The sequence below is a fragment of the Mustela nigripes genome, chromosome 6, assembly GCF_022355385.1.
Source record: "Mustela nigripes isolate SB6536 chromosome 6, MUSNIG.SB6536, whole genome shotgun sequence".
Taxonomy (NCBI): Eukaryota; Metazoa; Chordata; class Mammalia; order Carnivora; family Mustelidae; genus Mustela; species Mustela nigripes.
The window spans coordinates 82823546-82889826 of record NC_081562.1 but is presented as its reverse complement, the minus strand read 5'-3'; the positions used below and the strand labels follow the sequence as shown (position 1 = coordinate 82889826).

The window sequence follows — 66281 nt, the reverse complement described above, 5'->3', positions numbered from 1 at the left end:
AGGTCTGAGCCACTGGTGCTATCTCCCCATCCTGGAGCTGTCACCAGGAGCGGAGGGAGTGACCTATGACTCTCTCTCTCTCTCAGTGAGAACTGTAGACCCGTCTCTTTTCTGTTTCACTCTATGGACCCCATCCCTGTAACCTCCCCTGGGCTTCTCCCAGGTCCTGTCAGGAGAGAGGAAATGGGTAGTGGTTCTGCTGCCAGGAAGTCTTTGGACTCATCAGTTTCCTCCCTGGCCTCAGCTCTTCCTGACTGGGATCTGGGGGCAGGATTGAGGTCTCCTCTGAGGCGAGGACAGGGCTTCTCTCCCTGGCCTGCTTACCTGATTCTCCACATCCTTTTCCCTTCTCAGCCAATGTTCTAGATCCAGAGAGAATGGAGCATTTCACGAGCAGCATCAGGGACCCTCCCAGGAGACCCCCTCGGGCTCCGGCAGCTGCTCCTGCCAGGGGTCTAGAACATGAGGGTCAAGTAGGTGCAGAACAAAGGCCATGGGCTTAGGATGGGTTGGAAGACTGGAGCGCTTGAGACTAGGGAAGGCAGGAATGCTGGGAAGAGGCAAGGGGGAGGAGGTAGGGTGGGTGGTCAGCCTCAGGGAATGGCTAGGAGTGGTGTGTGCTGGGGCAAAGGCAAGTGTAGGCTGGGAGTCCTGACAGAGCTGCAGGGGTGAGGGGGAAGGAAAGGTGATCAGAGCCTGAGGGGCCGTGGCTACAACTGGCCTGGAGTGGCTGCTTCCTTACACTAATGACTCAAGGTCAGATACAGGTCTCCTGGGTATTTGGGACACACACACACACACACACACACACACACACACACACGGCCCTTGAAAAGCAGCAGCTTGAGACAAAGCAGCTCCTACTTCATGCACATTCATAAAACAGCACATTTGCCTGCTAGGCAGGCCTGTTCCCTCCCACGCAGCTCCAGACCTGTCCCTGCCTTCCCTCCTGCTCTCCCAGCCTCTCCTCACCCTCCGGCCACCACCGTCACCACCACGGGCCTGCTCAGTGATTGTTTCCTTGCCCCCGTCACACATGACTAGCCTGAGCACCAGCCGGGAGACTATGCCTCCAGGAAATGATGGGGTCCCTGTTGCTGCCTCCATCAGATCGTCCCTGGTCCCCAGCCCTGTCCAGCCTTCCCTCCCAACTTGCCAGGAGCCCGTTGCTCTTCTCCTCCTGCTCCACTGCTGTCAAAGTGGCCCATGAGCACTGGGCTGGAACCTGCTGGTCCTGAGAAGGTTTGGCTTCATGCCCATTAGTGTTCCAGCTCCGGGCCTCAGCCCCCCACCCCAGGAATGGGCAGGGAGGGGAGGTGGGAACTGAACTGGAACCACCTTCAGAGCAAGGTACCTGGGCAGATCTGGGAGGACTTGAAGCCTTCCAGGGCCAGGAGGCAGAGCCCCCACGAGGGTATTAGGCTCAAGTTCCTCTCCCTTGTCAATCGGCCACGGCCCAGGTAGAATCCCAGCGATGGTGCGGAGGGAGGCTGCAGCAGGCCCAGGTTCCCAGGCAGAGCCCTTCCATCCCCTGGCTTCCAACCTGGCCCTTTCCTGCAGTCCCATGGAGGGCCATTAGTTAAAACTTCTTCTAACCTCCTGCTGACCATCCCCCCAATCAACCTCAGATGACAGAGCTGAGCCTGTGAGCTAAGTCTGCTGCACAGGACCCGAGGACAGAGTAGGTGGCAGGGAAGCAGTGAAGAGGGAAGGAGATGGAACCAGATGCCCTGGAAGCTAGACCACTGGCAGGGGGGAAAGCAGCCCCTCCCCCTGCCCTGGCCCCAGGGATTGGGGTGGGGGTGAGGGGGTACAGGCCCTTGGTGGGCACCAGCTGGTCTCCCACAGTTCCCATTCATTTCATTTCCACTACTAATCTCTACATCAGATACTGTGCTGGGCAAGGGAGGCCTGACCAGATGGGTGTGTTAAGGAGATAAAGAAAATTCCACTTGGCCCTATGCCCCCACAGCCCCTGGGCCTTGTGCCCTGCAGCCCAGGGTCTGCTCCCTTCTGGGTTCCTAGTTTAAGAGCAACATTCCTGGCCCTCGGGTAAATATGGCAGAATGAACTGAGGATTCGTGCAGCCTGGCACAGGACAGTGAGGAGGGCGAGGCTGAGAGCCACAGTGGGGAGGCAGTCCCCAAGAGTGGTGGAGTGAGCGCTTGGCCGTCTGGCTGCCTGGGTCTGGCTCTACCAAACTCCACTGTGGGGCTGCAGGCAGCTTACTGTACCTCTCTGTGCCTCAGTGTCCTCACTTGCAAGTAGAGAGTGCTCTGGGGATGAAAAGTGACCTAGCACCCTGCATGTAGTGAGTGCTGGAAGAGGTCATCCTGGGCCAGAGCACTAGTGGCAGGCCCCAGGGCATAAGGGCTGAATGTAATAGAGTTGTGGCATGGCTGATTGGATGTGGAAGCAGAGAGGGAGGAATCTAGTTGGTGGCTTAGGCAATGGTGGGGCTCCTGGAGCATGGAGCAGTGGGAGGAGATGCAGAGCAGGAGGAAGGAGTCCAGACATGCCTACCACGAGGCACCTAGGAAGATCCAGGAAGCTGTGGGCTCGGAGAGTAGACAGCTCAGCAGAGAGACCTCGGTGGGTGGGAGAGAGCCAAGTCCAAACCAGGGGGCCAGAAACTCTCCTGACCTGTGCACCCTCCTCCATTATTCCTGGGGGCCTCTGCAGTCCTCTACCATCCTCCTGAAGGGAACAGGGCAGAGCTGGAGGAGGCTCAGACCCCAGGGGAGAGTTCCTTATGTGGGGAGACTGGGACAAGGGGCCTGCCCTTCAGCTTCCATCATGTGCCTCTCCTTCCCCTTCCTTCTGGAGCCCATGCACCCAGCTATGTGGGGAGTGACCCTGGGTAAAGGCTTTTTCCCCATTGTGGGAACTGGCGATGTATTTGAGAGGCAGGATTGCAGAATGACAGAGCATACAGGACTCCTGCTGGCTTGGGTAGAACCCACTGCTCTCCATTTTCCTAGTTATGGGGAAGCTTGGGTAGGCCATCTAACTTTCTTGTGTCTCAACTTCCTCATCTGTGAAATGGGATGACAATAAGACCTATCTCATAGGACTGTTGTAATGATTAAAAATGTGCATGTATATAATGGATCAAGAGCAGGGCCTGAGGTAGGGTAACTGTTATCACTGATCTGTCCTAACACACTCCAGGCATCTGATGACAGTCAGGGGAGGGTGGAAGGTGCCCCGGGCGGGGCACGATGGTTTCCCAAGATGTCTCACTGTATGTCTTGGGATATCTTCCTCAGACACACTCCCCTTGTCCCCTGCCACCTGCAGGCCTCAGCCCTGATTAAACATCTGTTGTGTGGCAGCCCTCACTCAGGAATCCGGAGAAGGAAAAACCAGGAAAACCCCGGGCCCATCAGCTGCCTGGGGGTGGGGGCAGGAGAGGGCAGGAGGCTTTGCCTTCAGGTAATGAGAATGGAGACCTCTAGGTCTCCCAAGAGAGAGGAAATGAGAAAGAGCACAGAAAAAAGAAAAGCAAGGAAAGAGTAGTGTTGAAGGAGAAGGTAGCTAAGGGGAAAGTAGGTCTCAGACACTTCCACTTGCATCCATTTGAATGGCTTTCTTTGGACCTCCCAACCCCTGCAGGCATGCTCAATTTCTCTTTCCACAGCTTTCTCTTTTAGGCATAGAGTCCAGATTAGGAGAACGAATCTGATGGATACACAATGCAGAATAACATGGGGGGCACGTGGGTCCTGGCAACCTGGACTGACGCCCCAGCTCATCATTTGCTAGCTGTGTCACCTTGGCCAGTCACTTAATACCTCGGAGCCTCAGTTTCCCCATGCATATAAAGTGGGAATAAGGGTAGTGTGGGTTCACAGGGTAGGGAGCGGCAGAGATTACATACATGAAGCACTTGGAAGGCTGCCAGGCACCTACAGGCTCTCATGGCTTCCTGAGAGATGTCCTGCTCCACTTTCCAGCTCCTTTTCCACCTGCCCATGTAAGGGCAGGTATAAAGACAAAATGGGGGACCCCTTTCGACCCCACTGCCAGTCCCTTGGAACTCCTCTGTAAGACCTTCTAGATCAGGTCACTAGCCCCAGCAACCTAAAACTTCCACTCCCCTCAACTCACTTCGGCATGCACCCCTGTGCCCCCGGCCTGTTATTCTTTCCTGCCAACAGCTAAGCTGTTCTCCCTTCTCGAAAATTCCCAGAACCTGTTGGTGGAGGGGGGTGGGGTGCTGGTGGCTGGGTTTCGGTGTGGAGCAAAATTTATTCTCAGGCTCCCCCTCTCCCCTGAAAAACACCATCATTTCTGAAAATGTGAACCCAGCAGACAACCTTGGGATATTTGCTCAAAATACAGATTTTCCACTTCATGCCAATAGAACGGAATCTGAATTGGGGGGAGCGGGGAGGATAAAACTTTCATTTTCATAAGTTCCTGGGTGGATTTTAAAATACATATTAAAATTGAGATTTTAATCACCATTTTAAACTGTCTTCGAAGAATAATCGCGGGTGGGAGATGAGGGCTCAGGGCTTCAAACAGGAGGTATGGCTAGTCCCCAATTCAGGCAGGCACAGCAGCAAAATGCAAGGGACAGCGACTGGGCCAAAAACCTGAGTCCTAGGAGGCTGGGGGCGGGGTGTGCGACTCCCTTCAAAACCCTCATCCGTGTCCTGACCAATTACTGGGCGCTTCGGGTGTCGCGGTGAGGGGCCACTGTCTCCCCTCCTTCTCCGAAGCTGGAGTGGGGCGAAGAGGGCGGCTCTGGGCCATCTGCGCGGTGGTGGACACTGAAGCCCAGGAAGGCGACGGGCCTTTGGTCCAGAGCCTGCAGAGGACTCTGGAATCCCGAGGCTCAGCCTCCAGCCGCCCGGCAGCCGGGGAGCGGGCTGCGGGCGTGGTTCTCGAAAACCCCCTCTTTTCCACAGCTCCGCCACAACTCCGGCCTCCATCCCTCCTGGAGAGCAGCTCTTCTTCTCCGGCCTCAATTTCCCCACCCGCGTCCGTGCGTGTGTGTGCGTGTGTGTGTCTTGGGGAGGGGAGGCTCGGCAGCGGGATTCCCCACGGGAAAGCAGCCCAGTCCCTCCCCCGAGCTGTTCGAGACCCTGAACCGAAACAGGAGGCAGGACGCCCCCGGCCGGGAAGCGGCCCCAGCCCGGATTTCCCTCCCGGGTGGGGCCGCAATGACTCACCCCCCTCCCCCTTCACCCCGGTTTCCTTGTTTGCATTTCTCCTCCTGGCCACGTGGCGGCCAGTGCCGCCACTCACGACCCGTACCCCGACACCGTGGCCGCGGCGGCCCTGGCACACAAGCCGGGGCCGCTCCTGCCCCCTGGGGTTTCTCGGGTCTCAAGCTGGCCCCCGCCCTACTACCCCCGAGTCCCAACTCCACCCCCGGCCCATGCCCGCCCCCTTCCCTACACCCTCCCCCACCGTCCGGCCCGGCGCCTCCTCTCCGCCCTCTCAGGCGGTCCCAGGGAGGGGAAGGGGGCGGGGAGCGCAGGGGGGTGTGACAGCTCCCGCCCGGACCAGTGCCAGCTGCAGCCTCGCTTCAGTGCCCGGTGCCAGCTGGCTCATTTGTCTGGGACGGAGGTGGAGGTTTGGGACTCCTTGCTGCAGGGGGGGGGGGGCCCCCCCCCACGCCCCCTGCCCTCTACGCACCTAAAAGGAGCTTCTCCACCCTGCCCGTTGCCCTGGCGGCGGGTCCAGCTAGGAATTACCCTGGTCACTTCTCCTGGGGCTTCCAGCCCACACCCTTCTAGGAGCAATCGGGGTCTCGCTGAGGGTCTCCCCGCGCCCCAGCCTTTCGCTAGAGCCCGCAGGGCTGTGCGAGCTTGAGCAGGAACATGAAGGTGGGTAAGGTGGGGGGTCAGGGTGGGGAGGAACAGAAGAGGAAGCTGACAGGGTGCGTGGGGTGTTTGGGCAGGAGAGAGAGGGCTGGCCAGGGGTGAAGGAAAAGGGGAGAAGGGTTTGAGCTAGAGCTGTGTTTCTGGGGGATCCAGTGAGTCCGTAGCCTCATCCTGGGAGGTGGCGGAGATCCCTTCAGGGCTATGGGCTGCGGGGTGGGGCAGAAGTCCAAAGGAGACAGGGAAGAAAGGCCTGATCTCCGGCCGCCAGCTGGAGACCCCGAAGCGCGCCAGACCGGCAGGCCCCAGTGAAGGTCTTCCTGTCCCTCCCCCGGCTCCTGGCAGGGTTGCAGCACCTCCGCCTGACCAGTCCAGAGGACTCAAAGGAAGTGGTTCTGCCTGGGGCAATTGCGCCCTGGTCCAGCTGCCCCGGTCCCAGCCCCAGCCCCATGGCTCTCTGCCTTCCTCCCTGCGTCACAGGTGGGCTGGCCAGGTGAGAGCCGCTGGCAGGTGGGCCTGGCTGTGGACGACACCCCCTCTCTAGGAGCGGCACAGGTGGGAGGCCTCCCGGACGTGGTGCCGGAGGGGACCCTGTTCAACATGGTGCTGAAGAGGGTGCACCGGCCCCGAAGCTGTTCTTACCAGCTGCTGCTGGAGCACCAGCGTCCCAGCCGCATCCAGGGGCTCCGCTGGGTGAGTGCCTATCAGCTGCCGAGCTAGGGCCAGGCGGTGGGACCGGAGGGCCTGGACTTCGAGAAAGAGTACGCCACTGGGGGTGGAGGGGCCGCTGCTGGGCTGCACAGTGCAGAGAGCAGCTGGGCTGCTGTGCTTGTGGGTGGCGTACACAGCCGCCCCATGCGTGTCTGCGTGCGAGTGGTACTCACCCCTGCCCCTGCTGGCGTGGGGGAAGGGGATTTGTCATCGACCTGTCACTTCTGTGCATCCCGAGTTAGGCAGCTCGTGTGTTCTTCAGGTGGTGGTAGGAGGCGCGTGGGAGATGGGGGCAGGTCAAGGTGCAGGGTTAGGTAAGCTTCGTTGCTCTTCTGGCTCTCTCACCGCGGCAACATTCTCCTATGGCAAGCCGCCGAACTGCGCCAATTCTGCTGGATCTTGGGGTGAAGTGGTCATGTGAACATTGCCTGGCATCTGTCTCTGGGGGTCTCAAGGGAGGCTTTGGTGAAGTTTGGAGACGGGAGCCGGAGTCTGCCTTTGCCAAAGAGTCTCCTGGAGCTGTGAGAATGAAGGAGAGGGCAGGAGTGGGCAGAGCTGTGGGGCGCAGGGTGGGCGTCGGGATTCAGATCAGCAGAGAAGCTCTCTCCAGCTCTCTCCGACCACCCAGAGTCCCCAGAGTTCCTTCCCCTGAGATTTCGCATGTGTCTATTGTGTGGGCCACAGGACAGCTTTGGTGGGGGGTGTGGGGTGCCAGGAGGGTAACCTGGGCGAAGGGGTAGGGGGAAAGCAGGAGCAGGTGACAGAATCGGGAGAGCTTGTCACCTATGTCTTTTATCAGCAAGTCCCTTTGAGTAGGATGACTACCACCTTCTACCTCTTTTCCTCCTTATCAAAATATGAGGCTGAGTGAGACAAAATGAGCTCTGCCAAGGTGATGGGACCTCCTCCCCCAAATCGGAATTGAGAGGATAATCTAGGTGCCAGTCCCTAGCTCTCCCCCAACCCTCCCTCCCTCCCTGGGTCTTCCTGATCAGTTGTCTCTTGGGCCTGGGTCCCGGTCAAGCTGGGGCTCCAGAGGGGAGCGGCCCCTTCTGGGCTAAGCCGCCTCCCCACCCCTCCAGGTCTCTGGTGGTAGCTAAGGCTTGGAGCCTGAGGGCTAGAACCCTCCCTCCTTCCTTCTCAGGCTATAATTACTTGTGCATTTCCTGTCCCCTTCCCAGCTAGTAGAGGCAAGATGGGGAGTGGGGGAAAGGGCAGGTGCCGGGGACAGTGAGGTCACTGGAGGATCCCTGGGGACTCAAAGACTCGGGAGGGGGAATGGGAGGGCAGGGGAAATGGAAGAGGTCACAGGCTGTCTCCTGACTCTCCCAGCCCCCAGAATTGAAGAACTGGGGTGTGTGGGGAGACCAGAAGGGTGGTGTGAGGGTTGCTGGAGTAGAAATGGGATGAAAGTCACTGAAACACAGCCCCCACCCCTCACTGCCTGGTGTGTGTGGGGTAGGTGGGAATGAGTGATTAAAGGGAACTTAGATTTTTAGGGCTAGGGGCAAGGGCTACACCCTCTCCTGATGACTGCCTCTGGGCAATGGGGGGGGATGGTGGTCTCAGCCCACTGCCGCTGTGTTTAAGAAGCCACACCTCTCACCTATGGATGATGCATTTGGCCTAGGAGGGGCTCACCTGAGGGAACCAGGGGCTGCGCACCGCGGGTAAAGGGTGGATGTTTTAAAGGAGTGGAGGCTAGGAGGACAGTGCTGGCAGTCATTCAGGCTGTGACAGCCTCTTAGAAAACCAGGGGGGAAACCCATCAACCTCCTGAGGCCTGAAGAGAGCACTTTGTGTTGTGACAAAATCAGGACAAGAGAAAATGAAAGCAAGTTACAGCAGGACGGCCTGAGGTTAGATAGAGAACAGACTTACCAACCATAGCAAAAGTGACCCTGGAATGGGATGGAAGGACATCTTCTTTGGAACCCTGGAGAGGGAGAGGAGATCTTGTCCGATGTCTGGGAGCCAGAGAAGGATCAATTTATCTAGAGGCAGGGGCAAGGTCAGGATACATCTGGTGGGTCTCACAAGCTCAGAGAAGCCTGGGATGCTTCCTTTTGAGTGGTTGTTTTGGGGGAGGTGGCTCTGTTCTCTAACTCCGAAAACATGCTTTCATCCAACCTGTCCAAACAATGGTAGTAGCTAATAGTTGTTTAATACTTAGATCCCGGGCACTATTTTTTTTTTTTAAAGATCTTATTTTAAAAAAAAAATAATTAAAAAAAAATCTTATTTATTTGTTTGAGAGAGAGAGGAAGCACAAGCCAGGGGGAGAGGCAGAGGGAGAAGCCATCTCCCTGCTGAGCAGGAGCCCGATGTGGGGCTTGATTCCAGGATCTTTGGGATCATGACCTGAGCCGAAGATAGATGCTTCACCGACTGAGCCACCCAGGTGTCCGGGTCCCAGGCACTATTATAAGAGCTTTCCCTTATCATATCAAATAATCTGACAATAGCCCTGCGAGACAGATACTAATGTCATCATCTCATTTTATAGATGAGAAAACAGAGGCACGGGGTGGCTAAGTGACAAATCCAGGAGGCTCGGACTTTCGTCTCTGCTAAGAGGCAAAGTGAGGCTTCTGTCCCGGGTGGTCTGGCTACGACGGCCGAGTTCATGGCGTGCTTTCTTCGGCTACAGATGATAACACTGACCCCCGAAGCATCACCCCTCCCCTTGCATCCTCTCCCTGTCCCAACACACATAGGCTTGGCCTGAGACCTTAGCCATGGCCTAAGGGAACTGGTCTGACAGGTCTCCACGAGCTCTCTGGCTCAGCGCAGGCCTCTCCAGTGTGGCACTGACACCAAGTGACAGGGAGGGAGGGTGGAGCTGGCTTGTGCTGGTGCCCAGAAGCTCCTCTTCTACCCGAAGTCCCTCCTGTCTGGGCAGGAGGGTATGCCGTGGGCAAGGGCCTTCACCCCTACCCAGATCAGCCACTTCTTTCCAACTGAGAACCCCTATGGTGACACTCAGGGTTATCATATCAGGGACAGGGTCGGCCAAGGTACACAATATGTTTTGCATTGTGTCCGGGTAATAGGCACCCATCGTAAAATAATGGTTTAATCAAGTTACTTAACATTTACTAAGCAGTTACCACAAGCCAAGCATCACTTCGAGTGTTTTATGTTATTAACTCATTTGACCCTCATAATTCCCTTATAAGATGGGTACTACTATCACAAACTCGACTTACAGATGAGGAACCCGAAGCCCACAAAGTTTAATAAGCAGCCAAGGTCACACAACTGGCTGGTACTGGGGAACCGAGATTCGACCTGGGCGTCTAAATTGGGAGCCCCTAGACTTAATCGTATTTCCTGAATAGTACCGCCGCTACCCCACCCCGTCCAGAGCACAGGCACAGGGTAGGGACCCAGAGGGACTATGATAGCAAACCCAGGCAACTTCGTTTAACACAAGGTTTTCTAAACTTACTTGCCCATGGAACATTCCTGAGGGCCGAATTTATCCGTTCCCCAGGCCGTGGAGGTGCCTGGGAGATGGTGGTGTGGAGGTGGTGTGGAGGGGCTGAGGACCTGTGCTTTGGAACCAGACAGGCTAGCGTGAATCCCGGAGCCCCTCTTCACCAACTCTCAAGTCAGGTTGTGTCACCTCTGAGCCTCCTCCTCCCCAGCTGCGAGGCAGGAGACAGACACCTCCTTCCAGGCTCAGCATGGGCTGTTCAGTAAGCTCTTGAATTTCTGAGCAGCTATGAAACTCTGGGTCCATCACCTCATCTCTCTGGGCTCTTGTTGTCCTTGGCAGACTGAGAGGGAGGTCTTCAGGAACCTTCCTCAGCTCTGATGGGCCAGAGCCCCCTTCCCCTGACCCTGGTGCTTATTCCCTGGGGCTGGGCCGGAAATGGCTTCAACAAGGCCTGGGGATCTGGGATCTGGGGTGTGCCCTGCCTGGCCCCGCAGGAGCAGGCACGTCCCTTACTAATGTGCCCTCCAGGGTCAGAATAATACCAGGAAGGGAGCACAGGCTGGAGCCTGGATCGAGGGCACAGAGGAGAGCTGGGGCAGGGACAGGGCCACCTGGGCATTTTGACTTGAACAACAACAAGTCATTAGCACTCGGCACTGTTTGTTCCGACACAGGGGGGTGGCTTGGTAGCATTCCTGCCCTTCCTCCTTCCCCGACTCCTCCTCCTCCTCCTCCTCCTCATTTCCTGTTGCTAAGTCTCCAAGGCTCTGTGTCTGGCACCAGGCTGGGCCCCATGACCCGGGCAGGGATACCCTAGGGACACCTAGCGACTTCCGCCCAGCCCCAGGCCAGGCGCCTGTGCATGCCAGACCTCGGGCCTCTGCATGGCACACAGTGGGAAGATGCCAAGACCAGGCCGGGGGGTTCTGGCCCTGGGCCTGCTTGCTCCCCAGCTCCCCAGCCAGGTCCTTTTCAGGGTCCTGAGGGCATCTGGGAAGGCAGGAGACAGAGCTGGTGAGAAGGGGGAAGAGGGGAAGGGGAAGGAGCCAGGCAGGTGCGGTGGGTGGGGTGAGACCAAAAATGTAAGCACTTTGGAGCTTATGCACGGCTGTCTGGCTAAGTAGTCAGATACTTGAGTGACAGAGTTACACCGGCTCTTCACCCCGACTTCCTAAGTCAGAGAGGACAGATCATCCCTGCTCCGCCTACTTTCCGTCTGGTCCTCTTCTGTGTAGGATCAGAAGAAATCATGAAGCAAGACGTGCTTTGTAAACTGTAAAGTACTCTGCCTTTGGGAGGGCCCATGGAGGGTCAGGAATCCTGTCCAGAGATGTCTACAAATTCCAGTTTTCCCTTTGACAGAGAAAGAAGGGCTGTAAGGAGCTGTTGTAGCCCACATCCCGGGACCTATGGGCCCTGGGTTCCTGGATGATGGCTCAGGTGATACCAAGGGCATGGAAGCCTTGTTAACCAGTGTTTCTACATAAATCCCATCTTCCAGAGCCGGTGAGGCGCCGCCAAGGCTTCCTCCCTCTTGCAGGGTTATGGGCTAGCAGCCGCATCTCAGAGAGCACAGGGCCTTCCCAGCAAGCAGCCCGCCCTCTGCTTCACAGATGAGTAATAATAGCCAACATGTACGTACAGCCCTGTGCGAAGCTGGGCTTCAAACATTCAACCCACACTAACTCACAGAACCCTGCCCAGAGCCTCTGTATTGCTATTATGAGTGTTTCATAGGTTTTATAGACAAGGAAACTGAGGCAGGGAGAAGTTAAGCCATATATTTAGGGTCACACTGCTAGTACATGGAGGAGCAGGGATTTGGACCCAGGAGTCCCCAGGTCTCGAGGCTGGGGACGAACCCTGACCCGGGATTAGGCTTGTGTGACCCCAGGCTAGGAGCAAAGATGCTCACTTCCTGACCTGTCATGGGCCTTTCTTCCCTCCCATCCTCACACTCTCTCTCAGCAATGTCCCCTACACGGGTGTGGTTCACCTGGGAGCCTGGGCACACCTGGGCCCTGCTTAAGCAGAACAGGGATCACATCTCTTGGGGTGCAGTGCTCGTGTCGAGAAGGAAGACAAGGGTCTGGTTGTAGGGTGGGGAAAGGTGGATGCCTGGTGGACGGGGGTGGCTGAGTAGCTAAGGTGCATGTGTTTGGAGCTGGGGACGGTGCAAGGGGTGCGAGAGAAATGGGGAGGGCTGAGGTCCACGAGCTGGCATTGACGTGCAGACCTTCCCCCCTGCCCTTAGACGCCACTCACCGACAGTGAGGAGTCCCTGGATTTCAGCGTGAGCCTGGAGCAGGTACCAGCCGCAGGGGGTGGAGCCGGGAGGGGACAGCAAGCCAGGGCTTCAGGGCCTAAGCCAGCTGTGGCCCTCCCCGTCCTAGGCGTCCGCGGAGCGGGTGCTCAGGGCTGGGAAGCAGCTGCATCGACATCTCCTCGCCACCTGCCCGACCCTTATCCGAGACCGGAAGTACCACCTTCGGCTCTATCGGTGAGTGGAGGCCTGGGCTGCCTCCTTGCCGCACCACCCCCCCCTCGTGTCTCTCCCTGTTGCTCTGTTTCAGGCCTCTGGGGCTCACCCTGTTGCCAGCCTCGTTCCCTCCTGCCTTTTCATTCTTCCTCTTCCTGTCCTCTTACCTCTCATAGGCAATGCTGCTCCGGCCGGGAGCTGGTGGATGGCATTTTGGCCCTGGGCCTTGGGGTCCAATCCCGGAGCCAAGCTGTGGGAATCTGCCAGGTGCTGCTGGATGAAGGTGCCCTTTACCATGGTGAGCCTGAACCCAGGGTGGGGGCCCCCGGGCCGGGCAGTCCTGGGGGGCAGGCATCTGGGGGCAGAGCCTCAGCGGGCCTTACTGTACGGGCCTCGTACCCACACGGCCTCAGTTTGTTGCCTCCCTCACACCTGGGCCTCTGCCCTGCAGTGAAACACGACTGGACCTTCCAGGACCGAGATACCCAATTCTACCGTTTCCCCGGGCCGGAGCCAGAGACCGCAGGTGTCCGGGAGCTGGAGGAGGAGCTGGTGGAGGCCGTGGCCCTGCTGTCCCAGCGGGGGCCTGACGCCCTGCTCACTGTGGCACTCCGCAAGCCGTGAGTCGGGTGCCCTGCCGCCTGCACCCCCCTGGCCTCGCATGGCTCTAAGACTCTCTAGTTCTCTCCATTTCATCTCTGAGAGGCTCCCTTTCCTCTTACTGTGTGACCTGGAGCCCCCCCTTCTCCACCTCTGAACCTGTTTCTTCCTTTGTAGCTGGGGTGGGAGGCATGGGGTCTATAAGGAGCAGGTTCGCTCAGGGGCGGTGGTGGCTGGGCGGGGGTGGGCAGGCAGGTCCTGGTTCAGGTTCCATTTCTGCCGGCGACTTTCTGGGTAGCCTTGGACGGCTCCATGCCGGCTTCCTCTTCTGTCAAAGGAGGAGCGCTGCGCCCACATCACAGGGTCGTCCCGAGGGCAGGTGGGATTGACACGTGCGAAGCACTTGCCCCTTGTACAGCACGTGGTGCACATGCAGTAGTGGCCAGCCTGGTCCGGTCACCACCACCGCTGCGGCCAGCTGGCCCCGGGCCCGAGCGTGGTGGGCTGAGCGGCTCCCATACCCTGAGGCCCGCAGTCCATTGTTTGCTTCTCTACCATCCTGTGCCTGCAGCCCGGGTCAGCGCACAGACGAGGAGCTGGACCTCATCTTTGAGGAGCTCCTGCACATCAAGGCTGTGGCCCACCTCTCAAACTCGGTCAGTCTGCCTGCCTCCACCCTTCCCCCAGGACCTCCTCTCCCTGCAAACCCCTGTGGCCCCTACAGCTGGGCCAGCAGGTGCTTCCCTCCCCTTCGTCCACTGGCTTGGAAATGTCCATCAAATTTCTGGCTCCCAACATCCTTGTCCAAAAATCCCTCTGCCCCTCCTGGCTTGTTTCCTTCCCTTGCGTTGTCTCCTGCTGAATCCCGGGCACCTGAGCTAGCCCCATCTCTGCCCCCAGGCGCTTGTGTCCTTGAACCTAACCTTCCCGCTAACCTGGCCCTTCTTACCCCGGACTCGCCCCACTGACCCTCCTCTCCCTGCCTCACAGGTAAAGCGGGAATTAGCAGCAGTTCTTCTCTTTGAACCACACAGCAAAGCGGGGACTGTGTGTAAGTCAGAAGGGGTGCAGGACACTGGGCACCAGGGGTCTGGACGTGGCAGAGGCCATAGAGAAGAGGAGGGTGACTCCAGGTGTGTCTAATGGGTTCTTCTCTCAGTGTTCAGCCAGGGAGACAAGGGCACCTCGTGGTACATTATCTGGAAAGGATCGGTCAATGTGGTGACCCATGGCAAGGTGAGTTCTCCCTCTCTCTCCAGCCTCCTTGGTGGTATCCACTTCCCTGGCCCTAGCCCTCGAGGTAAGACCTTGAATGGACCCAAGATTGCCAATCTCCCAGGTCTCCTCCTGCCCAGGGGTTCTCCCACCATGGATCTGCTCTGACAAGGGTTGGGGGGGGTGGTGCTGGCTGCAGGGGCTGGTGACCACACTGCACGAGGGAGATGACTTTGGACAGCTGGCACTGGTCAATGATGCACCCCGGGCAGCCACCATCATCCTGAGAGAAGACAACTGTCATTTTCTCCGCGTGGACAAGCAGGACTTCAACCGTATCATCAAGGTGCCGTTACTGGGGGTGTCAGGGCAGGGGACATGGCAAGGACCTCCTCTGGAGAAGTGGTAGGGGGTAAGGGGCAGGGACCAGAGAAGGCCTATAAGGAGCATGGAGAGGTAGGAGCTGGAGAAGCTTAGAGGTGATGGCTGGTGCATGGGAGAGGTCCATAGCACGCTGAGGAGGCTCAGTGAAACCGGAGAACCCCAGCTCAGTGTGGGAGACCGTGGTGGTGGGTGGCTACAGAGGGGTGGCAGGGCACAGAGGGGTGGGAGACTAGGGCATGAGGGGAGGCAGCGTAATGGAGAGTGGGAGCCACAGAAGGAGGTGGGGGAGGGAAGTGTGGAAGAGGTGGCTCAGGCTGCATGATGGGCAGGACTGGGAGTAGGGAAGATCCAAGGCCATGGGCATTGAATGGGGTGGGAGAAGGGCTGAATGACCTTGTGGGGCCCAGGGAAATGTCCTGGAACAGGGGAAAGGACCTGCCGTGTGTACTGAGCACTGGGTGTGGCTTGTTCTCCAGGATGTGGAGGCGAAGACCATGAGGCTAGAAGAACATGGCAAAGTGGTGTTGGTCCTGGAGAGAGCCTCTCAGGGAGCTGGTCCTTCTCGCCCTCCAACCCCAGGCAGGAACCGGTAACACACCTGCCACACTCCTTCTGCACACCTTCTCTCTTGCCCACCTTCTCTCCTTCCATTTTCCAGGCTTTACTCCCTTCCCCCATGTCTTACCCCTGCTCGCTGGCCTCCCCGGGGTGGAAGGGGCGGGGCATCTGGGGATCAGATGCACCCCCAGAGCCAGCTTTCCCTTAAACCCCAAGGTGGGGCCGAGCTGGTGGATAGGGAAGGGCGATATGATTCTTGATGTCTGTCCAGATGTGGGAAGTGCTATGGATTGGCTGTTTCTGCTAGGTATACTGTGATGTCTGGCACCCCAGAGAAGATCCTAGAACTACTGTTGGAGGCCATGCGACCTGATTCCAGCACTCATGACCCAACAGGTAGGGGCAAGAGATGCCCCATCTACTGTGTGACTCATCAGATGGTCATCGTAGTCTGGGAGAGGGCCAGGCACCCTGAGTGTGATGTTAGTGGGTGCTGAGTTGGCCCATTTGGCCGGTTGGCAGGAAGTCCTTGTTCCTGTGCTCTTGGCTTGGGTGGGGAGTGCCGTGACAGGGGCTGGGCCCTGGGACACTGCCCGCTGTGGGACTAGGAGAAGGGAACCCTCGTTCTGTCTATATCTGTGCTCGGCAGACTTGATCTCTGAGGTTCCTCTTGTTCCCCTGTTCCTGCCCTACAGAGACCTTCCTCAGTGACTTCCTCCTGACCTACAGCGTCTTCATGCCCAGTGCCCAGCTCTGTGCTGCCCTTCTTCACCAATATCCTTCCAGCTCCAGGGGGGATAAGGAGGTTGTGCAGAACAGGGAGAAGGGGTCTCTCCCCGCAGGGCTGAGCTGAGCTCTCCGAAGGACCAGGCTGGTGCCAAGGCCGGCTTGTCCGCAGGCCCCGGGCGTCCTTGCCGGTCCTTTGCCTGAGCTGTGGTGGGTGGCCTGGCCGGCCGTTGTGGTTCCCTTGACTGGCACCCACCTTCCACGCGGAGCCCTCAGGGGGCAGCGAGCAGGAGAACAGCACCTACATCTGTAACAAGAGGCAGCAGATCCTGCGACTGGTCAGCCAGTGGATGGCCCTCTATGGCCCCATGCTCCACGCGGACCCGGTGGCCACCAGCTTTCTCCAGGTACCTGGGGGTGAGGCAGGGCCAGACTGGGCAGCCAGGGGGAGGTGAGACTACCTCTGAGCCAATGCATCTTGGCTCTTCCCAGAAACTCTCAGACCTGGTGAGCAGAGACACGCGGCTTTGCCTCCTGCTGCGGGAGCAGTGGCCGGAGAGGCGGCGACACCACAGGTGATGGATGCTCAGGCTCTAAGTTAACTTTCCACATGTGTGGCGGGTGGTGCATGGGGGATGGAGAACCCCACGCTGATGCTGGACACTGACACAAACACGCTGCTTGCCATCCAGGCTGCACTGCCTGTGGCTCTGCTGTTCTAGGCATGGTCCCCCTCTCAGGGCTTCAGGCTCTCGTCCCTAACACCGGGACAGCGCCCATCTACTGAGGATGGTGTGTTCCCATGCCTTAGCTCAGCAGCACCTGCAGGTGCCGTGAGCCCTGGGAGAGCCGGCTGGGACTGCTCGTTTGACTCCTTATTACAGTCAGCCCTTCTTACCAGTCGCTGGCTGTTCACCCTTATGCCCTGCCTGTGCCTTCTCCCTCGCCCCTTCTCCTGAGCGCACCTGCCATTCCCACTTCCTCCATTCTGCACGTACTTACCCCAGAGCATCCTCAGTGCCCGGTCCTGCCGGCCCCATCCGATGCATTTCCTAAAGCTTCTCTTGGCCTTCCCAGACATTCCCGTAGGACCAGGTGAGGTCCTGGTCCCAGACTGACCCCTGGGGCATGGCGCTTCCTGGAACTCTCTTTCCTTCTGATGCTGGCCTGTGAAAATCCCAGCAGGGGGGGGGCTGAGTTTTGAGCCCTGGCTTTGCCCCCTCTGGCTGGAACTTAGCAAGTCTGCAAAGCTCTGAGCCTCTGCTTAGGGCAGAGGGAATCCAGGGCCAGGCCCCCTTCCCCCACTCCTTGCCCCTACCCTCCTGTCTCGCCCACAGGGGCCCGTTGCGGTTGCTCCGTCCCTCGCCTCATCTCAATGCCCTTCTCACTTGCTCCGCAGGTTGGAAAATGGCTGTGGGAATGCATCTCCTCAGATGAAGGTGTCTGCATGGACCAGCTCCTCTCACCTCTGTCTGGCCCCAGCTTCTTCCCTCTGCCCCTCCTTCAGCCCCACCCCAGGGGCTCAGCCTGCAAAGGATCCCCATGCACAGGCACACCCCTGGGGCTGGGATAGGTGTTCACAGAACAGGAACTCCCCACTAGGCCTGGGGAGACACAGAGGTCTAGGGTCACCCCTCCACCCCTACCTCACCCCAAGGGGTTTCTGTTGCATTTGGGAGGTAGTCCGCGTTCATAGAACCAGTTAGCAGTTCTGGGGATGGCGGGATGGTGCCTGAAGGCAGCCTCTGAAGCGTGAGGGTTCTTGGGAGTCAGAGGTGGCCAGTGCCATCCCCGGCAGGGGACCGCAGGGAGCAAAGGGGGATGAGGACGTGTGGCTGGAGCCGAGATTTCTTGGGGGAATAGTAGGAGAAAGGGCTGGAAAGGTAGGATGGGGCTGGTTATAGGGAGTGTTGCCCTGGGAAAATAAACACCAGGCTCTCTGTGCCCAGTGGCCTGTGTGCCCCGTGCCCCCAGACTCTCACAGGCTCCTTCTCTTCTATAGGCAAAGTTTGTTTCTACCTCAGGGCCTGGAAATTTCTATCTCTGGCTCTTGGCCCACCTAGATCCTTATCTTTATGATCTCAGCGAAAGTGTTGGGTTCTCAGAGAGGCTCCCCCATCTCCTTATCTAGAGCACCGCACCCTCTCCCCTGCCAAGGTGTCTTCTGTGATTCCCCTCAAAGCCTTAGCACCATGTGGGGTACTTCTTTATCATCTGTTAGTGCCTGTCCAAGCTGGAGTGCTGGCTTCGAGAGTGAGGGGCCCAGACCTCTGCTTCCCCAGGGCTCCCAGGCACTCTGGCTCATGGCGGGTGCTCAGGAACTAGTGTGGAATTGCCCTCACAGGCCCTCTGCTAGGTGCTGTTGCTGCAGAAGTGGGGGAGAGACACCCCCGGCCATGTGGGGCTCACATCACAGACAGGCGAGGGACGGAGCGGCTGGACAGTGTCGTGATGCCTAACGGCAAAGGCAGGAGTCTCTGAAGATGGAGAAGAGGCAGGCTGACTCGGGGTCAGAATCAGGGAGTGTGACCACAGGAGCTGAGAGCTACAGGGCAGGAGGGTCAAGGCAGAAGGGGCCCACAGTCCGGTTCGATCGGGAGGGAAATCCACCTGTTCGGGACCCTGCAGGAGGGAGTGTGAGAGGGAGCCACCAGAGGAGGCCATGCTGAGGGGTTTGGTCCTTGTCCTCTGAACAGTGTCATGCCTTGGAGGTGTGGGAACCATGGGTTGACAAGGTCAAGTGTGTGTTTTGAGTAGGTCAGCTAAAGAGCTGCTGATTTATCCAGCAGACAGTGATGGCCTTGAAGCTACATTAGGAAGCTTGATCTGGCTCTGGTCAGGTAGATGGGTGGGGGGTGTTGGGGGCTGTGGGGGGAGGGGTAGGAGGCACCCAAGGGCTGATGGAGGAGAATAGTCCGGCCACTGAAGAGGGAGGCAACTGAGCAGGTGGATCTGAGGGTTGGCCTGGGCTGGGAGGAGGGGCTCAGAGGAACCCCCAGAACAAGATGATAAGCTTTAGGGAAACCAGACTGGGGGGGTCGTCAGGGGCTGGAGAAAGGTTGGGAGGCAGGATGAGAGCGTCTGGGGGGATGGAGCACAGATATGGAAGGATCCAGGAGGTGCTTGGAAGAGAGGGTGATGCTAGAGGCTGCGACCTCCCCATGCAGGTGGTGTGAGACTGTGTGGAACTCTGGGGAGAGCTCTGAGACATGAAATATAGAGAAGACCCGTGGGTCAGGGTCTGAGCTCGGAGGATTGGCCCCATTCAGAGCTGGGAGGGGAAGAGTCGGTACAGGAGTGAGAGGAACAGTCGGGTGGGTGAAGGCACTGTGTGGTGGAGGCCTCCACTCCTTGCCCTGTGCTGGGACCGCATGAAGAAGGGCTGTGGGGCCTGATGGGGCGGTAGCGTGTGGGGAGGAGCAGGTTAGGATTCTGGCCTGCTACTAAGCAGCTGTGTGGCCTTGGGCCCGTTACTAATCTCTCTGAGCCTCATTTCTATCACATATAAAATGGGAATAATATGAATATTTTTGTTAAAGGGCTATTGTGACTATTTAGATACTTAGAATAATCCTGTCCTTAGCCTGGCACGCAGCAAACAGCCAGCTAGCAAACAGTAGCCAGAGGAGCAAGAGGAAGAGAAAACCAGGGCCAAGGGCTGAGTTGTGCTCATATTAGGACCACTCAGGGCCCATTTGGCAAAAGGAGTGACACACAGGCACAGGAGCACTGACTTGTCTCTCCTCGGGGAGTCTTGGTGCCTCATGCTTACCCAGCTCAGGTCCACGCAGCAAGCAGAGCCTGCCGGTGGTGTGTGCCCTGTGCAGGTCTCACGCTCCCGGGGACAGAAGCCTCTGCTCTACCTGTTCTCCCCTGTGCCCCCTGTGCCCCAGGGCTTACTTTCTCTCCCTCTCAGACCAGGAACATGCCCGTTTGGCTCCCCGGCCAGGACCAGCCCCTCCCCAGCAGGAACTGTGCCATTCGAGCTGGGGACAAAGGTTGGTGGTCCCTGCCAGCCTGCACCCTGCTGCCGTCATCCTTGACCTTAGTATGCCTGGCTGAGGAGGGTACACTGTACTCCTCAGGATCTCTGTTCCAGGCTTCTAGACAGGGTGTGCCCCCCCCAGTCGGGCCACCCCCCCCCCCCCCCCGCCCCGGCAGCATATCCACCCAGGCTTCCCCTCACCACCCATCCTGCCTCTTTGGGACCCTCCCACTGCTGCATCTGCGCACGCTCACTTCTGGCTAGGGGGACCAAGAAGCCTCTTCCTCCACCTCAGCCCGGTCTTCCTTTCTAGTCCCCTATGACATTTGCCGACCGGACCACTCTGTGCTGACCCTGAAGCTGCCTGTGACGGCCTCCGTGAGAGAGGTGATGGCAGCATTGGCCCAGGAGGATGGCTGGACCAAGGGGCAGGTGCTGGTGAAGGTCAACTCTGCAGGTGGTGAGTTGTGTCTCTGGGTGGGATGGCCCTGAGGGAGGGGCCCCTCCGTCCGTGCATGCCCAGATTCCCGCCCTTGAATTAAGATCATCATTTTGATCGCCTTCATCATTGTTAGTGATGGTTAGCATTTAAGGGCGGTTTATTGTGTCTCCAAAGTGCTTTGTGTGTCATGCTTGAGAGCATGAGCTTGTGGCCGGCTGTCTGCAGTTGAGTCCAGCCCTTTAGCTCCCTGTCTGTGTGTCCTTGGGCAGGGTTCTTCTTGATCTTTCTGTGCTCTTTTCAGCATCTGTAAAATGGGGCTGATAGGAGTGCCGACTTCACAGAGGAACTGTGAGGACTGAATGAGCCTATCTATTTTAGGGTTTAGAACGGTGGCTGGCCCAGCACTTCGTACATTAATTTTATTATTATCGTCCTCATATATTCATGGAATTTTAATAACCACTTTATGAGATAGGTACTTTCATCCTATTTTCTTTCAAGGAAACTGAAGCTCAAGGGGATGAGGCAATTTCCCCGAGTCAATGAGAGTGTCTGGCTTTTGAATTTAGATAGTCTTCATTCATTTTGTCAGTTGGCGCACATACTTGAGAGGCAGCTACGGGCAGCAATGTGTTAGGAGATGGAGGCAGCGTGGCAGGTGAGACAGAGAAGCTTGGTGGTTAAGAGCATCCACAAAACCCCTGGGCCTGGGTTGGGACCCCAGGACCCACTACCGACGAACTGTGTGATCCTGATCTGAACAGAATGCTTAACCTCTCTGAGCCTCTGATTCCTCACCTGTCCCATGAGCTCTAAAACTGTACCCATCACACGGGACGGCTGTGGCCATTAAACGAGGTCACATTAAGAAAACACTTAGCCCGGGGCTGGCACAAAGTTAGTGCTTGGAACATGGAAGCATGAAAATTACTTAGACATCCCTTCAGGGACCTTGGGCCATCAGAAACCTCTCTTCAGTCTCTGTGAAGGACACAGCCCGGGCCTGACAGTTGGAGCCTAGAGTAGACAAGAATTAGGGACATCCAGGGAATAATGGCAAGGAGCAGAGGCCAGAAAAGCAAACCCTTCTCCCCCTTCAGGAAGTGGGGCTTCGGGATCAAGTCCCGAGCACCTGTGTTCTGCTCTGGGAAGCACCTCCCCCTGGTGGCGACTCAGAGAGTTGCAGCTGCCCCGGAACCAGAGACCCTACTATGTGACAGGGACTGTTCAGAGCACTGACCTTCCTTCAGATCGTTTAGATCCCCTCCCATGTCAGTAAATGCTATTTTTACTACAAACCCACTGTTATCTGTGTATTTGTTCAGAAGTCCTATACATATACTCCCATACTAACACTATATAATTCTGAAGCTACCCACAAAGTAAAATTGCAAAACAGATGAGAAAAATAAATATAAGGAGAAGAATTGATATTTTTTGGACACATGATGGTCTTACTTTGGGGGCTACCGGCCTAGAGAGTGGGGATTCCCACATGACTAAGAACACGGGCTCGTTTAGTAGTTGCTGACGAAAATCAACACTAAGTAAGGCCCGTGTGAGGCACTTTCCACTTTTCAAAGGCCACTACCTGCCTCATCTAGTTATTGCCACTGCTTACATAAATTAACTTGTTGGACCTGTGAGTTGTCAGGGTTGGTCTTGCTGTCTCCATGTGACAACAGAGGAAACTCTCGGAGACTTCAGTGTTGCCTGAATATTGCCTGTGTCACTGACAATCCTTTCTTGTCTTCCTTGGTGTGCTGACCTGTCCACAACCTGGGTAGTGTGGATGTTGTGGGCAAGAGCACCTGCCCAGGACTCTAGCCCGGCCACTGGGAGAAGGGTCCTCCCAGCCTCCCGACTGGGGCCCCGACCCTGCCTTTGGTGGCTCCCTGGCCTCCCTTTCTGTCCACGACTTCCCCAACCCCCAGCCCAGCCTCTGCTTTCTTTGCAGATGCCATTGGCCTGCAGCCAGAGGCCCGTGGTGTGGCCACATCCCTGGGGCTCAATGAGCGGCTCTTTGTTGTCAACCCACAGGAAGTGCACGAGCTGGTAGGAACAGGCAGGGGGCCAGGGAGGAGCTGGGTTTTGGGAGTGGCAGGGGAGGGTCACAAAGAGGGGAGATGAGGCCCTGGCTCTGACTGCTGCTGGGTCTTAAGGATGAAATGGAAGGAGTGGGCCTCAGCTGATGGAAGGTTCCAGAAGCTGGGGAAGGGAGACTGCTGGTTGAGAGCTCTCAAGGAAAAAGAAGACCTCCTCCCATTGGAGATTCCCCAGGAGATAGGAGCCCTACAAGGAGGGGGGTCTCAGCATTGGGGAGCTGGCAGGAGGATAGACGACTCCTTGGGAAGCTTTATCCTTCAGAGGCCTACTCCTGGTAGCACCCATCACCTCCCCGACATCCCTTTGACCATAGGCACGGAGTCTCTGCCTCAAATTCTCTCCTCCTACCCTGCATCTGTCCCCTGGATTCCCCTCCTGAGCTCTCTTGCACCCACAGACCCCACACCCCGAGCAGCTGGGGCCTACTATGGGCTCTGCGGAAGGGCTGGACCTGGTGAGTGCCAAGGACCTGGCGGGCCAGCTGACAGACCACGACTGGAGCCTCTTCAACAGTATCCACCAGGTGCATGGAGCAGAGCTGAGGGGAGCCGTGTAGCCGGCTGGCAGGGGCACCCCACCTTGTGTGGGCTCATCTCTCCTGCTCTCTCCTCCCCAGGTAGAGCTGATCCACTACGTGCTGGGCCCCCAGCACCTGCGGGACGTGACCACGGCCAACCTGGAGCGTTTCATGCGCCGCTTCAATGAGCTCCAGTATTGGGTGGCCACGGAGCTGTGTCTCTGCCCTGTGCCGGGCCTGCGGGCCCAGCTGCTCAGGAAGTTCATCAAGCTGGCCGCCCAGTGAGTGTCTGTGGGCTGGAAGGGGGTGTGTGTGTGTGGCTGAGTCCTGAGGCGTCTCTGTCCCCAGTTGCCTAATCTGCCATCCCCTTGCTTCCCTGGGTCTCCTAGAGTCTTTGCCTCCCCACCCCGTTTGGCCCCAGGCCCCACAGAGGCAGAGGCCGGCTGGGCCTGATCCTGGGCCCTAGGCCTGCTGTTGTCTGGGTAGGAACTCTGTGGGCGTGGCTGTTTCCCCTGAGATTCTCTGGATCTTCTACCCATAGCCTCAAGGAGCAAAAGAATCTCAATTCCTTCTTTGCCGTCATGTTTGGCCTCAGCAACTCGGCCATCAGCCGCCTGGCCCACACCTGGGAGGTAGGTGTGATCTGGAGGACCCCGTGCCCAGCCTCGGAGTGTGGGTTGGGGCTAGGAGCAGTGAGAGCTCCATCTGCCTCTCCTCTACAGCGGCTGCCGCACAAAGTCCGGAAGCTGTACTCGGCCCTCGAGAGGTTGCTGGTGAGTGCTGGGCCTTGGCTCCTCTTTCCAGAAACCCTGATTCTGGGCTTCCCAGCAGTCCCTCTACCTTTCCCTGGCCACTTCCAGAGTTCCCAGCCCTGGGCCAGAGTCAGGTTCCTTCTGGGCTGTGTGTTTGGGGAGCTAGCTGCGGCATGAAGTGTTAGCAGAATGAGGGGGGCACAGAGCATATTGTATCCCGTGTGGCAGGGGTGGGAGAACCTTGACTGTGGCCGCGTGAGGTCCTATGTGAGGACCAGGACAGGACACATTTGGTGTCTGGCCTCGGGCTCCGAAGCGCCAGGGGAACATCCGGGGAACACAGGTCTCCTGCTGACCTGCCCCAGGCCCAGGAAGCAGGTCCTCGCACCAGACCCATGATGGGCCAGAGTCTGTCAGTGGCCCCTCAGGAGATGCTAGAGGAGGCCAGAGACAAGGGAAGAGCTGAGGAGCTGGCTGCCCTTCCCACCCCCCTGCCAGGAATTGTTGACGGTTAAGAGGTCTTGGGAGTGTTCAAGAGAGCTTGCACAAAGGGTTTTTATCAGCCTGGCTATGAGCTCTCGAGAAAAAAATGTACCTTGCGGTCTCAAGAGATTCAGAGGAATTTACCCACTAGAGAGGGATAGACAGAGACAAAACAAGAGGAGGGACAGAGAGAGAGAGAGAGAGAGAGGGTTTTCCATGAAACCCCTGGGCCCCGGAAGCATGTTTGGGGGGCCAAGACCCTGAAGCCTCACACACAGATGACCCGCGGTGCTTCAGGTTCCCTCCTGCCTGCTGCGGAGCCCGCCTCGGGGAGACCTGGGGCCCAGAGGAAGCTGAGCTCCGAGCTGGTGGTGTTTGCTTGTGTCATGGTGCGTGGGGGTCAGGTCCCTCCCTCAATGAGGCTTCTCCCCTCTCAGGACCCTTCGTGGAACCACCGAGTCTATCGCTTGGCCCTCACCAAGCTCTCCCCTCCCATCATCCCCTTCATGCCTCTTCTTCTCAAAGGTAATTGGACCAGTGCTTACCTTCTCACCTCCACCCATCCGTTCCCGCGTCTGTCTGCATCTGTCTGTATGTCCACCTGACCCTTGGGGTGCTCGCCTCGGGGGACACAGATGAATCAGGAGTTCTCAGGCTAGAAGCAGTGTTGAGACAAGTGCTGGTGACATCAGATGGCCTCTGATACGAGGCCTGAGAGAGACAAGGAAATTGCTCCGAGGGGTCAGAGGAAGAGGGCAGTGTGGGGTTGGGACAGGCCCAAGGCTCCCATGATTGGCCTGTCACCTTTCCTGGGCTGTAGGAGGGGGGAAGACTTTGGGGATCTTGAAGCAAAACCCATCTCTCTGCAGACATGACCTTCATCCATGAAGGAAACCACACACTGGTAGAGAATCTCATCAACTTTGAAAAGATGGTAAGTTCAAGGAGAGTGGGCATCTGCCCCTAGAGTGGGTTTGAGATATGGCTGTGTCCTTGGAAGGGAGTGGGGGGGGTGAGAGCTGACCTAAAGCCATTATTAATAATACAAAGATAGAGTCTTTTAACCTATTCACTCCCTTGCGTGCTGGGGAAGACAGCCTTAATGACCTCACCCAGCAAACAGAGCCCGAAGCCCTCCCTGATCTCTGTTCTTTCTCCCACTGCCTGGTCACCTGACAGTTAGGGTTAGGGTCAGGGCAGAGCAGATACAGCCCCATCTAGTCCCTAGGAACACCCCCACTCAAAGGGGTCTTGGTTTGCAGCTGCCCCACAGGCCATGCCAAGGTCCTGCCCCTCAGGCCTGGTCTTGTGTCCTTTGCCTACAGAGAATGATGGCCAGAGCTGTGCGGATGTTGCAACACTGCCGAAGCCACAGCAATGGTGAGGGGCTGTTCCCCTGCCCCCACCCCTCTGGAATCCACATTCCTACCCCCCACCCCGACCCCCACCTCTGCCCCTCCAGGCTCTGGTTGGGCCCTGTCTCCCTGACTCCTGCTTCTCGCCCCGCCCAGTGCCACTGTCGCCACTCAGAAGCCGCGTATCCCACCTCCATGAGGACAGCCAGGTGGCGAGGATGTCCACGTGTAAGTGGGGCAAGGCTGGGTGCTGCCAGGGCAGCCTCGGCTGGCGTTTCTCGGCTGGCGTGTAGGATGCTGTGAACTCTTCACCCCACCGCTCTGAGGAAGCTGGAACCTTCTCCCAACTTAACGACACGCAAACAGGCTTGAGCCCTGAAGTCACCTGTAGAAGGCTGGGGTAGAGTGATAGAGCTGGGCCCCAGACCAGGGGTCCGCTTACCCCAGACCTGATTTTTTTTAATTGGCCTTCAGTCGTGTGAAGTGGGATTAATCAGAGTCCACGGTTTATCCAGCGCTGTCATTGTTGGCCCTTTATTTTACGTATGTATCTATTGGGATCATACAACGAACACTGCTGGACCCATGCCAAGCGTGAGCACACTGACGATAGCTCCCTCTCCCTGCGTACTCCTCTGTCCTCAGGGGCCACCATAATACAGTGACACAGCTAAATTTATATGGACAGACACACATATACCTAGAGCTTTTAAAATGCTTCATATATTTATGATGACCACAGAATTCTTCAGTTGCCATTGCTTTTGAATTCAGTGAAAGGGGCGTTATGCAGTACGAAATCATGGGGACCTGTGTTTCGGAGTCTGAGCCCTTCCCCACACAATCTCTGCTCCAGACTGGAGGGCAGACTGGCCACTAGCTGGGCTGTGGGAACTGGCAGGGTGGGGGGCGGAGGGCGGCAAGGCTCATCTGCTCCCTTTTGCGGGGGGGTGGTGGGTGGGTTGGGGTGGGCAGGCATGGGCCCTACAAAGCTGCGGCTGTCCTCCCCTGACCACTCTCCCTCCCACCTCTCTGGCAGGCTCCGAGCAGTCCCTGAGCACCCGCAGTCCGGCCAGCCCCTGGGCTTATGTCCAGCAGCTGAAGGTCATCGACAACCAGCGGGAACTGTCCCGCCTCTCCCGGGAGCTGGAGCCGTGAGGCAGCTGGGGCTGGAGCAGGCACTTCCCGTCAGGAAAGCCAGGGCCCGCCCGGGGCCAGGAGGCCCACAGGCCGGCGGCAGCTGGGCAGGGCTCTCCCGAGTGGACTCACGGCCCTGGAGTGGGCGGCATGGAGGCGGCTGTCCCCTGTGATGACAGACGGCCAAGGAGGACCTCGGAGTGGAATGAGCCGGGGCCCAAGGCTAAGGAATGGGGGGCAGAGAGGCCCTGGAGTGGGCAGGAGAGCGGAGCAGGCGCTGGAACTCGGTTCAATAGAAAGCTCTCCACACCACGTTTTTCCCAGATTCTGTGCGTCTGTGGCTTTGTCCTCAGGCCATCTCCAGGCGCTTTGTTTTCATGGTGGACAGAGGGAGCAGGTCCCATCTGTGTGGCGGGTGTGCAGGCGGGGGCAGGGCCGGTGTGGCCCGGGGAGGGGTGAGGGAGGAGGGCCCCTGCTGGTCTTCCCAGAGCTCAGGAACAGGAGATAAACAGTCGGGTGTGGCAGGGCCTGTTTGTAAGGGAGGGGTGGCCCCTGAGGAGCCTTACCGTTAACAGAAATGACCGTTAACAGAAATGACCGGGGATGCTGTGTTCCCAGGCCAGCCCTGTGGGGTGTGTCGGTGAAGGCCGAAACCCTCCCAACCCCAAGAGCTGGGGAGGAGGTGTTGTCTCTGGAGTGAACCCAGGGAGGCTGACAAGCGTTCCCACTGCTGTAGGGGTCTCTGGGAACCAGGCGGAGCGCCAAGACCGATGACGGCTGGCCCCTGGCCGCAGCAGCTGCTGGGGCCTGGAGCCCCCGTCAGTGGCCTGCAGGGGTGACCCTCGGTTCTCCACTGTGGCCTGAGAGCTCCATTACAGACCAGCCGCCACTGGCTCCTTCCACCCTCCCCTCCTGGCTGCACTTGCTGTCCCTCTGCCTGCAGCACGCCTCAGCCGGGTGGGTGGTCCTCTCCACAAACCCAAGGCCTCTAAGAAATGGCCACTTTGTGGCCGGTGAGAGAACGAGCATTGAGGCGGAGGCCTCTGAGGGGAGCCATCCCTTTCTGAGGCCTAGCAGGCTCCCAGGAAGTCCAGTTTCTTGAGAATGTCCCAGCCAGCTCTGCCCACATTCAGTCCTCCCTCCCCTGCCCCTTCAGCACTCCAGTCCCACCCAGGGAGCAGCTCTGACAAGTCCCAGACAGAGCTTCCCTCCTCTCTCAGCCTCCTATGGCCCTGAACCTGGTAGGGGGAGGTGCACTGTCTGGTCTAGAGAGAGGGAGACCTCTTGGTCTTGGGGAATGACCTCAGAGTAGGCATTGAGCGGCAGGGCCTGAGGGCTTCTGGAGGAAGTGGGCCCCTTCCTGGAGGCTGAGGAGGCAGCTGGTGTGACTCCATACTGCCTCAAGTCCACCTCCTCTAACCCCTGCTTTGCCAGACCTCTTATCCCAGTGGTCAGGGACACACATGCAAACTGTTCCCAGAGGGAATTAGAGCCTTTTGCAGGAAGCAGCACAGCTGGGATTACACCTCAGGTTTCTGAGAGAATCCCAGCAAGTTAATGAACAGTTCCCTGCCTCCATTTCTCTATCTGTAAAATGGGTATGATGATCTCAGTCCAGCCCTTAGTGACAAGTTGAACCATAGCTCGGCCTCCAGAGCCACGGAGACAGCCTTGACAGTCTGGTGTCCTCGGCCTGTAGGGGTGGGTAGAGAGCACCCAAACCCAGCCTTGAGTGAAGCTGGGCAGAACCCACTCCTCCAGGGAGAGCCTGAGTAGAGCAGATGACAGGGTAACCAAGCCCGTTCCCTTGCCTATGGGTGGAGATGCAGGACCACGGGGCACGGAAGCTTCCAGAGCTGAGCAATCATGACATGAGGCCCAAGCCTTGGTGAGTCAGGACTCCCAGGGGTTCTCTTCCGTCTGAAACCCATTGTCTGATGAGGTTTTGGCCAAGAGCAGACAAGCCCGCTGGCCATAGCCCTTCACCATCGTTTCAGACTCCAGAGTGAGACATGCGTTCCAACAATAAAATGGAAGCCAAGCATGGTCAGGACTGGTATCCTCCGTCAGCATTTCCATTTTCCTTCTCTGTGGTCACACCTATGTCCTGAAGAAACTTTGGCAGCACACACACCTTCCTTGTGCCTTGGACCGCCCTACAACTTCCCAGCTGCCTCAGTCTCTGGGGTATACCTTTTGAGCCTACTGAGAGAGGCCTGGCCAGGAAAACAGTGCCCAGGACGGGCAGGTTGGGCACTGTAGATGCTACTGACTGGGCTGGGTCACCACAGAGGAGGGAAAGGTTCTGGGTCATGGTGGCTTCTTGCTCTGAGGGCCATGTCACCTTCTGTCTGCCTGACTGCCGAGGCATGGGTTGGGTGGGAGGCATCTTCCTGTGCCATGTCCCAGCAGCCCAGGATGCCTGTAGGGGACTCCCAGATAGTGTCCCAGCTTCAGGACAGCTGTGACAGGAGAAGGAACTCATGGCACTGCTGGGAGAAGAAAGTGTAAGATGAGGCCTTAAATAAGTCTCTTTCCTAAAAGGAGGGAACGCAGGGAAGAAAGTATGTGTGTGTGTGTGTGTGAATGTGTGTGAGTGTGCACGGGCACCTGTGCCCCACGCACAAGGGAGAACAGAACGGAGCAGGTGATTCCTCCTCTCAGATACACACACATACTCACCTCTCCCTCCTCCTATACCCCTTGTCCTTAGCTTCTCTGGGAAGGCCAGGACGCTAATTGTGGGGTAGACACCAGGGAGGGTCATGCGTCTCCAGCAGACTGAGCAGGATCTGGTGAGAAGGGAGGGCAAGCCTGGGAACCCGACTGTCTGACCCTCTGGCTGCCTCAGCTCTCTCCTCCCTGGGAGCCAGCCTCCCCCACCAGCCCTTGGCCTCTGGCCGCCAGGCTTCCCAAGCTGCAAAGATTAGTCTTTTTAATATTGCTGTTATTCATAGTACTTATCATGCTGATAGGCTTAGATGTGAATAGTTTCCATCCTTTCCAGCATACTTCAGCCTCTATTATTTTTATATGGAGAGTAGCGCACATATTTTTACCCCTGCCCCCATTTTATAGTCAAACTGAGGCCCAGAATGATTTGCCTGAGGTGGCGTAGCTGGCTAATAAGCAGGTGGACTGGTGAGGACTGGGGTGTGTATCCGCTGGCCCCGTGCTGTGGACCCTTGCTCACCCCTGCCCTCTCCTCGTGCCCCCGGCGCCCCAGGTGCCTGAACCCAGGCATTTTCTTCTCTTAGAGAAATAGGTCCAGGCATGTATGTTCCCTGCACACCCCCACAGCTTCATTCTCAAAATCTTATGTAGCAGGGGCTCTGTGAATGGGACAGGCGGTCCTGGCCTTCCTGGAGCAGACCTCCCCGCCTCGCCTCGCCTGGCCTCGCCTCGCCTCGCAGACAGATCCGGAGCCAGGCTGTCAGAGGGAGCGGATGCCGCAGAGCGCAAGCCCAGGGAGGAGTGGATCCCCACAGGGTCTTACTGCTCGCCCCTAAGCATTTAGGCATCGCTCTGCCTCCCGGTGTTGGGACTGCTCTCCCCTCAGCAGGGGTACAAGCCCCCGAGGATCCTGAGAGTATCAGACAGCTAGCGTGGCCGGCGGTTGGGCAGACTCTGACCGGGCAGTCGGCTCCCCCTTCCCTTCCATGGACGGATAGGCCAGAGCATAAATGCATTTCCAAAATGTATCCTGGTACCCTGCCGCATACAGGAGTGCTAGGCTTCACACACAGCGGCCAGGGCTGGGGGGCTGGACCCACCTGTCCAGGTGCCCTGTACCTTCGCTCCACCCATTCCAGGCACCCCTCTCTGAGATTCTGAACTCTCCAAGCCCCAAGCCCTGCTGGACAGGGCACCTGAGGACAAAGGGGCTTGCAGCCCCGGTGATGAGTGACTATCCGTTCCTCCCAGTGATGAAAGCTGATCCTCTGAGAAGCCGAGTCTGACTCAGCTGTGCTTTGAGAGTATCTTCTTGGTCATGCCGAGGGCCTTCCTGGAGCAGGTGGCCTTGCCGGGGCCAGAAGGACTGCTGTCGCTGGTGGTAGGTGGCACACTGGGGAAGAGGCATGGACCCAGTGACCCCCGGAGGAAGAGGAAGTCTGGGCTCAGAGCCCAGATCCACTTTCATTTGGAAAGTGTGGAATTTCAGTTGTTCGTTCAGTTGTTCAGCCTTTGACCCACGTGGACCCTGGGTGAAGAGCCCTATGCTTACGGCCTCGTCTGACTCTGCCTGACACATTTTTGGCCCTTGGGGAGAACTCAGGGCCTCGGTTTTCTTGCTGGGGTGTGAGTCGTGGGCAGACAGAGCCTTCTCTGGGTTGCCGAGGGGAGGAGAATGCAGGCTTTCCTGGCACTGAGGGGGACTGTAGCCAGCAGGGGGTGGAAAGAGGGTGACTTTTGCTGGGGTCATGATGGCAAGGCATTTTTAGCTTACTCGGCCTCCCAGAAAAGCGCCCCATCAAGCCGAGTGGGAGGTGTGCAGGTGTGGGTCAGGGCCGTCCTCCGTGAGAGGCAGTGGGTCGAGCCCCCAGGAGCCTGGGCCTCAGCGGCCACATGGCCTCGACCTTGGGCAAGCCTCTTCCTCAAGGGTTTGGGGTGTTCTCCCACTCTCAGTGTTTTGGCTTAAGCTGCTCAAGTCAACCAAAGAGAGGAAGGGTCCCCGACCTCTCTCGGTCATAAAGCTGCAGACCCTCGGAGCATCTTCCCAGGGGTGGCCTCCAGCCAGGACTGCCTGAGGGAGGGAGTGCCAGCTGTAAGCCATTTTATTAGAAGGATTTCCAGAGAGTCCCCTGCCCCTAAATATTACAGCCTGCAGCCTCCCTGAATTCTGGTTGTCTCTACGCAGTCCTGTTATGTAAGTACGTACCTTGGGAAGATGCTAGTGGTCTCATTGGCCAAGATCCTCATCCTCCTAATGGCCACTTTAAGGGAGAAAAAGGAAAGGAAAAGCTCGAAGCAATGCATTAGGGGAATTTTGTTCCTCACTGAGGAGCCTCTAGGTGGTGGCCCCACCCCCCGAAAATAAGTGGTCCCCTTTGGCAACCAAACCCAGTGAGCCAGACAGTGTGACTGAGAGTCATCCCCCCAAACTGGGAAATACTCAAAACTGAAATGCTTGAACATACTCAGAAGCACATTATATTCTTAAAATACAGATTTGGTTTTGCAATTATAAAAAGGAATCACATTATGAAGAGTTTAGAGAAACTGCCACTTTCTCATGCTTTGTGTTTGTCTTAAATGTCATTTTTTCACAGAGGCTTCCTTAACCATCCTATCCAAATTAGGTCTTTTGTGGCCCTGCCTTTTTATTTTTAATTGAAGTATAATTAACATAGAGGGTTATATTAGTTTCAAGTGCACAGTATGATTCAGCAGTTCTATACATTACTCAGTGCTCATGATGGCAAATGTGCTCTTGAGTCCCCATCCCCCACTCTCCCCTTAGCCCCACACCCACCTCCCCTCTGGTAACCATCAGTTTGTTCTCTGTATTTAAGAGTCTGGGTTTTTTTGTTTGTCTCTTTTTCTTTTGTTTGTTCCTTTGCTTTGTTTCTTAAATTCCACCCATGAGTGAAATCATATGGTATTTGTCTTTCTCTGACTTATTTCACTTAACATTAGAGCCTCTAGATCTATCCATGTTGTTGCACATGGCAGGATTTCATTCTTTTTTCTTTTATGGCTGAGTAATAGTCCACTACAAACATATGTGTATGTTTATATATGTATATATGTGAGTACTGTGTATATATATTAGCGCTGCTTCTTTCTTTATGCATTCATCTCTCAATGGACACTTAGGTCGCTTCCATATGTTGACTATTAAAAACAATGCTCCAATAAGCATAAGGGTGCATATATCTTTTTGGGTTAGTTTTTGTTTTCTTTGGGTAGGTACCTCCAGTAGTGGAGCTACTAGAGCACGTGGTAATTTTATTTTAAAAATTCTGAAAACACTCCACATTGTTTTCCATAGCAACTGCCCCAGATTGCATTCCTACCAACAGTGTACGAAGGTTCCTTTTTCTCCACGATCTTCACCAACACTTATTTCTGGTCATTTTGAGTTCAGACATTCTGACAAGTGTGAGGTGATATGTCATTGTGATTTCAGTATGTACTTTCTTGATGATGAGGAATGTTAGCTAAGCGTCTTTTCATGTGCTAGTTGGCCATTTTTATGTCTTCTTTGGAAATATGTCTATTCGGGCTCTGCCCATTTTTTCAGTTGGATTTTTTTTTTTTTTTTTTTTACAGTATTGAGTTGTAGAAGTTCTTTATATAGTTTGGATGTTAACCCTTTATCAGACATATCACTTGCACATGTCTTCTCCAATGGTTTCCTTTGCTCTGAAAAATCTTTTTATTTTGGTGTAGTCCCAACAGTGTAATTTTGCTTTTGAATCCTTGCCAAGGTCTGGAAAAATGTTCCTATGGCTGATGTCAAAGAGATCCCTGCCTTTGTTTTCTTCTAAGAATTTTATGGTTTCAGGTCTCACATTTAGGTCTTTAACCCATTTTGAATTTATTTTTGTGTATGGTGTAAGAAGTCCTGTTTCATTCTTGCATGTAGCTGACCCGTTTGTCCCAATACCATTTATTGAAGAGATGGTCTATTCCCCATTGTATATTCTTAGCTCCTTTGTCGCAGATTAACTGACCATAGATTTCTGGCTCTCTATTCCCTTCCATTATGTGTCTATTTTGATTACCACAGCTTTGTAGTATATCTTGAAATCTGGGAGTGTGGTACCTCCAGCTTTGATCTTCTTTCTCAAGATTGTCTTGGCTGGCCCTGTTTTTTTTTTTTTTTTTTTTAAACACACACTATTCTGTTCTTGTTATGTGCCGGGAACTATTCTAAGAGCTTCACAAGTATTAACTCATTCAATTTTCACAAGAGCCTCGTCAGGTACTTTTACTTGCTCTATTTTACAGTGATGGGGGAAACCAAGGCCCAGAGAGATCAGAAAACCTGCCCGGGGTTGTATAGCTGGGGAGTGGTAGAATTGGGATTCGAACTCAATAGTCTCAGCATTGGGTTCTGCTCCCCCAATCCCAGCTCTCCCTATGCTTTGTCCATTGTCTCCCTCCCCCTTTGGAGGCTAAACTTCTCGTCCTCGCATCCATTCTGCTTAGCAAAGTCAGGCGAATGAATAAAGGCTGAGAAAGAGGGAAATTGGCCATAAGCCAACTACCTTAGACACTAATTTTGACAGTTTTGAAAGATGGTAGATCTTCACACCCTGGGTAGGAACCGCTCCTGCCAGTTCCACTATTGTCTTTGGGAGGCCAGAGCGGCCACAGCTGTGCCGACACACCTGGGGCAAGAGGCTGGTGGGGTGCCTGGTGCCAGTGCCAGGCTCCTGCTCGGCGGCGGCTCCCCGCCCTCCCTCCTGACCTTGCCCTGGCTCACTCCCTCGCTGTCTCTCCGAACCTCCTTATCTTGGTCTGCCTGTCTTATCTGCTTCTCTTTTTTCCCAGCTGTGCCTCCAGAGCCTCCCCTAAAACTACTGGGGTTTGAGGACACGAGACAGAATCTTTATTTTATAAACATCATTGGGTAGCGTAAAACAAACATTAGCACAGCAGCCAAAGGGGGGAAAAGTGTAGGCAGGTGGTAACTTTGGGAACCTAAAAAGTGGGATAAGGTTGAGTTATCTGTTACATCTGATTCAGAAGCTGCTGGAGTCCTAGGTCCTGTCTGATCCCTGTGTTGGCTGCCCCTAGCCATGGTGATGCCAAGGGAGTGCTTGGGAGGAGGGGCATTAGATTTCTATGAGTTCCAAGCAAACCTGCAATATTGCCACAAACGGTGTGTTTGCTATGAAAACATAAGTACACAATGAGTCCCTAGACCCCATTTCCACCCACTGCCCATAAGGCCCCCACAGAAGCTTCCAGATCTCAAAGAGGGCCCTGTCTGCTCTCTCTGGCTCACCATCTTCCATCAAGACTTCGTAACAAGTGGGGCTGAAAGGCTCAGTTTGCTCCTTCATTCATTCTTGGCTCCTTGTCCGTGTTGGTGGTTATTTAACAACCTTCAATGAAAATACGAGAAAGTAGAGGGGACCCAGGAAGCAGAGGTGAAGAAGCAGCCTGTATGGATGAAAAGTTAAATGGCAGTGTGAGGGTTAACGGATGCCATGCTGGCCACATCACCCAAGGGGCCGGGATATGTCAATGGCGCCCAGGACAAATATCAAGAACTGAGTCCACAGGCAGGAGCGATTCCTCCGGTTGGAGGGCAGAGGGTTGGTTCGCGGGAGGGTGGGTTTGCCCTGGGCCTGGAGGAGAGTAGGAGGTGGAAAGCCCAGGTGAAGGCAATGCAGGCAGAGGACTGGCCTGTGGTTTGGCCAGCAGAACCAGAAGCACAGCCCAGGACTCTGGTGAGTGCCCTCGGTGGCACACGTCTATCTGACTCATGCATCCACGGGACTTGGAGGGTGGTGAGTGTGACGCTGAGTATCAGGGCTGCCCACAAACTTAAAAAGAAAGGCCTGGAAACCCAACGGTGGGACACAACCTACAAGTCAGTGTGAAAGCAAACCCCATGTGGAGCTATTCTAGAACATGTTCAGCGAGAGGGGACTTCAGACTGAGCTGGGTCACAAGTGACCAGATATGGGTGACTGTCCGGGTCTCTATCCTGGGGCACTTCCTGAGCCACAGTGGGATGGAGCCTGGAGGTCTAGCATCTTCAGGAGCCAGGTGCCTGCTTGGGAGGGGATTATAGGCCTTCCCTGAGCTGGGCTAACTGCAGGACCCATCCAGTTCTGGTCTTGTGCTGAAGTGACTGAGCCTTGGTTTCATAGAGGACAAGGTTGACCTTGGTGTATGTCCCCTGGGCCATAGCCTCTGGGTCCTGATGACCCCTCACCACCCCGGTAGCCCAGAGATATGTGGGATCTACTTCCAACAGCCATCTAATGCTGAGGCTTCTCTGTGCTCTGTCCCATGGGAAACCAATAGGTTCTAAGAGCCCGTTTTCCAGCCTGGCTCAGGCCAGGCTGAATCCTGCTGGCCTGGGAACAGCACAGCACAGGCACCCTAGTGAGTGCTCAGCAAATATTTGCTCATGGAATCCCCATTCCCTACACTGCTGACCGCCTGACCTGACTGCCTCTGGGATCCTTGCTCACCTGCCTTCACCCTCTGCACCTGTCCTCACTTCCTGATAAGGCATCTCTGTGCGTGTTCTGGCCATGGGACTACCATCCACCATTCACCTGTCGCCATCCCCTCCAGGCCCATGTCTCCAGGACCCCACCTCCTATGACTCTCACTTGCTGGCTGGCCCCCTGGGAAGGGCTTTTAATGGAGGTGGAAAGCCCACATGAGAACCTAACTGGGGGAGAACTTGGAAAGCCAGCCAGGTCAGCCAGCCGCCTGGAACACCCTTCCCTGCATTTATCTCTATATACGCATATGTAACATATGTAATCTGATACGCGCATCTCTACATACACATAGACGAATCGAATCTATCTATGAGGCATCTTTGCAGGAGTGTACAGAGGTGTGTTCAGACACTGGACTGTTCCCAACTGTCCTATCTACTTTCCTCCACGTCAGCATGCCTTGGCTTATACAGTCCCGGGGTTGCCCTGAGAGGCACAGAGGCATCCGAGTGGAGGCAGGACAGCCTTTTAGGATCGTGCCAGGCTTGCAACTTCATAGGAGGAGTGGAGCCACATGGCTGCTGAGGTCCCTTTCATTCCACGTAATCTGAGTGCAGACCACGGTGCTTTGTAACCCAGACGTGGTTAAGTGGTGTTGATGCATTCTGTGGGACAATGTGGCATCAGTGCTCATTAGGACGGTGTCTGGTTGGAAGTCCTGCCGCATAACTTACCGATGTGCTCCTGGGGGTACCTGCCAACATTTCTGTGCCTCAGTTTCCTCCCCTGTGAATGAGGATAACAATAATACTCTGAAGGGTTGTACAAGAGGGAAGGAGGGAGTGCGTAGGAGGTTCTGGCATAGTACTCTACGGCATGTGCTCGGTCAGTGTTGGCTATTGTCCTTAAAGCTGGCATTATGGTTCTTGTTTCAGACCTGGGTCCTCAGATGGGCCCTCTGGCTCTATGGGGTCAGTGTCAACCATCCCTAAGCTCCCAGCCTTGCTCCTGCCCTAAAATTCCCCTGTTGGAGGGAGGAGGTGCTCTTGCCTGGAAGTTCCTTCCGACAGGCTGCTCAGCTGGATGGTAGGGCCGCCTGGGGCCCGGACGGACTCCACACCATCAGTCTCAGTGGGGTGCCTCCAGCCGGGCCCCTGGAAGGCACCATCCACCCCAAATTCTGAGGGGTTATTCTCCTGGCCCATCCAGTGAGCATCTCCTTTATTCCCTAAACTAACCAGAGTCTGAAATCCAGGTTTGTGTCGCCAGCCCACTGGCCGTGGTCGCAGCCCGCTCTCTACTTGGACTTGACCACTGGAGCAGTCCAGGCAGACTTTCTGCTTCTACTCCCTCAACCACCCTCCCTGCTCCATGAAAGGGCCAGGCTGATGTGTCAGCTGGGCTTCTGCTGTGAGTCTCTTGTAAGGCAGCTTGTCACAGGCTGTCCTGTGCACCCCGGAGCGCCACGTGGGGTCTCATCTCCGCACTGAGAGTAGGGGGAGGATTCTCCCCACTCCACCGCGGCAGCCCACCCTGGGTGTGGGAGGGAAGCCCCGAAATGAACTTGGCAGGGCTCATCAGGTTCAACCCTGTCATTCCAGAGATGGGGAAACTGAGGTCAGAGGGAGGAAGCATCCCATATTTCAAGCATGCTGGCAGAGAAGAATGTGTCCCCTTACTTCACCCCTGGAGAAAAGTCACTATAGAATAGTCTGAATGGTTCATCAGTTTTGCCTGAGGCTTTTCTTTTATTGAGAGGGCAGAATCTCCATGCAGCACTCTTTCTGGAAAGAACAATTTACTTAACAGATTTTGCCTTTAATAGGAGGGGGAACTTGGCAGTCCCCCATTGCCGCTCCTGGGACTTGGGGAGGAAGGACTTGGAGAAGCCTCACCTCCCTGGGGAGGGCCCACGGGAAGACGAGTGTAAGTAGGGGGATGAAAGGAGTGGGCTCCTGGGCCCCCAGGAGAGGAAGGATGGGGCCTCTGGCTGTCTCTGAACCTCTAGCCCACCGCTGACCTCGTAAAGCTGGAACCTGTGAGAAACTGAACTGTGAGAAGTTGAGGTGCTGACTCAGTCAGAATTAGATACTATTTGCATATTATTTCTGGGGTCCTTGGGCTATGTGTGGTTTGACGCTAATAAGAGCAGCCCTTATTTCTGACCCACACCTCCTGTATCTCTCCTTGGACTGACCCTAATGCTTGAGCTTCACTGCCGGTCAAATTTGGAACAATCATCTCACTAGGTTTCTCATATTAGCATCAGGAACTCAAAGATGAAGCCAGCCTATAGCTCCTTGGAAGGCCAGGACAGTGGCTTGCCAGTAGGTGGGTGTTTGGAGGGCATCAGCCACAGACCAGGCCATTAGTCTCCCACTTGGGATGGAGAACCGCACCCTCCCTTCCCCCAAACTAGGCCCATCTTGCTGTGTCTGCTTACATGACCTATTTTCTGGCCACAGCTAGTATTACCTGTTCTAAACATCTGGAATTACCTGCCTGCTTAGTCACCTTCCCTCTGGCTTCAAACAGCTGTTGGGCCCCACCCCCTCTCCACCTCTTATCCATCTAGGGTCCCTCCCTCCCCTTTTTCTTCCTGGAAGGATCTGGAGGTACCAGATCCACAAGTTCTGATGTCTTTAAAAGGATCAGCCTGGGCAATAAGGCTCATTTGAGAGCTGTGACAATCACCTTGACTCTAGTGAAAGTCCAACAGCCCATCCCCTTTTGGCTTCCAACTGGGCATCATGAGGGCCTGTGTGCCCCTGATAGTGGCCATACTCTTCAGCCTGGCCTGGGCTGGTAAGTCATTATCTGGTGGGGGTGTAATAGTCCTGTGTAAAGAAGCAGAGAGTTGGGGGACTTGGTAGAGGTATGAGCAGAGTGGGACAAGGAAACTTCAGCTCTGTCCTAGAGCCATGGAGCACCTTAGAATCCATCCCTGTCAGAGTATAGGAGTTGTCTTTGGGGTGGAGGGGACTGAGGAGCATGGCTGAGGGACTAATGTCATGGAACCCCCTTCATAAGTCCTTGGAAGACCAGACCCAGACATCCCTTGCTCCAGTCTGACTTTTGATCTCACCAAGGTTTGTCTGTGGGACTGCTGTGTGATGTAAAGCTTGCTGGGTTTGAGTGGCCTGGCTGCCCTTGGAAACTCTCTCCACTGCCTGTGGGTGGGTGAGGTTGTTTGGGGTAGGACCCTGCTCTGGGTAAAATCTCAGGAGATGGGCAGGCTCAGCGGGAAACTGGAAAAGGCCCTGGTCCAAAGGTGGGCCATGTGCTCTCTAGGCTATACAAATGGTCAGTGGAATGGGCCTCTGACCCAGTGACTGAAGAACTAGAGCACGGAACTGGCCTGTAGTTACTAGCGGTGCAGGGAATGGGACCAGCAGAAGGACAGCAATGCTTTCCTTGGTAGCTGGGCAGAGTGCTGATGCTGATGTGTTCACTGGCAGTTGGTTAATGGGTGCGGAGGAACGGCGGCCAAGGGAGGGGCCTGAGCTGAGAGGTGTGGGGAGAACCCTCCTCTGCCCAGAGGAGAAAGAATCAGAGCTTGATGCCCACCCTACCCAAGCCAGGTGGTTCTCAAATCGGACTGTCGTAAGGATGAATTAAGATACTGTATAAAAAGCACCTTACGTGGAATGAGAGCTCAACCAGCTGAGGTTTGGGTTATGCGTATGTATATGCCTATTCCTGGCAGAAACCCTCGTTTCCAGTCAGGTTATATATGGAGACCCATGATGGGATTCCCAAACGGAATTCCCTGCACTGGGAGGGATGGGGGACCTCTACTCCGGCACCCGTGGCAGAGCAGCTGGGAATCAGCTCTGTCGGGGGCCTTGGGTGGTGGGCAGCCAATGGGGAGGGCATGGAACTTCTAGCTTAGTGTGAGCCAGTGGCCGCTCGGTTAGCCCATCCCAGTCTCAGGAGAGGAGAGCAACTTTAGACATTGGGTCTCTGAGCAGCCATCCTCGAGAACAGAGGCAACAGTGGCTTTAGAAACGCAAGTGGAGCCCTTGCTCCTGGGGGAGGAAGGCAATCTGATCTGGATGTGGGGTGGACGGGGAGGTGCGAGTCTATCCTTGCTGCCTTCTTTCCTAAGGTGGGCAGGAAGGGGCTCGGCTCTCGTCCTTCCTAGTTCCTACATCTCAGAACTTAGATGCAAGACAATGAATCATATGGAGGAGTCACCATCAGCCTTAGGAGCCTGGTTGTTTCGGGAGAACTGGGGCAGGAAGCTGGTCCTGGAAACGAATCTTCTTGGTTGGCTAGGTCTCCAGGGAAACCGCCTCTGGGGCTCCTGGACAGGCACGGATGGAGGATGATGTCCCCACCCTCAGAGCAGCTAAGTGCTGGTGTAATAGCGACACCCAGGTTTGGGACCAGACTCTCTGGGCAGGCAGCGTGGGTAGCGAGTGGACCTTCTGGCATATTGAAGTTTTGGAGACTGCAGAGAAATTTAGCATCTCATGAGACAGGGGAGGCCCTAAGCCCTTGCAGGGGAATGGAGGAAAAGCCTGGGTCTGAGACAGACAAGGCCAATGTGAAGAAATGCCGTGGCTCAGAGGGATGAGGCAGAAGGGCAAGGGGCAGATGGCTGCTGAAGCAGTGACTCAGTGCCTGGCCAGGGAGCGAGGCTCGCACAGGGCCCTGTGTGGCCCACAGGCACAGAGTGAGGATTCAGAGTGACTCGGTTCATTGAGTGTCCCCAGGACAGCCCAGCGAGGTACCTACGAGGAAAAGAAGTCCCTGCTACCTCTCCTCCCCACCTTCAAATCCCAAGGTCATCTCAAAGCAGACCAAGTTTATGGGGAAGGGAGTTCTCACTGGGGACAAAGTTTTCGAACAGAGATGACAAGGTCCACTCAGCCAGGGCCGTGGGGGGCATTCTCCTGAGCTCCAGAGAGCTGACTAGTCACGTGGAGCCCTTCTCAGTCTGTGCCAGCTGCTGGAATGAAGTGAATTCTTTCCTGGGACTCTGCTGATCGGGCCCATTGTGAATGTTGCCTTGATTTGTCTGAATTTTCTCCCTTTGGATTCTGGGTGTTCTGCCAGGCTGACTGGGCAGGCAGCTGACTGAGCCTTCCTCCTGCCTAAAAATTTCTCCTTAAGGTTTTTGCATTTAGGTTCCAAGGGAGCAACATTTAAGATTCAGAAAGAGTTCCATTGAGCCTGAAAGGACAAGTGGCCTTGGGCCTGGTTGTTTTCAAGGACAACCCACTGGATCAAAGGCCTGCCACATGGGAGGCCCTGGATCCAACTTGAGGCTGCCTCAGGACGTGGTTAACCTTGACCTGACACCTCTTTGATGTAGAGAATACAGGCTCACAGCAATGACGTCAGCTAAGAAACTGTCAGCGACATAAATGCACCGACACCCTGGTCTAAGGGCTGGCCCTGCTGGAAGCCAGGGAGGGAGTCAGCCGGATGAAGTGCGTCCACAGGGAAGACTGCTCTAGCCAGTCTGAGCACTTGCCACATTGGAGCTGGGTGTGGAATATTATCGCTGTTTATTTATCTAAGCAGCCCATGTTGCTAGTAAGGATAATGTACTGTACTAAGTGCTTCACAAATATCAACTCATTTAATGCTTATAAATATTCTATGAGACGGACTCCATTGTCATGACACTTTCACAGATAAGGAAACCGAGGCACAGAAGGTCAAATAACTTGCCCAAGAGCTTATAGCTCGAAAGCAGCCAAACCAGAATTCCAACCCCATGAAGTTTTGGCCCCAGAGTCCAGGTCAAGTTCTTTGCTCTGCCAACCTCATGAACACCATATAAACCCTAATCCCAGAATCCAAAGTAGTAACTAAACCCACAACCTTCATATTCACCTCCCACCCAATACAGGCTTTTTTTTTTTTTTTTTTTTTTTAAAGACTTTATTTATTTATTTGACAGAGAGAGATCACAAGTAGGCAGAGAGGCAGGCAGAGAGAGAGAGAAGCAGGCTCCTCGCTGAGCAGAGAGCCCGATGTGAGGCTCTATCCCAGGACCCTGGGATCATGACCTGAGCGGAAAGCAGAGGCCTTAACCCACTGAGCCATCCAGGCACCCCCCAATCCAGGCTTAAATCGAGATACGGTACCTGTGTGGAGTCACCACTAGAACCAAACTCCAAATCTAATCTAAGGCAAAAGTGGGGTAATTTCTCTTCTCCTAGTCTTGACACACTCTTCAACCCTGGAGTGGCATTAAACCTATCCCCTTATTCCTCGGCCAAACAGCAATGCAGAACTTTTACTTCATCGATAAATTTAACTCCAGCCCAAATCCTGACCGTAGCTTTTAATTCGAACCTAATGCACTGTAACTCTGGTGCAAATTAGGTTTCGGTTTCCACATTCATACAAATTCCGATGCTAATGGCGACTCTGACCCTGATCTTGACATCCTTCCTCACCCACAGCCGGGCCCCTAAACCCAGCATTCACGAAACCCAAACCTCAGGAACCTCAAGTGGAAACAAAGTCCCTGTAATTACCCTTAAGTCTCAGAATGGAAGGAAAGGGCCCCCGAAGCCAGCTGTCACCAAAGACACCTTCCGACTCTGTCTTTGCTGGGGTGGGCATGGTGGGGGTTGTGTTTTTAAGAGTGGTAGCGGGCTTGTACCATTTCTTTCAAAATTTTTTGTCTATGCCCCTTGTGACCAAAAATTTGCTTCTGCAGGCCATGTGGCTGGAGTAAGGGATGTGGTCTGTGGTTACACAGCGGATCCTGTTCCAGAATCCAATTCTCACGTATACTTGTTCCCCACATGAGCATAAACTAATTCAAACCCTTTCCAAAGACTAGAAGAAACCGAAAGATGGGACCTGGGAGAAACAGGGTGCAGGGGGGACCAGGTGAAGGGGAGCAAAGAACAAAGGAGCAGAAGACATAAAAGGGGCAGGATGAGAGGAAGGGGGTGCCTGGGGAGAGGGCAGGTGGGATCACTGGAACAGTAGTGACCACCTTCACCTATGTGACAGGTGAGTGATGACCTGTGGGTCACGACCAGTCCACAGACCTCTTTCTTTGGTCTGCAGAAATTTTTAAAAAATTGGAAAACTTCATATGAAAAGGAAGGATTCTCTTAAAAAAACTAGAGGTTCTGGCAGCACTGAGCCTGCACTCCAGCAGAAGGGGCTGGAGCTGGGAGTGGCTATCAATTTCAGGCCAAGCATCAGTTCCAAGTTTGTTACAGTCCCCACCAATTCCTACTGCCTCCTTGCTTCTTTACTGACTTCTCTTAGAGGTCTAGCCTCGCTCAGCATTCAAGTCTGTGATCCTCAAGTATATTATGAGTTCTGCAATACAGGTTGGGTGGGAGTGGGATGGGGATGAGGTTTTTGCCGGTGCGTGGGAGGCTGCCCATGTATTTCTCTGCAGCAGATGGCAATGATCTTCCCTGCTAGGTGGGCCCCATGCCCCTGTCTGCAAACCCTACCACAGGGGGCACCTTGAGAGGGAGAATATGACCCTCACAGAGCTGAGTTTGTGACCTTTACTGCCCGTAGGAAAATTAGAGTCCTGTGCATCTCGCTGTGATGAGAAATTTCACCGGGACGCTGCCTGCCAGTGTGACCGCCAGTGTCCCCGGCATGGGGACTGCTGTGAAGACTATGAGCACGTGTGTACTGGTGAGGCTCCTTGTGGGGGAAGGGTCTGGGAGGCACAGTGGGCCAGGCCATGCCCACGCCAAGACTGCCTGCAGGGTGCTGGCTCAGGTGTCTGGCACTGCAGAACTGGGTTCTGTGATGGATGATGACAGGGCTCCAGGAGCCCAAATGAGGACACTGACGAGCAGTGCAAAAGTCAGGATTTGTCAACTGCTTGTCCCAGCTATTCTAGGCTGTCCCAGTCTAAAACTGCAACTTAATAGATATTATTTATCTGGAATATCTATCTGAACTATCAGGATAAGCAATACTATTTTGGAAGTTCAAGTAATTCCAAATGCAGCAGAATAGTAACAAACATTAACATAGCATGTATCTCATGACCAACTGTAATACAACACTTTATATCACCAAAGTGTAAAAAGGGAGTCGAACTCTCCAACCTCTATGCCCCCAGGGAGCCTGCGTGGTGTCACTGTGACTGTTGTGATTCACACACACCACTCTCCTGGTAATGAGTGGACCGAGTGGCTGGAACACCTTCAATCTGTCATTCCCTGTCCAGTGATTAAATGGGACACGCACTACTCTCAGAGGCCAATTGTTTCTCTGTTACTCTAACATAGTTTAAAGGTCATTTGAAAAATTATTTTGAATAATCCTCTTGTTTGGATGCTTCCAGTGTTTTAGACCGCCAGATAAATGGTCTTCTGCTTTAGGACATGAAGCCTCATTAAGTTCACTGTCAAACCAGGTGCCCCGACTCTCAGTTTGGAAAACATGATCGCTAGAGCCATGGTAGGTAATGGCTAGCAAGACCACGGCATACGGTTGTGCAGGTTGTACACGGCACAAGGGTACCTGGCTGAGAAGCCAAGTTGACCAAAATTGAGTCCATTCTTGCTAACCCATATTCCTTGCTTGGTGAAGAGATGTGTCGACTGAGAGAAAGGAGTACCTTTTTCTAATTTTCCCAAAGGAGATATCTGCTGACCCAGCCGTGTGCCCACTGAGCTGCTTGCACCAGAAGGAACCCTCATTCCATTTACATGAAAACACCATCTATACCAGCAGGAGTTCTGTTGATCAAGCCCAGGGAGGGAAACACAAGTCCAGAGCTCGGTGTCAGAATCAGAGCCTGTCCCTTTCCCCTCGCCTTGTGCCCTATTCAGCAGACACAGGAGAGCCCGTTCAGCTTGGACCATCGGGCTGGCATTTCGCAGCACAGACAAGACTTAGCTTGGGAGCCAGTCCATCTCCAAGACTCTGATTTGCACCTCAGAATCCTTTCCCCAAAGAAAAAATATGGATGACGCTTGAGACCCTAAATCAGCCCTTGAAAGTCTGTTCAGCATAACTTTGGCGGAGTTAAGAACCGGTGGATGGTCAGGACTTAGAACACAGCCTGTCACCAAGGAAGTGATCAGAACACAGGGTGTTGGCTGAACACATAGTCTGGCCTGTGCTTCTGATAACACAACACCATCCAGCAAGCTCACTAATGGATTCCCAATCACTTTGTAACTGTGTTGCTTCTCTGGGGGAAATTACTCCCACCATGTAGGGGAGAGGAGCTCAGAGTCCCCAGGAGTATCCTTCCTCTTCCTCCCCACCCCCACTCCACCCAGCCTGCAGGCCAAGGGAACTAGGCGGCAATACTAACGTCCTTTTCTGAACTCACCTCCCCCACCCCCTTCTCTGTGGCCATTGCCAAGTGTTGTAAAGAAAGAAGGGAAGTTGGTATCTCAGGAAACAGTTCTTAGAGTTCTTAGTCCCAGAGGGCCTGGGTGGAGTTCACCCTTGACTGTGACTGGGAGTTATTATAGTAAGGGATGTTCCTAAGCAAGGCCTTGTCATCTGGAGAGGAGCAAGCCTGTCCTCTATCAACAGATCTTGAAGAAAAGCCATACCCGAATCAGGGTGTTCAATCCAGGGGGCACCCCTTCCTGCCTCCCCTTCTCTCTGTACAGATGAACACACTGAGCGCCAGAATGCTGAAGTGGCAAGGAGCGTTGTCACCTGGGGAAATATTTTTCACTTTTTAGAATAGTTTCCAGTCATCTATCCCCTTCTGTATTCCGTTTTTATTTATTTATTTAGGGCACTTTAAAAGCACTGCATTTATTTCCATATTAATCAAACTGTCTTCCGTTTTTAGTTTGTCTCCTTGTTCATTGTGCCTCAGCCCGTTTCATATTTTCTTCCATTGCAAGGCTTGTCCTGGAGGCTGGGGGAACTGGGAATCGGACATAAGGGGAAGGGAGCCCTTGGGGGTGGCTGGTGACTCTACTTCTCTCACCTACAGGAGAAGAGGGCCCCGAAGAGCCAGAGCCATTCCTGGAGCTGGAGGAAGAGCCGGTGGAGGCCCCAGCTGGCCGTGAGTCTGCCTTTCTAAAGGGGGGGCCTGCAGGCTAAAGGCGGAGGGACACGAGAGGTGACAAGGAGGAGGCAGCCATCCCAGCGGCAGCAGGCACAGTCCTGAGCTAGAGGGACCCCAAACCCAGTATGAGGGCTGGCTTCTGCAGCCTGGGGTGTAGGCAGGAAAGGGAGCCTGAGGCCTATGGAGGGAAGTGGAAGAGATTTTATTTTTAGGGTGGGAAGATTATAAAAACAACAGGCCAGAAAGTAGAGTTTGGCCTCTCCACAAGGCAAGGGCTTCCGGACCGTGGAGGGTGTGTACCAATTCAGCCTGTTTGTTTTCCTTCCCTGGAGATCTTCAATAGGAGCGCGGAGGGCGAGGCTGGAGGGGGAGGGGAAGGGGGGACCCGGCGGGCTGGCCCAGAGCGACCTCTAGGGGTCTGCCCCCCACACACCTCTCCCTGTGCTCTCAGACCTGTACTCGGCACCCAGCTCCTGCCGGGACCGCTGCCACGAGGCCTTCGACCGGCACCAACCATGCCACTGCGATGCCCGCTGCCCAGAGTTTGGGAACTGCTGCACGGATTTCGAGAGCCTTTGTGGCCACGGTCAGTCTCCTGCTCCCTTTAGCACAGCCCCAGAGATGGAGGAACTCTCCAGAGCGATAGTTCTGCAGGTGCGCTCGCTGGAGCAGCGTATCAGTATCCTCTGGGCATAGATTAGAAGGGGAGACTCTAGGAATTCCCCCCGGACCCACTGATTGGACACTCTGGGGGCAGGGCCCCCAAAACTGTTTTAACAAGCCCTCCAGGTGATTCTGGGGCGTATCCACATTGGAGAACTTCCCGGAGGTGGGAGCAGTGTGGGCATTTTGCAGGCAATGCCATGTGCCTATTTTAAGGAGCCTTTGGGCCTGAGGTCCCTGCCTTCACCCAACCACTAGGGTGATGGACTGCAGCCTCCTTCTCTGGCTGTCTGCTTCTGGAAGGCACCCAGGGGAGGGGGGCTCCCTCCCCCGGCCTTCCTTGGGCTGAGAACCCCCTCCCCACTCCTCCTAGAGGGCTTCTCCTACAGCAGTGATGCTATAACCAAGGAGGAGCTACAGAGCATCTCTGAGAAGATCTACAGGGCGGATGTCAACAAAGCCCAGAAGGCAGACATCATTCTCAACAGCCAAAACCGCATTTCGCCCTCAGAGACCAGAGACCAAGTGGACCGCTGCCCAGAGCCGTGAGTCCCCTTCACTCTCCCTGCACAGTGTCCCCCCACCCCTGGCTTCGCTTCTTTGCCTGCCTCAGCTCTTTTCTCCTCAGGCGGGATGGAAGGGAGAGAAGGAAATAGGTCTCCAGGGACAAAGAACACCATCTTGAGGGGCTGTGGGTATCCAGTTGGGAGGGTTTCTGTGACTGACTGGGCCGAGAAGAGAGCTGAGCTTCCAAGAGCTGGAGTGGGAGAAAAGAGCTGCCTCATGCACACCCTTCAGAGGAGCTGAGGTCCTGACTCTGCTCCTGACCTCCACCTTTGCATGCCTGCCCTGACCTGTCTGGCTGCCCCTGCAGGGGCCGGGTGGGGGTGGTCCTGCCCCATGTTCAGGCCTCCCTTGCACCTCCCTCCACCTCCCGCAGGCTCTTCACCTACGTCAACGAGAAGCTGTTCTCCAAGCCCACCTACTCGGCCTTCATTAACCTCCTCAACAACTACCAGCGGGCCACGGGCCGTGGGGAGCACTTCAGTGCCCAGCAGCTGGCTGAGCAGGACGCCTTCCTCAGAGAGGTCATGAGGACGGCGGTCATGAAAGAACTCTATGGCTTCCTCCGTCACCAGAGTGAGTGAGCGACGCCAAGCCCCACAAGGCAGTGCTCAGGACAGGAGAGCCTGGCCGCCCTGGGCCTCCATGGTGGGGAGGTGAAGCGAGAGGGGCAGGGTTGTGTAGTGGCCAGCAGGCCTCTGGGAGGGCTAGGAGGGACCCTGGACCTAAGCAGTGGAAGCAATCTCTGTCTGGCTCGCAAGTCACCTCTGCTCTGATTTACTGTGAGAGGCCTGTGGATACCTGCCACGCACTCACTGTTCCAGTCTCAGGCTCTCTGCAAGCCGGGAGTCATCCCTGCACCTCCCCCAACTCAGCTGATCCCACAGGCACGTCGTCGTCGGGTCCCTGATTCTCCTTCCTCCTGCTCCAGGTCCAGGAAGGCCTGTTGGCTTGTCCCACATTTTTGCTGGGGAAACAGCAACAGAAAATCACCAAAAGCTTCTACCGGGAGGGGTTCTGGCTAGCGCGCGGCTAGCCTAGTCCCCGGATAGGGACGCATTTGAATCAGACCAAAAAAGGTTTGAGCCGCAGGAGTTCTTGGCAGGGGGCTGTGTCGGTTCGCGTCCTGCAGATTCCTCTCCTGAACTCCAGGCAGCCGGGCTGGGCCTCATGGGCAGCTCTGTCCGGGTCTCCCCTCTACCCATAGCGGCTGCCTTCCATCGCCCGCCTTCCTTTACGTGTGAGTCACCGGCTGCTTTGAGGTGAAGAGGGTGACGCCCGAGCACCCGGGTGAAGAGGGCGCGATCCCGCACCGCCCCCTGGCGGTCCTCTGCCGCAAACACGAGCGAGAGTCTTGGCAGTCGGGGGAGCCCTCCAGCTTTCCAGAGAGAAGCGGGGAGGTGGGGGCGCCCACAACAGGCTGATGACTTGTCTGAGCCCTGCGAAGTCGTGAGCTGAGCCCGGTCTGGGACCCAGGGATCCCATACTGAGGCCGGGCTGTTCCATCACGTCTCTCCCTGTCCAAACCCAGATTGTCCTTCAAGTTGCAGCTCACATCCCACAAGGCTGGGTCTGCACCTGCCTCAGCTCCCCGCTGCCTTTTGGCATCTCCGCAGCGTGTCATCAGAGGTCAAGGGTTGGGGGGGTGGGTAGCCCAAAATAGCTTTGGGCCCGAGGGGGCCACTTGTTAGTGGTGTAATCCTGGGCAAATGACCTTACCCGTCAGAGCCTGATCTGTGAAATGGGATCTTTGTGGATTAGTGCACGTGAAGCACTGGGCGGAGAGCCTAGCACTGGGGAAGTGGTATGAACCATTCAGGCTGCGAACCCATTCTCTGTTATTGTGTATACATTTTGTCTCATTTTCTGACTGTGTTTTAAGTCCTAGAAAGGCTAGCATATGTCTGTGTCTCTTTGGTATCCTCCACACACATTTCTGAGCAGCAGTTGGTATTTGATGGCTCCCTAAATTAGAGCTCCAGCCCCGACCTCCCCATTGGGGCCCAACTGCCTTGTTTCTAAACTGGGCATAATTGGTATCAACCCTATGTGAAGATTCAATGTGAGGACTGAAAGCACTTAAAAACAGTTGAGGTCCATAGAATGTAGACAGTAAATTGAAATATTTTTGTATTGTTACTTTTTGACTGATGCCCAACTCTCTGGCCATGGCTTGTGAGGCCTGGTGGCTGCCTACTTCTCCGACCTCCTGTCCGACCCCTCCCCACTACACTCACTGTGCTCCAGCCACCCTGCCTTTCCCTTAGATCATTGAATACGGAGCCCAGGTTGACTTAGAGCCTTGCTCCTGTTGTCCCTTCCACATGGAAGACCACTTCCCCCAGGTTTTGTGTGGCTGACTCCTTATCCTGCAGGTCTCTGATTAGTGCTACCTTCTCAGAGAGGTCTTTCTGATCTTCCTTTCTAGAAGAGCCCAACCCCATCCCAACCCCATCTCCAGCCGTCATGGGACACTCTGCTTTATTTTCTTCATAGCACTTAACCGCAATCATATTGTATATTATTTGTCTTTTCCGCTGGAATGAAACTGTGAAAGCAGGGATCTCGTCCTTGCTATTTCCTGCTGACTCCTCAGCCTGCAGAACAGGTGCACTGTGGGTAGTTACAGAATGGAGAACTATCTTTGTTGGTTGAACCTCTGTGTCTCTTAATGTGCTGGAGCAGGTGGCTCTTCCCTGCTTCCCAGGATCTAGTCCTGCCTTCCCCTCTCTTAGGTCCTCTGTGTTCCTCCCCGCAGACCGCTACGGCTCCGAACAAGAGTTTGTCGATGACTTGAAGAACATGTGGTTTGGGCTCTATTCAAGAGGCAATGAAGAGGAGGACTCGAGTGGCTTTGAACACGTTTTCTCAGGTGGGATCATTATGGCTGGAAAGAAAGAGTTGGAGGAACGAAGGGAGACTGCTTCCCTCAGGAGGAGGGCGGCATCAGGCACTGAAGAACTTGCAGCCAAGCCTATTAGCAGGGACAGGCCTGTCCACCCCCAAGTCAAGAAGAAGGGGTCTGAGGAGCTGTTTTTGAGGGATAGTCTCCCGTGGAGTATCTAAAGGGGGAAGGAGACCAGACACTAGGGCTCCCAAAGGTCACATGTAGGAAGGGAGCTGGGTTTGGGGGCAGGGCTGGCTACTTCTGAATGGTCCTCTGCTTTCCAAGAGGCCCATGGTCTTTCTCCCCACTGTCCCACACCAAGTTTGGCTTGCTACTGGAGAAATGGCTGAGAGGAGATTGGTCACCCAGGCTAACCAGGAGGAATTCTCCCAAGGGCTTGAGCTGAAAGGGGGCGGGGAGGGCTTTCCTGGGTGAGAGTTAGGGATGTGTGGCATGCTGGGGAGTGTGGGCAAGGGGCTAAGCAGGTGTGCATTCTATGAGCCAAAGTCTCAAGAAGGGGGACAGCCTTGGCAGGGAAGGGGTGCAAGAAGTCAGAGGGGAGGCCCAGATCACCCACCTTGAACTCTTCATTATAGGTGAAATCAAAAAAGGCAAGGTCACTGGCTTCCATAACTGGATCCGCTTCTATATGCAGGAGAAGGAGGGCCTGGTTGACTATTACAGTCACATCTACGACGGCCCGGTGAGTACTGGGTGCTGACCCGTGCGCTGGAGAAGCTTATTAGTACCCAGACTTTCTGCCCTCACTCTGCACTCCCAGCAGCCAGACAGGCCTCTCGCCCTGCCTCTTGTTGGCTGCCTAGCAGGGATGGTGAAGATGACTTCCCGATCTGGTGGCCAGTGGGTTTAGGCAGTGAGGACCCTGAGATTCCCTTCCAAACAGTGAAGCCTCCAGACCCGGAGAGGCAGGAGGCAGAGAGCACTATCCCTGGATGGGAGGCTGGGGGCCGGGAAGATCTTCAGAGGGGAACAAGTTGCAAAGGTATGTAATGACCTCCTAGCTGAACTTCTTTAGAATGTGGCCTTAGCTGGAAATTTCAGCCTGGCGAGCCTGAGTTCAACTCCTTACATTTTAGAGAAAAGAAACCTTTGCTGCCCTGTGCCAGGAAATAATTGGGGGACAATAAATTGTCTTTCTCCTCCACATGTCATAGCTACAAAGGAAGCATTATGGTCCCCGCTATCCTGGTGTCAGTCACAGGAAAGCAGGCTCTGGCCTCTTCGGGAGACTCATGCTGGCAGCTCCAGACAGTGGGTCCAAGTAGGGCTCAGACCCTTTAGCTGGGCAGACCGTTTCCTTGGTCGATGTAAAGAATCCAGCCTCCCCAGAAAACTCATGCAGGCCCCTCTTGGGGGCTGCTGCCATGTACCACTTGTCTGGCAGACTCCACTCATGGCATTCACCAGGCCTCCTTTATTACTCTCTGCAGTGGGAGTCTTACCCTGACGTGTTAGCCATGCAGTTCAACTGGGACGGCTACTACAAGGAGGTGGGCTCAGCTTTCATCGGCAGCAGCCCTGAATTTGAGTTTGCGCTCTACTCCCTGTGCTTCATTGCGAGGCCAGGCAAAGTGTAAGTACTGGGCCAGCCAGGCCTGGGGAGCAGGCTGGAGCCACAGGCTGTCCTCAGACAGGACAATCAGGAGAGCTGGATTCTGCAACTCTGTGGCTTGGACAGACCACCCTTTGGCACCTCAAGTTTTCTCACTTGGGAAATGAGGTTGTTAGATAAGGCTGGTGGTTGCCAACCTTCACCTCAGTGGCAGAACCACCACCTGAAATCTTATGCAGAACCATCATAGGTCAAACAGTTAGAGATGCACTTTCCCTGGTGCTCCAGGCCTCTCTCTTTGGTCCCCAAGGCTGCTAGAGGGAACTCCGGAGCCCCAGAGAGTATAGCTTGAAACCACTGGGCTTCATCTCTTCTAACGTTTGAGGACTTTGGGTCCTACTATGTCTGAAACCCTAAGCAGACATTTAATTTCTGGGGGTTCAGCTCTAGAATCTGAGATTTTAGATTACTGCTCTGGGAAAAAGGAGTCCTTCTGAAGGGGTGCCTGTGCATGGGGAGTGGGAGGTAATGGCTGAAGAAAGCTGGGGCAGTTCTCTACATGGGTTGGGCTTGATCTCCCTAGTGAGGGGATGGGCATGGGGAGACGTGATGGGCCCCTATGACTTGGCCATCTTTCCTCCACAGATGCCAGTTAAGCCTGGGTGGCTATCCCTTGGCCATCCAGACCTATCCCTGGGACAAGTCCACCTATGGAAATGGCAAGAAATACATCGCCACGGCCTATGTGGTATCTTCTACTCGATAGAGCTTGGAGCCCTATGGGGCATGAGAGCAGTGAGAGTTTCTGCAGGATGCAGGGGCTATCTGCTCTGGGCTTCAGGAGGCTAGAGGAGACTGAGAGGGATTCCCAAGTCTAGAAATGCCCTTATGGTTAACAGAGAAAAGTACAAATAAGAAAAATGGAGAGGAACAGTAAAATCTTTGTGCTCCAGCATTTTGGAAAGGGAGTCCAGACAGAGAAGATGGGAGCCCCCTGTGGCCCTTGGCCCTGATGGGAGGTAAAACCATAGACAATTCCTTGACCTCTCTAGGCCTCATGTTTCTTTTGACTGTAAAGGGAAGGGGTTTGCCCCCTTTCTTCTTTTTGGAGTTGGTGAGAGGGCAAACCTGATATCATTACTGTGAAGGTGTTCTCAATTGTTCTTAAAAAGAACAGCAGATAAGAATTCAAGGTCACTATAATGGCTGTTATCATACACAGCTTTGCAAACTGCAATTCAGCCCTATGTTGGGGCCTCAAAGAACTCTGACCATGGAAATCAAGCAGTGGGTAGTTGGTCTTTTCTTGGGTTATAGCATCTCAGGACAGGGTCTGGGAGAACTCTGATGCTTGATGGAGAGGAGAGTGGGTTGATGCAGTGAGTGAGCTTGGGAGGGAGTGAACTTCTCCAGGCTAGCTCAACAACTGCATCAAGAAGCTTTCTACTCGTAGATGCTAGTGTGGGTACAGAGGTATATTTCGATCCCACATAGTTTGTAAAAGAGTTCCCCAAATAGGAGGAAGAAAGGAACTTGGAGCTTGGTGACATTAAAAATTATTTTAAGGCTAATCCAGTAGCCATAATTTGCTGGAATTACTCCAGATTTAAAGATCAGGGAGAGGGGAGCTCCCTGTTCCAACCTCAATTATGCATTTCTCCTCCTGTGGCCTTACGGAGAACCAGACACTGTCCCACAGAACTAGGCTTGAACTATGGTTTACAGGGTTTGAGTCTCCAATTAAAGTCATTAAGGAAAGTTGAAATCAGTCTCCTCTTTGTATATGACCCCCCTCAACTGTCTGTCCCCCTCCCTTTCTTTTCCCCGGAGTGATGTTGCTGGGTTCTGTGGCTCTTCAGGATGGTGTGGAGAATGTGGTATCTCAAATCCAAGAGGACTGACTCATCAAGTCTCTCTAGCCAAGAGAGGAAGAGAAGCCTCCTGGCTGATTTGTAACGTGAAGAGTAGAAGGAGGGAAAGCACTTATGACTTCTGGTTCCACATATTAGGAGCTTGGAAGTCACTATTCCATCCTAACAACAAGTGAAAAACTGAACAGACTGAAAAATCAACAACTCTTCTTGGATCTGTAAAAGAGATGACTCCAGCAAACCAGGACCCTCAAGATTAGAAAGTCAGGCAAATATAGATTGGAATAAGCTTGGAAAGATAAGCTTACTGGAGCAGAGACTCTCCTGCAGAAAGGCATTGCAGAAACCAGTGCCAGGATAGGAAAATGTGAAAGGGAATAGATGAATTGTCTGAAGGAGAGGCAGTGCAGACTACTCTGAGTTCAAAACTCCAGGCAAGCCAGGGTTAGGGGAATGCCACAGGATTGTGAGATTTACCTCTGGGAGCTCCGCCAGGTTCCCCTAGTGTGTACCAGAGAAAAACCCTCCTGGGCTTCTGGCACAGGGAGGAGAAGAGGAACCATTTTGAAATAGCAAGAGCGCTCTGTCCTTGTTAACAAAGCCTGCCCTTGGGGGAGACTTGTTAGCTGTTGGCTGACTTGCTAGAATATTACCAGAGTTTAACTTACCAGGGGAAGGGAAAAACCCAACTCCACCCACGTTAGCCATCCTCTTCCACACAAAGGGGGCACAAACCTGAGAAATGCTTGTGAAGTTCCCAATCCAGAGGTATAGGCTCACTAAAACACTGTGACCCAATCACAGGACTGTAGAATGCTTCCGCCCCCCACCCCCAACATTACCAAAGGCCGATTTACCATGCCTGGCAATCGAGAAAAAATTACAAAGCATATCAAAAGGTAAAGTAAGATAATTTCAAGAGCTAGAGCAAACATCAGAAACAGACATGGCAGGGATGTTGTAATTTTCAGATAGGAAATTAAAGCAACTATTATCAATATGTTAAGGGCTATAATGAGTAAAGTAGATAGCATGTAAGAACTGATGGGCAATATAAGCAGAGAGATGGAAATTCTAAGAAGAACCAAAAAGAAATGCTAGGGATGAAAACACTGTAACAGAAATGAAGAATACTTCGATGGGCTTATTAGTAGACTGGACACATTTGAGGAGAGAATCTCTGAGCTTAAGGATATCTCATTAGAATCCTCAAAAAACAAAAATCAAAGAGAATAAAGACCACAAAAACAATGAAACAGAATAGCCAAAGACTGTGGGACAACTACAAAAGGTATAATATACACATAATGAGAATGCCAGAAGGAGAAGAAAGGGAGAAAGGAACAGAAGAAATATTTGAAACGATGATGACTGAGAATTTCCCCAAATTAATGTCAGACATCAAACCAGAGAGCCAGGAAGCTCGGAAAACACCAAGCAGAATAAATGTCAAAAAACCCCACTATATTTTGATGTATCATTTTCAAATTACTGAAAATCAAAGATAAAGAATAATTGTGAAAGAAACCAGAGTTGGGGGTGGAGAGAATCTTACCTACAGAGGAGCAAAGAAAAGAAATACATCTGACCTCTCCTCATAAACCATTCAAGCAAGAAGAGAATGGCATGAAATATTTAAAGTGTTAAAAGAGGGCCCCTGGGTGGCTCAGTTAGTTGAGTGTCCAACTCTTGATTTCAGCTCAGGTCATGATCTTGGGGTCATGAGATTGAACCCTGCATCAGGCTCTGTGCTAAGCACAGAGTTGTATACTAATATTTATTATGGACATATACATATATATTTATTCTCATGTATAAGTGAAATGAATAGCAGGTACAAGGGATGAGAGAGGAATTAGGATTATTTTGTTATTATAAGGCACTCACATTACCCTTGATGTGGTAGAGTGTTATTTGAAAGTGGACATGGACTGATGTTGTAAATGTATATTGCAAACTCTAGGGCAATGGCTAAAAAAAGTAAAAAGTATAATGGATTTGCTAAGAAAGGAGAAAAAAAGGGAATCATATGAAATCCTCAATTAAAAACAGAAAAGCCAGAAAAAGAATGGAAGACAAAAATAGGAACAAAGACCTAGGGCAACAAATAGAAAACAGTAATGAGTATGGCAGATATTAATTCAACTATCTCAATAGTTATTTTGAATGTCTGTGGTCTAAATGCAAAAAATGAAAAAGAGATTGTAATAGTGGATCAAAACCAAGAACCAACTATATGTTGTCTACAAGAAACACACTTTAAATATAAAGACACCCAAAGATGAAAAGTAAGTGGACAGAGAAAAACACACCATGCTAGCACTAATCAAAAGAAAGCAGGTATAGTTTCAATTTCAGACAGACCAGACTTCAAAGTAAGGAAAGTTATCAGGGAAGAATAAGGGCATTACATAAAGTTAAATGGGTCAACTGTCCAAAAAGACGTAACAATTCTTAATGTGTATGCATCTAACAACACAGCATGAAACTACATGAGGCAAAAACTGATAAAACAGAAAGAAGAAATAGATGAATCCACTATCATAGTTGGAGATGCCAATATCCTTTTCTCATAAATAGATCTGGTAGGCAGAAAATCAGTAAGGATACAGTTAAACTCAGCCACATCATCAATCAACTGAATATAATTGACATCTGTAGACTATTTCATCGAATAAGATAGATTGCACATTTTTCTTAAAGTCATATGGATCATTCACCAAGATAGACTACATTCTGGGCCACAAAATACCCCTTAACAAATTCCAAAGAATAGAACCCTATAATGTCTGCTCTCAGCTCACAATGGAGTTAAACTAGACATCACTAACAAAAGATAATTGGAAAACCATAAAATACATGGACATTAAACAACACACTTCTAAATAACATGAGTCAAGGAAAAAAAACCTCAAGACAAATTTTAATACATTTTGAACTAAATGAAAATTAAAATATAACTTATCAAAATTTGTGATATACATTGTTTAGAGGAAAATTTATAGCACTGAATTCATATATTAGAAAAGAAGAAGAATCTAAAATCAATCATCTAAGTTTCTACCTTAGGAAACTAGAAAAAGCAGAGAAAAATAAAACCTAAGTAGAAGAAAAGAAATAATAAGAATTAGAGCAGAAATGAATGAAGTTGAAAATAGGAAATCAATAGAGAAAATCAAGGAAAGTAAAAACTAGTTCTTTGAAAAGATAAATAAAGTTGATATGCCTCTAGTCAAGCTAGCTAAGAAAACAGGAGAGGACACAAATTACATCAAAATGAAAGAAGAACAGCACTGCAGACTCTATGACAGTTAACGGGATAATAAAAGAATACTGTGAACAACTCTATGCTCATAAACTTGGTAACCTAAATGAGTGAATTCCTTGAAGGACACAAGAGGAAATAGATGATCTGGTTAGGCCTATATCTATTAAAGAAATAAGTAATATAATAACCTTCTAAAAGAGAAAACACCAGTCCCAGATGGGTTCCCTGGTAAATTCTACCAAATAGTTAGGAAGAAATTTAACCAATTTTCTACAATCTCTTTCAGAGGATAGAAAAAGAGGGAATGCTTTGTAACTAATTGTATTAGGTCAGCATTATGCTAATACTGAAACTAGACAAAGGCATTACAAGAAAAGAAAACTACAGACCAATAGATCTCATGAATATAGATGTAAAAATCCTAAACAAAATTTTGGTAAATAGCATCCAAAAAGGTATAAAAAGAATCACGTACCCCAGCCAAGTGGGACTTATGCTAGGTCTGCAAAGCTGGCTTGCTATGCAAAAATCAATTAATGTAATCTAGCACATCAACAGACTAAAAACAAGAAATTGCACAATCATATAAATAAATGAAGAAAAAGCATTTGACAAAAGTCCAACACCCATTCATAATAAAAACTCAGTAAACATAAGAACAGAAGGAAACTTCCAAAGAATACTTACGAAGGCCTGTGGTCGAAGTGACTGGTCTCCTCTTGTTTTCCCTTAATCATTGAATTCTTAGTTTTCGGATGAGCACCATGACTTCCAAGAGTAAAAACCTCCCCTGCACCCAGGAGTGGCCATGTGTCTAAGTCCTGGCCAGTGGCAGGCAAAAGGGAGTTCTTAAAGGCCAGGGGGTACATTACAGACAACTTACATCCTATTCTGCCCCCTCCTGCTGCCTGGATTGAAGACAAGATTGGTGGGAGCTCGAGCATCCAGCCACCAGGGAAGCCGGGTGCTGAAGATGGTGGGAACAGCAAGGTAGAAGGGGCCTGGGTCTGACCCTGGAATGATTATACCAACCCTGGACTGCTTATAATCAGTCTTCTTTTACTTGAAAGAGAAATATTATTCTTTCACGTTGAAGCCACTCTTTTACTGGGGTTTATCTTACATGCAATCAAACTTCACACAGTTTGTAACAGGAAGTCCCAAGGTACATAAATGTTCTTGCTAAATAAAGCTACTTAGCTCATATTCCCTTTCTTAAGATTCATATTAACTGCCAGAATGTTCCCTTATTTAGCTGCTTGAAAAATCTCAATAATTGTTTGGGACATTAACACAAAATTAACATCATTCAGAATCATTAATTGCAGCATTTTACTCTTGTGGTGATATCGTGCATATATATTTCCACTCTGAGAAGACATATATTTTGAACAGTGACTGTAGAAATACTAACAACAAATGCAAATGAGATGACTGGAGTTTATTCACACTAAGAGAAGAAATTAATAAAGGAGACATGAAAGAAAGGCACAATTTATCAATCTTGGTGAGAACTATTTGAAGATGTGTCAACAGAAGTGGGAAGGTCTGTAATCCAGAAAAGAACGGCCTGTGTCTTAACTCACAAGAGTGAAGGCTATCATTGAAGCATAGTTTTTGTTTTTTTGGTTTTGTTTTTTTTTTTTAGAACAACGAAAGTCTCAGAATTAAGTAACAATTGCCATAAAGACCATTCAACTAAGTCCTTTCACTTTGATTCTGAATTCACTAAGAAACTAACTCACTCAGAAACTTTGTGACTTAAGAGGGAAACAGAAGGGAGGATTCACCCAAGCATCTATGAGGTCTTACCAGAGCAGCCGGCTGCCCCCTTCTCTCTCATCTCAGCTGACTCTGACAGAATTCATTAAAAAAAAAAAATACAGTTTCAGGCACCTGGGTAGCTCAGTTGGTTGAGCAACTGCCTTCAGCTCAGGTCATGATCCCGGACTTCCACGATCGAGTCCCACATTGGCCTCCCAGCTCCCTGGGGAGTCTGCTTTTCCCTCTGACCTTCTCCTCTCTCATGTGCTCTCTCACTCATTCTCCCTCAAATAAATAAATAAAATCTTTAAAAAAATACAGTTGCTTTTGTTAAGAACATCCATAAATATCTGTTTTAAAATTATTATTAATTTTAAAACACAAAATAACTCTGAAAATTCAGTTTTCCAACACAAAACCAAAAAAGGCATTTCAATGCCTCATATACTTAATGATTTGACTACTATGATGTTAAAATACAAAGACACCGAATAATTTTATAGTTGGAAAGATGAGCTAATAATATGCCCTAGTAAGAGAGGACCCCGGGTGTTTTTTCATTGACCATTAGCTGGATTAGTGATTCCCAGCTTCAAAGGCACAGTTGTATCTTTGTGTTTTAAAACTGATGATGCCTAGGCTGCACTAATGAAATCAGAATCTTTAGGGACAAAACCTAGACATCAGTATTTTTAAAAAAAGATTTATTTATTTATCTTGGAGAGAGAGAGAGAAGGAAAGCATGCAGGAGGGTAAAGGCAGAGGGAGAGAGAGAGAATCCCAAGCAGACTCCCTGCTGAGCATGGGACCTAACTGTGGCTCCATCCCAGGACCCGAAGGTCATGACCTGAACTGAAAACAGAGGCAGGAGCCTTAATGGACTGAGTCGCCCAGGTGCTCCTATTTTATTTTTTTCAATGTCACATAGATGATTCCAAAGTTCAGCCAAGACTGAGAGTCACTGAACTGGATTTTGGGGCTAATGTTTGAGATCATTGAGTTGTTTCAAACTGACAGGTTTGTTTGCTTCTGTCTGTTTTCAAGGACTGTTGACATAATTTTTGTTTTACAGTTTTTTTTTTTGATAAAGATCTTATTTATTTATTTGAGAGAGAGAGAGAGCATGAGAGGGGAGAGATCAGAGGAAGAAGCAGATTCCCCTCCAAGCAGGGAGCCTGATGTGGGACACGATCCCAGGACTCCAGGATCATGACCTGAGCCAAAGGCAGTTGCTTAACTAACTGAGCTGCCCAGGTGCCCTATTTTACAATTTTAGTGTTGTCATGAAAAGGAAAGAAAGCTCACTCATACGGTAAGCAGAAGTAAGAAGTACTAAAACCTTCACATTCTTTCTTCTTTGTTTAAAACATGCTTTCTTTTTATTGAGAGACAGAGATCAGGAGTAGGCAGAGAGGCAGGCAGAGAGAGAGAGAGAGAGAGAGAGGAGGAAGCAGGCTCCCTGTTGAGCAGAGAGCCCAATGTGGGGCTCGATCCCAGGACCCTGGGATCATGACCCGAGCTGAAGGCAGAGGCTTTAACCCACTGAGCCACCCAGGCGCCCCTCTTTCTTGTTTGTAAGCCAGGGCATTTCTAAAGACAGACCTTAATACTGACACACGTCCAAAAAAGACTCAGATGTAGATACACTTAGAAAAAGGAGAGTTTACTTGCAAAGGGGAAAAGAGACTGAAGAACTGATTTGCCAAATACAGGTACTTAAAGGAAAAGAAAAAAAAACACCTTCATAATTGTCAGAGTTCCAAGATTACACAGTCTGTTTGGAACAGTACCTTTCTGAGATGGTCATCATGCTTACAAAGGTCGTGACCTAGAGAAACGACCCGCAAGGAAAATATTCGGGCCAAAATTGTTCTGAGGGGATTCCCAGTTATTATTTTGGGAATCAAAACGAGTCAGAATGACTCTGCAGCTTTCGGTTGTCTCCAGTGAAGTTTAGCCATATTGGAAGCAGGCAAGGCATCAGATCTGGCTTTAACACACCTGTCAATTCTCTAAGAGGCGCACCTTATCTGCCCTTCTGCGCACGCTCCGCCCCGACGCCAAGGGGCGGGGCGAGGGCACGCGGGGACTTGTGGGAAAGCTCGGGAAGGCGGGGCTCGGCGTGAGACGCTGCGGGCTTGGGGTCCGGCCTGCGGGCAGTAACGGCCTAGCGAGGTGAGCCGGCTTTACCTTTATCGCTGGCTGCAGTAGCCGTCGAGGCTTTGGGGGTGGCCTGGCACAAAGAGGGCGCGCGGCCGTGGGCCGCGGGGGAGGCGAGGGCAGGAAGGCGTGAGCGGGGAGGCGAGGACGCGGCGGCACGGCGGTGTCCAGGGTAGCGGCGTCCCGGGTGAGCGTTCCGTTCCGGAAGGGGCTCGCCCTGCGCGCCCAGGTATGGAGGATCTGCTCCGCCGACCGTCCCTCCATCCCGGCCGCGCGGGGAATTGGGCCGATTGGCGGTGATTCGATCGCAGATCCACCCTCCTTGGAGAACTGCGGGGCGCCCGCCCCCTTTCGGCGTGGGGCTGCTGTGTTCGCGCGGATACCGAGGGTGAAAGCGATACGCCCCGGCACTGGAAGTTTCTGGTTCCCTGCTCGGACTCCATCCCCGGCGTAGGTTCCGTGGGACCAGTCGTACCTTCGGGAGCAGAAGAGGTGATGAGTGAAATGGAAAAGGGGTTCGACCCTTTGCAGCATCTCAGGGGCTTGCTGCGTTTATTCCTATTTTTGAGTCCCCAGCAAAGTACTTCACTCATTCCGTTTATTAAGATACACATGTGTGATCACACTTGGGCACTGTCTGAAAAGAAGGTTAAAGTTAGGTTGTAAGTCAAAGCAAGGGTTCAGAAGACCTATCTGCATTTGCAACCATTAGGAAAGTGATGTTTCTAATTTCCGCGCTCTCTCTCCCGTGCTACTGCCGCACTCCTCTTAAGCGTTGAGTCCCTTCCCACCTTTTTGCAGACTTTCCCTGATCAGTTATCCCTTTTCCTAGATCTTCTTTTACCTTGATTCTCTTTGTTCTCTTCCGCCAGACTCTACTCGTGAGTAATCTTAGATTATTAAAGACAGCATTATGCTGATCCCCATATAATCTCATTTACTCCTTAGCTCATTTTATGTCCATCCTTTTTTTTTTTTTTAAAGATTTTATTTATTTATTTGACAGATAGAGATCACAAGTAGGCAGAGAGGCAGGCAGAGAGAGAGAGAGAGAGAAGCAGGCTCCCTGCTGAGCAGAGGACCTGAGATCATGACCCGAGCGGAAGGCAGCGCTTAACCCACTGAGCCACCCAGGCGCCTCTGTCCATCCTTTTCTTAAATCTCATCGAAACTCTCAGTAAATCTTTATATGTCTAAGTACCATGCACCTTCTTTCCCCTTATGCTACCTATGTGTCATTAGGCACTGCCAGCCTTTGTTCAAAGTGAGAACTCTTTTTTGGAAGTTCTTTTCTGTGACAGTACTCTGCAAGTTTTCCTCCAAGCTCTCTAGATGTTGCTGCCTAGTTTTCCTGTATTGGCATCGCCTCCTCAGTTGGTTCACTAAATGGTAGTGTTTTGCAGGCTCCACCCCCTCCCCACCCAACGCAGTAGTCACAGTGATGAAGCAGGTCCATATCCCTGATTGTAACTTCCATCTTTATGCTGCTGACACCCAAATTTATAAATTTATATCTCTATCCTATGTAACTACCTACTGGATATGTCATCCTCATGTCCCCTAAGTACCCAGTTCAGCATATCCCAAACTGCAATATTTGTCTTTCTTCTTGTCCTCCAATTCTGAAACCTCTTTTTCTTTACTTTTCAAAAAAAAAAATAAATAAATAAAATAAAAATAAAAAGTTTTTTTTTTTAAAGTAATCTCTATGCCCAATCTGGGGCTTGAACTCATAACCCCAGATTAAGAGAGTGGCACTTTCACCTGACTGACTGAGCTGGCCAGGTGCTCCCGTCTTTTCTTCTTAAAATTGTGATCCTGACTCAGATAGTACTACTAATTTCTCCAGGCTTCCAAGGTGGGCATCTAAGACTGGTTAGGTCCTTCTCTGGTCCCCCGCTCCTCAACTGAATCAGTCATCATGTACTTTTTATTTTACCTCCAGAATACTTTTCATAGCTTTCAGACCTCACGGCCTGGCATCTTGAGATCTGTGCCATAGCCACCTCAGCCATCTCTTCCATTATCTCTTTCTTAGTCCTTTGGTCTGCCTGTCCACTCCTCCATGGTTAATCACTTTGGCTGGCCACTTTGAAACTTGGCTAGTTAGAGCACCTCGGGAGACTTTCCTGGAACCCACCACCCTTTCCACCATCTGATTTATGCCTGTCATTTGTGGTCAGCCCCACAGCATCTGTATGTGCCTCTAGCACATTTGTTCTCAACCAGGAGTTAATATGCCTTCTAGGTCACATTTGACAATGTCTGGAGACATTTTTGATGGTCGCAGCCTGGAGGGGAGGAAGAATACTGCCACGTAGTTGGAACACGCCAGGGGTGTTGCCAACTATCTTACAGTGCATAGGACAGACCCTCTACCACAAAGAATTAATCTGGCTCAAAATGTCAATAGCCCAAAGGCTGAAAAACCCTGTCTAGCATAATATTTTGTGGCTCAGTCCTTGATTATTTTGTTTCCTTCTCCACTAGACCTGGGACCTTGTCTTACTTGTGTGTGTGTGTGTGTGTATGTGTGTGTGTACTTTAAACATATAAGTATTATTTGTTTCATCAGTCCTACACAGTTCACAGCACTCACCATAGCACATACCCTCCCTATTGTCCATCACCCAGCCACCCCTTCCCTCTCACCCCACCCCTCCAGCCACCCCCAGATTGAGAGTCTCTTATGGTTATCTCCCCCTCTTACTTGCTTTTACATGGCCTGTCACATAGCAGAAATTCAATAAATTTTGAAAAGGAGTAAAGGAGATAATTCGGATTAATTCATAAACTGGAGATGAGCAGAGTCTGCTACCATAGGCTACTTGCAAATTTCAGGGATTTCCCCCTCATTGCCTTTCATTGATACTGCATTGCAGTGATGCCCAGACTTGTCTATTTTTCATTTGTTCATTTAGCAAACATTGACTCATTTAAATAATAAACTGATGTTTTCTTTCTTCGTCATCACTTTAGGCTCCCCCCCCATGCATGTGTTTTTGCCATTTATGAAGTGGTAAAAACTCATTAATTAGCTATGCTTCAAAAATAAATAATTCTTTTCATTCATGTCAGAGATTGGTTGGCCAAAACTCTGCAGGCCACAATGACTTCGACAAATAAAGCAATTGAATTACAGCTACAAGTGAAACAAAATGCAGAAGAATTACAGGACTTTATGAGGGATTTAGAGAACTGGGAAAAAGATATTAAACAGAAGGATATGGAACTAAGAAGACAGAATGGTGTTCCTGAAGAGGTAAGTTTCTTAATCAAGTCCTACTTCAGAATCCAGCAAAACTATTCAATTTAAAATAAAGCCCAACCTTTTAAAATGTTCTGAAAATACTGAAACTGAAGTGATTTGCCAGCTGTCAACATTTTGAAAAATTCTGCTTCTTAAGTCTTTGTAATAATTGTATTAACTCTATTAAGACATTTTAAGGCTTAGCCAATATTTAGAGAAAGGAAGTCCATGTGATAATTCTTAATTTGATATTTAAGTATATGTATATTATACATATCATGTATAGTTATATATTTAATGATATCTTAACATACAGTATTAGCATAACATGTAGATTACTTACATAGGTTCTTAAGATTGCATTTAAATATGGATAATTTTTTCATACTGATGTAGAGGCAGTTCAATTTGCTGTTGCACTGCTGCTAATTCCTTGTAGTAAGGCTGAAAATCAGGCAATTTTGGAAGTGTGAATTTAGGTTTGCAAATTAAATGTATAATTAAAATTTCTAGATAATACTTTCCTTGTGACTAAACAATATTCAATATTTGTCAAAGAATGAATTAAACTTTTCAAGCATGAATTAAGTAAAGATGGTAAATTGGTATATTTAAGCCCTTAAAAAATAAAAGTACTTCTTGAAAATATAATTTAGTGAGAATTTTAAACATTGGTAGTTATACAGAAAAGTAATAGTAAAGCAGTGCTCAAACATTGTGTGTTTATTTTTTTTCCCCCATCCCTAGAATTTACCTCCTATTCGAAATGGGAATTTTAGGAAAAAGAAGAAAGGCAAGCCAAAAGAGTCTTCTAAAAAAACCAAAGATGAAAACACAAAAAACAGGATAAAATCTTATGATTATGAGGCATGGGCAAAACTTGATGTGGTGAGTTAATCGCCGTATGTGCTTCTTAGTACTTGAATAAAATTGTCTTCGAGTTAGCTAAGAGTGATGGGTTAAATGAAAAAGTTCTTACCTTTGTGTCTTTCACTTAAAGATTATTTTATATGAATCCAAATTTAATTACAATGCTTTTCAGTTAACTAGATTATTTTTTCTCCTGAAGCCCTCTTTCAGTGATTGGCTAAAACAGCCAGGATTCCATTTTTTTTTTTTTTTCCGATTTTTTCTTTCTTTTTTGTTTTTGCAAAAATAGTACATGGAGGTTCAGCATATTCCCCGCCCAGTTTACCCCAGTGGTTATATCTTCCTTAATTATAGTATAGTGTCAAAACCAGGAAACTGATAATGGTACAGTATATGTAGAGTTCGATGCCATTTTTTAACATGTAGATTTGGGTAACCACCATTGCATACAGAGTTCAAAAATACTGCATCCCCATCCCATCTTATCTTCCTTCTACTCCCATAGCTAACCACTCTTTTGATTTTTGTTTATTTGGACTTTTCTGTTTAAAAAAATTTTTTTTTTAAAGATTTTATTTATTTATTTGACAGAGAGAGATCACAAGTAGATGGAGAGGCAGGCAGAGAGAGAGAGAGAGGGAAGCAGGCTCCCTGCTGAGCAGAGAGCCCGATGCGGACCTCGATCCCAGGACCCTGAGATCATGACCTGAGCCGAAGGCAGCGGCTTAACCCACTAAGCCACCCAGGCGCCCTGTTTTAAAATTTTTATTTGAGGTTCTTAAACACATACAGTAAAGTGCAAAAATCTTAAGTGTATAGCTTCCTCAATTTTTTTCTCCTGTATGTACCTGAGAATCCACCATCCGCATCAAGATAGAAGACATTTCGAGCATCCCAGAAGCCTTTCTTTTCATTTGGTTACCTTCCAAAGGTAGCCACTATTGTGATCTCTCATATTATAGATCAGTTTTGTCAGTTTTGGAATTTCATATAAATGTATCGTACAGTATGCACTCTTTTGTGTTTGGTTTTGTTTGCTAGCATTGTCTGAGATTGATCCATATTATTAAGTAGCAATAATTTGTTCTTTTTCCTTGCTGATCGGAATTCCATTGTGTGAATATATCACAATTTGTGTATTCATTCTCCTATTAACATACATTTGGGTTGTTTCCAGTTTGGGGCTATTATGAATAAACCTGCTATGAACATTCTTTGTCTTTTGATGGATATAAGCGCCTGGGAGGGAATTTGCCAGGTCATAGTTTATATATACATTTAGTTTTAGAAGACACTGCTCAAAGTTTTCCAGATGAGTTGTATTTTTCTTAATGAAGCCAAGGCTAATTGACTTAAGTTAGAGCTGGGACTACTAACCATCTGCTTCAGTATTGTCGCGATATAAGAAAAGTATGACTTTAGTCTTGAATTTATTGCTGTGGGAAATGATATTTTCTGAACATATTTTTTCTGCTGAGTATTATGTAGTCTACCTTTATTTTTTTGTGACCTTATCCCTCATTATTTATATAGCTTTTTCCTTTTCTTAAG

General features: G+C 52.1%; 3 protein-coding genes across 4 annotated transcripts in view; all 3 read left to right on the top strand.

The window, feature by feature from the left end:
• The first annotated feature begins 5537 nt into the window (after positions 1-5537).
• Positions 5538-27054, top strand: RAPGEF3 (Rap guanine nucleotide exchange factor 3). 2 transcript variants are annotated; one of them, XM_059402971.1, is made up of 28 exons: positions 5538-5843; positions 6318-6530; positions 12245-12298; positions 12384-12490; positions 12646-12767; positions 12921-13089; positions 13641-13725; positions 14060-14120; positions 14229-14305; positions 14484-14630; positions 15145-15257; positions 15534-15622; positions 15922-16000; positions 16209-16359; positions 16445-16527; positions 17352-17391; positions 19869-19950; positions 20251-20397; positions 22337-22434; positions 22883-23008; positions 23102-23283; positions 23544-23634; positions 23725-23775; positions 24675-24762; positions 25107-25171; positions 25563-25617; positions 25749-25820; positions 26632-27054. In XM_059402971.1, the coding sequence occupies exons 1-28, from the start codon at positions 5838-5840 to the stop codon at positions 26748-26750; spliced, it is 2772 nt and encodes a 923-aa protein (XP_059258954.1). In that variant the 5' UTR covers positions 5538-5837; the 3' UTR covers positions 26751-27054. The 2 variants fall into 2 exon arrangements, with proteins under 2 accessions (XP_059258954.1, XP_059258955.1); XM_059402972.1 differs by lacking the exons at positions 5538-5843; positions 6318-6530; positions 12245-12298 and having other exon boundaries at positions 12407-12490; positions 12944-13089.
• Positions 27055-43365: 16311 nt separating this feature from the next.
• On the top strand, positions 43366-53306 carry ENDOU (endonuclease, poly(U) specific; the record flags this gene model as incomplete). The annotated part of the gene is made up of 9 exons (XM_059404500.1): positions 43366-43501; positions 45786-45857; positions 46312-46446; positions 46897-47068; positions 47464-47663; positions 49846-49959; positions 50571-50677; positions 51426-51568; positions 52193-53306. Coding segments are annotated over 9 exons (1200 nt in total), but the record flags the coding sequence as incomplete, so codon positions are not given.
• Positions 53307-60545: 7239 nt separating this feature from the next.
• RPAP3 (RNA polymerase II associated protein 3) overlaps positions 60546-66281 on the top strand; it is a 41300-nt gene continuing 35564 nt past the window's right edge. The window contains exons 1-3 of the mRNA XM_059404813.1: positions 60546-60625; positions 63689-63872; positions 64608-64748. Coding sequence (XP_059260796.1) covers positions 63720-63872; positions 64608-64748 — 294 coding nt within the window. The 5' untranslated portion in view covers positions 60546-60625; positions 63689-63719. The remainder of the gene's footprint in view (positions 60626-63688; positions 63873-64607; positions 64749-66281) is intronic.

Bases quoted from the DNA above. Each gene is read 5' to 3' on its own strand.
- RAPGEF3 (XM_059402971.1), top strand. The intron at 16,360-16,444 runs GTACCTGGGGGT...GGCTCTTCCCAG, and splicing joins TGGCCACCAGCTTTCTCCAG to AAACTCTCAGACCTGGTGAG. The intron at 20,398-22,336 runs GTGAGTTGTGTC...CTTTCTTTGCAG, and splicing joins GAAGGTCAACTCTGCAGGTG to ATGCCATTGGCCTGCAGCCA.